At 45.7% G+C, this 55393-nt stretch overlaps 2 protein-coding genes, 1 long non-coding RNA gene and 2 other non-coding genes across 6 annotated transcripts; 3 read left to right on the top strand and 2 right to left on the bottom strand.

Annotated features, from left to right (window-relative positions):
- Positions 1 to 13215: 13215 nt before the first annotated feature.
- Positions 13216 to 13288, top strand: TRNAR-ACG. Its single transcript has one exon. It is a non-coding gene; the product is annotated as a tRNA-Arg (tRNA).
- A 396-nt stretch (positions 13289 to 13684) lies between these two features.
- On the bottom strand, positions 13685 to 23825 carry LOC119349574 (phosphoinositide phosphatase SAC7-like). Of its 2 annotated transcripts, none has more exons than XM_037617624.1 (19): positions 23630 to 23825; positions 21680 to 22053; positions 21505 to 21596; positions 21254 to 21311; positions 20979 to 21035; positions 20848 to 20881; positions 20648 to 20728; positions 20360 to 20466; positions 20139 to 20225; positions 19948 to 20025; positions 19459 to 19529; positions 19270 to 19368; positions 18292 to 18391; positions 16585 to 16693; positions 16405 to 16477; positions 15822 to 15915; positions 15324 to 15416; positions 14967 to 15033; positions 13685 to 14176 (listed from the first exon to the last, which is right to left on the bottom strand). In XM_037617624.1, exons 2-19 carry the CDS (start codon positions 22040 to 22042, stop codon positions 14052 to 14054), a joined length of 1788 nt encoding a protein of 595 aa, XP_037473521.1. In that variant the 5' UTR covers positions 22043 to 22053; positions 23630 to 23825; the 3' UTR covers positions 13685 to 14051. The 2 variants fall into 2 exon arrangements, with proteins under 2 accessions (XP_037473521.1, XP_037473520.1); XM_037617623.1 differs by lacking the exon at positions 23630 to 23825 and adding an exon at positions 23092 to 23302.
- Positions 23826 to 26181: 2356 nt separating this feature from the next.
- On the top strand, positions 26182 to 26254 carry TRNAR-ACG. Its single transcript has one exon. It is a non-coding gene; the product is annotated as a tRNA-Arg (tRNA).
- A 157-nt stretch (positions 26255 to 26411) lies between these two features.
- Positions 26412 to 28974, bottom strand: LOC119349572 (urease accessory protein G-like). Its single transcript, XM_037617622.1, has 7 exons — positions 28843 to 28974; positions 28539 to 28748; positions 28046 to 28106; positions 27525 to 27726; positions 27041 to 27162; positions 26815 to 26919; positions 26412 to 26718 (listed from the first exon to the last, which is right to left on the bottom strand). Exons 1-7 carry the CDS (start codon positions 28920 to 28922, stop codon positions 26638 to 26640), a joined length of 861 nt encoding a protein of 286 aa, XP_037473519.1. The 5' UTR covers positions 28923 to 28974; the 3' UTR covers positions 26412 to 26637.
- Positions 28975 to 45601: 16627 nt separating this feature from the next.
- Positions 45602 to 47973, top strand: LOC119312139. Its single transcript, XR_005151258.1, has 2 exons — positions 45602 to 46797; positions 47763 to 47973. It is a non-coding gene; the product is annotated as an uncharacterized LOC119312139 (long non-coding RNA).
- Positions 47974 to 55393: the final 7420 nt, after the last annotated feature.

Below are 55393 nucleotides of genomic sequence, written 5' to 3'. Positions count from 1 at the left end.
TGAATATATAATTACATCCATCACTAGTAGCCAATTGAAAATTTAGATATGCACACATGACACATTGATCATAGGGCTAATATACTCCCAATATCAGAAATGTTTTAGTAGTGGAGTTTTTTATTTCTGTGCCCCTTAGCTCTATGCATTCAAAAACCACATCCATCACTAGTATATCAATGTATTAGATTTGTACAGACATTGATCAAAAAACCCAATATGACATTCAAATAACACATTGATCATTGGTCATGCACACACATTGAAGAACAGAGCTAATATAACTACATATTGTGGACCAATTTATATACTAATGAATCAAATTTATATACTAATGAATCAAAAACCCCAATATGACAAATTTACACATATTGAATCAAATTTATAACTTCTTAATCAATGGATTCCATTTGGGCATATGACATTCAAAACCCCAATCTGAGTAGCATTCAAAAACAAATCTAATAGGGGCCCAATCTAAGGCAACGAATCTGAGTAGCATTAAAAACCCCAATCTGTGAGCACTAAAAACAAATCTAATAAGCATCATAGCATTAAAAACCCCAATCTGTTCACAACATCTAGCATTTTTGCAATGAATTTATCCAAATCCCAATCTAAAAACCTCAATCATTGCAGCACCTAAAATCATAGTTTACAACATAGCATTTTTGCAACGAATTTATCCAACAAACCCTAGTCCAAAAACCTCCGCCCCCCAACCCATACCCTACAGAAAAAACTCGGCCCATCCGTCAAACCAACTACTCTAACCATCTAAACTACTGTATGAATCACAATCTAACCAATGCAACTAGGGAGCAATTAACTCTACAAGCTAAGCAAGTGCAAATACATGCTCCTCCACGGCAGGCGGCGCAACGGGGGCATCTGGATGGACTGCGCCGCTCGACACCTTCACCTTCTGCAGCGATGAGGCGGAGCCCGCCACATCCGCAGCCGTTGCGAGTTTCCCCGCACCGCCGTGGACGCTGCAGACATCCGCGGTCACCGCACCTAGACCCTGCAGCTCCACCACATCTCCGGGCGCTGCGCCGCGTCGCCACGAGCGTCGGCCATCTGACAGATGGAGGCGATGAAGGTGAGGAAGAGGATGCGGTGGGGGAGAGCGTGCGGTGGAGGCAGTGGAGGAGGAGAGCGAGACCACGCCAGTGGGGGAGCGGAAGACGATGCGGCAGGGAGGGGATTTGGGGGGAAATGGTAGGGACGATGGAGATGGTTGCCCTCTTTATATGATGGGACGTTTTGGGCATGTCCATGGACACGTGCTACCCCACGACTGTGGTCTCGCATGCGCCCATGGATACGCGGCCCCACTCGTCAGCTAACGGTCAAAGGCATTGACCCGACGGCAACGTCCGTTATAACCCGTTCTGAGGGTTTCGGGCAAGGAAGTGGGAAAAAGTGAGCAAAAGTTAACAGAGTGGGCATGAATGAGTAGAGCTAAGGAATCAGGGGCACAGAAATAAAAATCCCTATATCCAATATACTGTTTGACGTGAGCGTCCAACGCCATCACTAATTTTTAACAGTGACGCATGCCAACACCAGCAATGTCTTCTTTATAACACCATAGTTAGGCTTTTCTACACTAGCTAGTCGGATCCCTTTTAGTGCCTAGCCCGTGCGCATGACCGGCCAGTCCACTTCCACACACTTCTCTGCCCCCCACGCGTCTGACATAGTGGTGTGGAAGTGGATCCCGGGGAGGTCCGGAAAGCACGACCATGAGGTTGGGTCTTCGTCTGGCTCGACGGGGCCGAGGAGGAGCACTGCCGACTTTGCAATCTCGCCGCCCGCTGTGCCGCAGCAACGGCCCTATGTAAAGATGGAGGTGTGCCAGCGCTACTGGGACATGGTCATTCCGATGCCATGGGACGATGCGTACCTGCACTCAAACCGGATCGGGTGCCCGTGCCTCCCATTCTAGCCAGCGGCCGCACTCGTCTTTTGGAGATCAACTGCCGGCGAGCCATGTTGCCTCCGGATCTCCTTTGTGATGTCAGGTACGCCATCTGACTCACCATTGAGGGACACATGGTTCCGGAACGAGCACGACATGCGGCAGCGGACATTCTTTGTTGGTCGTGCTCCCAACCTGTGGGTGTGCGTGCATGTGCGTTGCGGGTGTGCGCGCGATCGCCGTCCCTTCCACCATCGATAGCAGCCGTCGACGACGACGAGCAGGACGAGGTCCTCAAGAAGGTGCTCGAGGACTCCAGGCTCGATGAGTTCAAGGGGTGGGACAGCCTCGCGATGCAGCTCGCCTTGACGGCTGCCGGTGACGTGGCCATCCCCGAGCCAGAGGGTCGGGTGGTAGTACAGGGCGAGGATGAGATGCAGGAGAGGAGCCGGCCTGGAACCTGTGCTGGTCAGGCAGTCCTGGTCGTGGAAGTCCGCCATGCCCTTGTAGGCCGGAGTATGTGCCTGCCCTGGCCATGTGGATGAGTGCGGAGTCGTAGTCATCGCCGAAGCCGTAACAGGCGCGCTCGCCCACCTGTGACAACCACCGCCCTTCATGGGCCTCACCGGGGATGAAAGGGGACGGCCGGGACTAGAAGATCTAGGTTTTTTAAGTTTATTAAAGTTATTTTTATGCTTAAGTTTAATGAACAGCGCCGTGAACCGTCTGAACTTTTGAAATTAATGTAATAAATTGTACATTTAAGTTATTTTTATGTGTTTTTAAGAGTAAGTTTAAGTTTTTTTAGAGCAACTCTAATGGGGCGACCCATTTCGTCCGCCGTCGTCCGTTTAGGTCGGCGCGGACACAAAAGGCGGCCCAACGCGCCGACCCAAACGGACGCGCGTCCGCTTTTCGTCCGCGGGCCCATTTTTGAGCCGGATTTGTGTCGGCGCGGACACGTGACGGACGCGCGCACGCTTGCCTTCTCCTCTCCCCGGGCCCGCTGGTCGGTGGCTCATTGGCCTCCCCCCGCCCCCCTAGCCAACAGCAACCCTCGCCCGACTCCTTCGTCGCCGATGCCGCCGCCCTTTTTTGTCGACGACTCTGCCAGCCGCCGCCGCCTCCACATCCGCCCAACAACGCCGCACTCCCCCCGTCGCCCGCCACCGCCGTCTTGCCACCGGGGAGCAGACTGCTTCCCACCATCGCTCCCCCAACTGCACAGCCGCCTCGCCGCCCTGGCCAGATCCTCACCGGCACGCTCGTCGGACGCCGACCCACTCGTCGGACGCCTGCAGGGCAGCTAGCTGGTCCGTGCGCGTCGCGACTCCCCTCGCCGGCCGTCTCCTTCTTCGACGCCCGCAAGCTGTTCGACAGTTTGCCAAGGTACGAAAATGGACTCCGCCGACGAGTTCTTTTTCCACAATTTCCTTTGCGACTCCGACGATTCATCGTCCGATGATGAGGAGGAGATATTGGCTGCCGTGTTTGTCATCGCCACCTCAACAGCCATCGCCCGTTGTTTTGTGGCTCCATTTCGGGCCACCTTCCGGCGTTTGAATCGCAACCGAGAGAGCGGTTATTTCTTTCTTTGGAAGGACTACTTTGATACAACAAACCCGTTGTTCAAACATCAAAAATTCCGCCGCCGTTTCCGTATGAGTAGGCATCTTTTCAACCGTATTAGAGAGGGGGTGGTCGGCTATGATGACTATTTCAAGTGCAAAGAGGATGCCGTCGGCAAGATCGGTTTCTCCTCTTATCAGAAATGCACTGCCGCCATCCGAATGCTTGCATACGGAGTGCCCGGTGATCTCATTGACGAGTACGTCCGTATGAGTGAGTCTACATGCCTAGAGTCCCTGTATAAGTTCTGCAAGGCTGTTATTGCTGTGTTTGGCCCTGAGTACTTGAGAGAGCCGACAGCTGAAGATACAGCCCATTTGTTGGCGATGAATGCCAGAAGGGGCTTCCCAGGGATGCTTGGCAGCATAGACCGCATGCACTAGGAGTGGAAGAATTGCCCTTCTGCTTGGCAAGGGCAGTATAAGGGACATGTCAGGGCTTGCACTCTCATATTAGAGGCGGTGGCGTCTCAAGATCTCTGGATCTGGCACTCTTTCTTTGGCATTGCTGGATCACACAATGATATCAATGTGCTTCAGCGCAAGCCGGTGTTTGCTAGGCTTGCTGAAGGCAACAGCCCACCGGTGAAGTTTACTGTCAACGGACACAACTATGACAAAGGATACTACCTAGGTAACGGTATCTATCCTCAGTGGACCACTATTGTCAAGACAATACCCAACCCTGTCGGAGAGAAGAGGAAAAGATTTGCCCAAGAGAAAGAGAGTGCCAGGAAGGATGTCGAGCGTGCCTTTGGTGTTTTGCAATCTCGATGGGGCATCGTTCGGTATCCTGCTAATACCTGGAGCACGCAAAAATTGTGGGAGGTGATGACTGCTTGTGTGATCATGCACAATATGATCATAGAAGATGAGTGACTGGAACGTCTGTACGATCAAGGGTTTCAGTTTCAGGGTGAGAATGTTGTGCCTGAACATGGAGTAACGGCAATATTTGAATAGTTCACCCAATTTCATGAAGACATGCGTGATTGGAAAACTTACGTGCAGCTGCAAAATGATTTGATTGAGCATATGTGGGCTCATGTTGGCAACCAATAGATGTATCTTCTTTTATTCGCTTGCAAAACTATGTGAAATATTTTTACTTGTATCCGTCTTTTAAAAACTATAATATTTTTATTCGATAAAACTATGTTATTTGACAATTTGTTTGAATGCAAATCAATGTAAATATTGGGCGGCCAGCCGGCCACGCCGGCACATATGGACGCGTTGGACGCGCTGCCGACCCAAATCTAAAAGAGGGCGGACGCAGGTCAGGCGGTCGACCCAAACGGACAAAAAGCGGACGAAATGGCCGTCCGTTTAGGTCGGCCCGTTGGAGTTGCTCTTACATGCATTGTTTGAAATATGTCTTCCATGTTGGGTGCATCTACGGACGCATGGACGTAAATGGACATGTGCATCCGCCTACCGACCTAATATAAGCGACAAAGAAGAGATAAAACTGCATGCGCTTGCGTTGGCTGGTTGGAGTGGGAATTACGCACCGTCAATGGCTAGCCGACTCGTACAAGATTTCCAACAAGGACGCAGCAAACAACCTATCCGGACTCTAATATGATCACTTTCCTGAACGAATTTAGCTACCAAACACTAGCACACGATCGAATCGAATAAAACACTAGCACTACTACTCAGCTTGAAGCCAACTCCAACACGTACGTTGACACCCTATTACTACTTGGCAGTCAAGACTATTGGTCGTCAAAAAAACCCCTGCCGGCTTCTGTTCAGGCTGTGGTCGCCGGCTCGGGGCTCCTGCATGACTCCGGATCGGGTGGCAGTGCCCTTGATCGTGCCGGTGAGCTCCTGCCCGTTCTGGAGGGGGAGCGTGCTGGGAACCGTGGGCGTTCCACCACTCGGCACGGCTCTCCCCGTGGTGATCGGAGGTGCTCGCTGGAGGTTCCCGCTTCGCCGGCATCCCCGCCCCGCTCCCCAACTTCAATGCTGTCGTCCAACCCGCGTTCCAAAAGGGCTGGAGCGCAGAGTTCTCCGCTGCTGCATGTCGACCCTGTCACGTTGGCTCTCTGCTCGCCTGGGATGCTGCTGGAGCCACTGCCCTCTCCTGCAAGGCCCCCGGGCTTCGAGGTGTCGCCCACGCCGCCGCTGCTCTGTGATGGTTCGGTGCAGCGGACCCCTTCTCCGGTGCCTGTTGGCGTGGCCCCGGTTGGGGAGGGGGCTGTGGCACCTCTCTTCGTGGGCCGTCAGCCGGGCATCCTTGCCTCGCCTGGTTCATCGCCTCCCAGGCCACCGGCGGCTCGCAGGAAGACACTGGCTGGAGTGCGGATTTCCTGCAAGGGTGGCCTTTCCCTTCAGCGCATCAGGCACTCTGGTGGCCCGGCGATTGCTCCGGTGGCCAAAACTGCTGAGCGGCTGGTCGCTCGCAGCCTGGGTATTACTAAGGATGGCAAGGATGTGACAGAGGCCACTCTAGACGACTTCACCGCCAAGTTCAAGGAGCAGCTACCCCCAGAGGTGATTGTGGCCATGCGTGATTTATTCCGCCTCGACGACAAGGCCGTCAATGATGTTGAAGATGCCCTGATCGACCACGGCGGCGAAGGGGCCCTGGAGATTGCTTCGGCTCAGGATGACGCGGTGCTCCAGGGAAGTGTGGGCCTTGATGCAGTCTGATCTGCTTGTTTGCCCTGGATGCTGCCATGTTCGTATGTTACCAAATATGCCTAGTTGGCCCAGAGGGGTCTGTATCTTTTCTTCTATGTTGTGTCTGTACTCTGAACCTTGCTGTGTGCACATGGATGGATGTTGTGCCTCCAGTCTTCAAAGTCAAATGCGACTGTCATCTTCAAGCTTGCGATGTTTTTTCACAGACTTATGCTCTTATGGTTCTGCTCAACCATGTGTGTTCCTGCCGTCTCCATGTTAAGTCAGCCCATCAACACACTGTGTTGGAATGTTAGGGGATTAAACTGTCCGACAAGGCGGGCAACTGTTAGTGCTACGATTGCGTCTTCCTCCTGCCAAATTGTGTGTCTGCAAGAGACAAAACTGGATAATGTTGATGTGTTTACTGCTGCCTTTCTCGGTGGTAACAGGCTGCGGAATTTTGCGCAACGTCCGGCTGTAGGGACAAGGGGTGGATTGTTGCTGCTATGGGATGACAGTGTTCTCGAGGTCTCCGACATTTCTTTCTCGGCTTATTGCCTTTCAGCTTCGGTCCGAGTCCTCGAGAATGAGGTGTGTTTCAAGCTGACTAATGTCTACGGGCCTACGGACTATGCGTGCAAGGAGGCCTTCTTTGCTGAGCTATGCTCTTGCAAGCCACTTCCGGGTTTGGGATGGCTTGTGCTTGGGGACTTGAACCAAATATATCGTGCTAGGGACAAGAACAAGCGAAACATCAACCGAAGGAGGATTAAGCGATTTCGGGACACTCTGCAGTCATGTGAGCTCAAGGAGATCCATCTGCAGAATAGGCGGTTCACGTGGAGCAACGAGAGGGAAAACCCAACCCTTTGCAAGCTGGACTCCTTCTTCTGCAATGCGACCTGGGACTTGTCCTTCAACACTCATGTGCTTCATGCCCTCTCGTCATCCCTTTCCGATCACTGCCCTCTACTGCTCGCCGACGACAGAGGGCCTAGGCGACCTCGGTCCTTCAAGTTTGAAAACCTCTGGGTGTCCCTGCCTGGTTTTGATGAGGTGGTCTCGAAGGCTTGGGCCGAGCGGGTGCGACACACTGAGCCATACCAGATTTTGTATCAAAAGCTCAAGAAAACCGCGTTGCGTCTCTCTGAGTGGAGTAGGAAGCTTTTCTCCAAGGCGAAGGTCCAGTTCCATGCGGCTCAGCTGGTGATCCTTCACCTTGACATTGCACAGGAGGGGAGACCCCTATCCCCTGAGGAGCGGGACCTCCGTTCAAGACTGAAGAGAAGGGTTATTAGCTTGTCGGTGCTCCAGAGGGCTCGAAAGAGTCAGTGTGCAAGGGTTGCAAATTTGAAAGATGGTGATGCTAACACCAAATTTTTCCATCGGCGCATTAATGCTAGGCGGCGAAAGAACCACATTCATCGGATCCAGCACGAGCATGGTTGGGTAACCGAGCACACAGAAAAAGAGAAGATCATTCATGACCACTTCCATGAGGTGATGGGGAGAAGGGGTTCGGGTGACAAAGACTTTAACTGGGAAGAGCTAGGCGTTTATCCCCATGATTTGCACGGCCTTGATGCCACCATTTCTGAGGAGGAGGTTTGGGAGGCCATCAAGGTCATGCCTTCTGATAAAGCACCTGGCCCTGACGGCTTCACGGGACTGTTCTTCAAGAGATGTTGGAGGGTCATCAGGCATACAGTCATGAGGGTGGTCCAACGCTTTGACGCCCTTCACATCAACTCTGCCAACGTTGTTCTCTTGCCCAAGAAGGATGGGGCTGAGGGCATTTCTGACTATAGGCCCATTAGCCTCATTCACTCCATTGCCAAAATCATCGCCAAAGTTCTCTCGCTCCGGCTTGCCCCACTTATAGATGGTATTGTCTCGAACGCCCAAAGCGCTTTCATCAAGCGGCGCAGCATCCATGACAACTTCTTGTACGTGAGGAACTTCGCGCGGAGGTTACATAAGTGCAAAACTCCTGCCCTCCTCTTCAAGCTTGACATCAAGAAGGATTTTGACTCTGTGAAGTGGGGATATTTCCTGGAGCTTCTTCAACGGCTTGGGTTTCCCACCAGATTTCGTGCTTGGGTTGCTGCTCTTCTCTCGACATCATCCTCCCGCATCCTTCTCAACGGTCTGCCAGGGCCGCCCATCAAGCACGGCAGCGGGTTTCGGCAGGGGGATCCCCTCTCCCCCCTGCTCTTTGTCATTTCGATCGACCCGCTTCAGAAAATCCTTAATTTGGCAACAGCAAAAGGTCTCCTTCGCAAGGTCCAGGGACGGGGGGGCGAGATGCCTACTTCGCTTTATGCTGATGATGCGGCCGTCTTTGTGGCTCCTTTCAAGCAGGACATTGACAACCTTGCAGCGATCTTGAGAGGCTTTGGCGAGGTTACGGGCCTCTGTTGCAACTTTCAGAAGAGCTCGGTCATGCCAATTAGGTGTGCCCACATTCATCTTGAGCCCATCCTTGGGAGCTTGCCGGCCACCCGTGCGTCATTCCCGGTCAAATACTTAGGCCTCCCGCTCTCGGTCTGGCAGCTCAAGCGGGTGGATTTTCAGTATCTCGAAGACAAGGCGGCCGGCAAGTTGGTTACTTGGGAAGGCCAAAACATCACAGCTATGGGGCGCACGACCCTTGTCAAATCAGTCCTTTGCTCCCAAGCGGTGTTCTCAGTCACACCGCTCATCGTGCCTCAAAGTACTCTTCATAGTCTGACCAAGATTGAACGGGCTTTCCTCTGGTCAGGTGCTGACAAGACTACGGGAGCCAAGTGCAAAGTGAGATGGGACACAGTTTGTAGGCCCAAGGAGTATGGTGGCCTGGGGGTGCTTAACTCTGAAAAATTTGCGCGTGCCCTTCGCCTTAGGTGGCCTTGGTTTGAATGGAAGGAGCCCCACAGATTATGGGTTGGTTTTGGCAACCCTTGTACGGAGGATGATCTAAGTTTCTTTCATGCCTCCACCACCATTACGTTGGGTAATGGAGCCAAAACGCCTTTCTGGGATTCTCCTTGGCTTCTTGGCCGTAAGCCCAAGGAGATCGCCCCACACATCTTTGAGGCCTCCAGGAGAAAGAACTGGAAGGTTAGGGAGGCTATTAGAGGGAACGCTTGGATCTTCAAAATCAGCTACAACACCGTCGTCACCGGTGACCACATTCGAGAGTTTTTTACTCTTTGGATGCTTTTGGATGACGTCCATCTTGATGAGCATCGGGACGACGACATCACCTGGAAGCATTCCAATGATGGGATGTACTCGACAGCCAGTGCTTATAAAGCTCAATTTCTTGGGTTAACCTTGTCACCAATGGATCGTATGGTCTGGAAAGTTTGGACTCCTCCGAAGATCAAATTCTTTGCTTGGTTGGCTATTCAAGATAGGATCTGGACTGCGGACCGCCTGGAGAGGCGCGGGTGGGCCAACTGCGGCCTGTGTCCTCTTTGCTCTAGGGAGCAGGAAACGGGTGCTCATCTTCTCTTCAAGTGCCGCTTCACTATTCGGCTTTGGAGGTCTCTCGCGACCAAGCTTGGTCTTCATCACATTGACACCTCCGGGTGGCATCTTCATGGCTCCGTCCTGGATTGGTGGGAGGATGGTACTGGGAGCCACGTCCCCAACAGGAGTGCCTTGGCCTCCCTAACCCTCCTCGTCTCCTGGACCATCTGGAATGAACGTAATGCTAGGGTGTTCCGACACAAAAGTGCTCCGCCGCCTATTCTTCTTAACACAATCCTGGAGGAGGCCAAGCTTTGGGTTACAGCTGGTGCGAAGAAACTAGGGCTTATTGTATAACATGAGTAGTCCGCATGTCGTGTTTAAGGTGGTTGCTGTAAAACTCTAATCTACTCTCTCTTATTTAATCGATGAGGCAAATTTTTTGCCTCCGTTTCGAAAAAAAAAAGTAGTCAAGATTTATATTGCTAATATCATGAGTAGTCTTCGCCGCGGCAACTCAACCTCCTCCACAGGTTCGTGCCCAGCTCTCCTCTCTCTCCCCCTTGGTGCGTGCTCCCTGACCCTGATTGTTCCCTGGTTTTGCACCCATCTAAACCCTAGCTAGCAGATCCACTTAAGACCAAGATATACTCCATTATATCCTAACTAATTGGCCAATCAACGTCGTTATTCAGCCCATGATTCTCCTGGTTCGTAGCAAGCGTATGCACCCCGAGAGATCTGAAGAGAAAAAAAGATTAATGAATCGTTTGTTGAGAAACCGCAAGGGTTCCTAATAAAGAGAGTAATGAATCGTTTGTTGAGATCTCGTCCATGGAAGTTATTTCTCGCTGCTGCATGAGGCCTCGTGGTTCACAATTGAGACCGACAGTGCTCTCCATTGCACCTTCTTCTTCCAAACATGCAGGCCGTGCCATGGGCGTAAGGGCGCTGGCCGACGGCTCGCCGTATGTTGTCCATAGCTAGAACATTAGAGAAGGGTTTTTTTTTTCTTCATATTTTTCCATTATGTACTCCGTAGTCCAGTTATGTTCGTCAACCAAACTAATTCAGTAATCGTCCATAACTGCATGGACTGCCGTTGTGATCTCATTACGTTTACTTGCGTGTCACCTTTTGTTAAACCGAACAGCTCCTATAAAGGGGGTGGGCAATCGATGTGTGTCGGGTGGCTCTAGAATACTACTGGGTTACTATCTTACATATACTAGATCGATAATCCCTCTGTAAACTAATAAGAGTGTTTAGATCACTATTTTAGTTATTTAAACGTTCTTATATTATTTTACGGAGGGAGTACATGTGAAATACAGTTATTTTCCACGTACACAATCAAAACCTCTGTAGGATGGAGGTATTGAATGAATTCCATAGTAACATATTGTCAATTTACCATGGTCCAAAAATGATTTGTATTGTATTTTGACATTGCCAATTTTTGCCTTTCAGTATTCTGCCATGCAAAGATGGATTCAATTAAGGTGATTGCTGCTGTTAGTCTAACTGATGATCTTTTGGTGGAAATCCTCTCTCGGGTGCCCTTCAAGTCTTTCTGCCGTTTCAAATGTGTCTGCAAGGCTTGGCTTGCCCTTGCCTCTGATCCACACTACCAATGGAAACTGCCGAAAATTCCCACTGGTCTTTTTCACGGACGCAAGGATTCATCTGTTGCCCAACTTGTTAGCCTGTCACCAAATGATGAGGAAATTAATGGAGCTCTTACATTCTTGCCGCGCCATGAGCACTTAGAATTTGTGGATTGTTGCAATGGCCTAGCTCTTTGTAACTACAAGAGCAGTTACATTTGTCCAGAAGCTTGCCGCTTCATTGTGTGTAACCCCGCAACACAGGAGTGGAGGTCACTTCCTGATATTCACATTGGCCGAGTTGACTTCGCATGTGATGCTTTTTTGGCCTTCGATCCATCATGGTCGGCACAATTCCATGTATTTAAGTTTGATGGTGTTCGGGAACTCGATATGAGTAAACTTCAGGTGTTCTCGTCTGACCTATCCACATGGATTGTGGATGCTCCATGGAGTCCTTTTATAGACATTTGTAGTCCACACCACTTTATAGGAGGAGTGTTGTACGTGCACACAGGCGGGGATGACATTCTGGGGTTGGAGGTAATGGGTTCTGGCAAACCACCCCGTCATTTTACTGTGAAGTTGCCGCACGGCCATTCGGATCTCGTATCCGGTTGTTTTGGTCAATCATCAGGGTTCTTGCAGTGTGCACTTCCAGAGGAGAGCGGTCATACAGTTGCAGTTTTCAATCTTGATACTTGTGATTCCTACAAATGGTCTTTGAAGTATCGTCTTAGTATGGGCAATCCATTTGGAAAGGGCGAGTTGCTTCACGGTGGTGCTGAGGGTTGGTTCCGTTGGTGTGATTATCAGATTGCCGCTCTTGATTCGGAAAGAAAGGCTCTCTTCCTTGTTGACAAGGTTCAAATGAAGCTTTTTTCGTACAACATCACCACTGGGAAACTTAGCAAGATCAAAGATGGTTGTCGTACAGACTACCTTTATTACGTGGCATGCTACTCAAAACTTCCGGTTCTCTCCTCCTTGGATCATAGACAAGAAACTTGTTAATTATTCAGGTTCTAGCTGACAAGAAACTTGTTAAGGTTGTGGGTGTTTGTGTCTGTTTTACTTGCAATACAAAGGATTTGGTTGGTAACATGGTGTAGACATCAATTGTGTCGCAGATGAGCTTAACTGGCTAAGGACCATTCTAATTTATGCAACTTGTTGTTCTTATATATGGTTAAGCACACCTTCTGAATGTTCTTACCAGAATGTTAGGGATTGGAGATTGTAACTTTTTTTTCAACTTTGTGCTTACATGCTTTGCTTTGGGAAGGAAATTAAGGTAATCTGTGAGGAAAAGAGATGGGCAATGTGGAGAATGCACTGGCACTCCTCATTCTTGTGTCCAATGTGGACAATTTTTTGACACGTGCACACACATGTTTCGTTCATATCTGTACAGTTTCACACTTGAGCATAGGTCACAGATGCTCTTATCAAAAATGTTAACAGTGCGAGGAAAGCATTTGTTTCCTTTTGGGTTTCAGGAGGAAAAGAATGTACTTTTAGTGCCCTTTTGAAGAGATAAGCAGTGTGGGGAATTGACTCACACTATTTATTCCTGTGCCCAATATATTTCATATCCTTTTATCGCGGGAAGTTGTACTAAAGCTGCGACAATTCCAAATCTTGCATTTCTGCTTTACTCGTCAAAGGCCTCGTAGTGTTATTCCCATGATTCATGTGGGCTATCTGCTCTTTATTGTAGGGTGTGAAGTTCCCAGGAGATACATAGGGTAAGATCTATGACCAGGCAGCATATGGATCCGGGGGAGTAGCATATTTTATTTACATTAACTTCCACACTTACACATAGATTTTACTACATATATTTACAATTTCAAGGATAATTTTACCTTCACACTTACATGTGCTGTTGAGCACTGTTGTCTTTTTTCCATTCTCTGCTCATAATGGCCGAGTATTGTAACTTGTGTGTGCCACCAAATGACACAATGACTCCGTGGCCCAATGGATAAGGCGCTGGTCTACGAAACCAGAGATTCTGGGTTCGATCCCCAGCGGAGTCGCTCCTCCTTTTTCTCGTTTTTTTTTTTCAAATCAAACTTCATTCTGGGCCCACCTCCTGACAGATTTTGTTACATTATCATAGCTGAATCTCACGGTAAAAAAAATCTTATTCCATCGCCGCTTTGCTCCTCCTTTTTCTCGTTTTTTTTTTCAAATCAAACTTCATTCTGGGCCCACCTCCTGACAGATTTTGTTACATTATCATAGCTGAATCTCACGGTAAAAAAAATCTTATTCCATCGCCGCTTTTCACCAAATCGTCATGGAAATGAAATGTGCACGCCAAAAAAGAGCGCAAAACCATACATACATGCATATGCCATCTCTCTCGTGTATGAATGAGCTATAGCTATAATGCAAAACACAGGAGGCACAGAGTTTCATTCACAAGACAGTAAAAAAAAATACCGTTTGCAAGATCATTGCAAATTGTACACCGCGTTGATAAAAAAAATCTCAATTGGCATAATAACTGCACAAGCTCTGGACAAACATCATTTTGCCAGTTTTAGAATAAATACACAACTAGCTGTCCTTACGATACTGCAAGTGGTCGTTTGTTTACCGGTAAAAAAATCGATAATGTGTGGACTCGGAAGAACAAAGAATATACATATAGATGGATACAGAACACAATCTTCATGAGAAAAGGGATGGACACCAGTTGCATCTTCTTTACATAGCAAACAAAGTGGAGTGCTGCCATTGTTTGATGAATGAATGATGATAATATTATCGCTCGCCTTCTTCCATCAAAGGGCATTACGACTTGTGGGCACGGGGCCGGTTCGTGAACACCCGGCCGTTGCTTCTCACAAAGTGTGTGATACCGATACAAAGACCAGCCCAGAGAAGTGACAGCAATAAATGACGAGCATCATGCCGAGCTGCAGCAAAGAGAGAGAGAGAGAGATTGCAATTGAGTTATATGCATTCCATGCATTCTCCACGTTGACATCTATCTATGGTACAATCAACCAGGGCAACTGGGGCTGCAGCTGAGTTATATGCATACATGTTCCATCAAGGGATATAAACATGTCATTTTTTGTTACAATCACCCGGCAAAACCGAGTCACAAACTTGCAAACTGATACAGATAGCCATAACTGTGATGATACCAAGTACATAACGGATGCTACAGAAGCATACACTGGAGCTTTGATAGTTTGATACACACTTGAAACATACATCAATCTAGATTTTATGTATTATTACGGGTATTATTTGTGAGTAGAAAACAAAATCAAGGATGTCTACAATAATATTAATGTATGTAAGTTAAGGTTGAAAATATGTCCGAGTGGCACAGTTGGAAGTATTAAACCCCACCAGGCATACTGTAATAACAGCATGACTCTTCTTCTATTAATCCATTGAAATATGAAAAGAACTACAAGAAACTTGCCCAAAGTGGATTTTGGCAAAATGTACTAGTTTTTACTAGCATAATACAATTATTTAGGGGTAAAACTTGCGCGTCCAGCACCCAAAGAGTTCTCAAAAAACAGACTTCAAAAGTTTCTGCTTGAAAGAATGCAAGCAAATCATAGCGAGCACTAGTTAACATAATTATCAGAAGCAGCCAAGCATAACATAGCAAGCACTAGTTGACAGAATGCAAGCAAATCATAGCAAGCATATATTTCAGGTTTTCAGCAGATTGAGAAATCTTACCATGTCTCAGGGACATCATCATGAACATAAAAGCTCCGGAAACCAATGCAAAAGCAAGGCGGGCGGACTGTAAAAGAAGAATAGCACAAGTGAGAGATCTTTTCTATTCGGAAAAGAGATGAAACCCGTCTCTATCCATTCTAGTTGTGTACCATACATAACTATATGCTGAAGTGAGTACTACTAAGTGTCTGCAATCATGTTCCTAGTAACAGCACACCCACAAGGCCAGGTACATATCAGAAATATTCCAGAGCTGACCTATACTAGAATACTAAATAAGCATTTCCATTTTCCAATGAACAACTTCACAATCTGACTGGTAAGAACAGAAAGCAATAGTAAAACTGTACTCACCGCATAGCTCTCTACAAATCCTGCTTTTGCTGGAGGTGCCATGTCTCGACTAACAGATGTGATGTAACGTCCTTGAAGAAGATCCATGGCATCCTATAAAGGACAACCAATAAATAGACAAATAAACAATGGGGCACTTGCATCCTAGTTCAGTTTTTTTACTGGAAGTAAGTTCAACAAATGTTGCCCGCTAGATTTTGGAAACCTAAGCAACACAAAATTACGGAGGATCCTTTTTTTGGCCAACAAGGCCCTCTTCAAACGTAATAGTCCATTTATAGTACATTTTCCTCATGTGTCAAACAGATTTCATGATATGTAATTAGTTGCATTCGCACTATTCAATGAACAACTAAATGTCACCATAAGCTACCAATTGTTTGATGTTTGGGCACCATCAAGATGACGAATCGACAAAGTCTCAATCATGAATTTACTTGGCTACTGACATAGCGACATACTCACGAGTCTCACATGCATAAAAGGTCAGCTGCATACCTGCTTCGTCCCATCTGCGAAGTTGTTGAAGTAGTATCTAGCAAGTGAATACTGGAGATCATTGAAAATTCCCTGGGCACTTCGCTTCCCATATCTTGTAGACAAAAATAATGATTGTAAAATACACTATGTTTCAGCAGAAGTGTCCAAATAAACAATAAAATGAGCTTAAATAAGTAGCATTAATATAGGAGAGTTCCAAGAACAGAAGCATATCACTTCAACGATAGTTATCTGTTATCTTAGGCCCATTTTCTCTGATAGGTATTGACATTAACAAAGAGACACTACCCAAAGGGTATTTTCAATTGCCACAATGATGGGGACTTTGCACCACAGATCAGTAAAATGTATCTTTGCAGTTGCTCGTTATCTCGGTGAAAGTGGTATGGACTATAGAGATTTGCTGTGGTTCAGCTGTGAACATAATCAAGGTGGTGAAAATACTAATATTCCTATTTGCAATGCAAAACTGAGAGTAGTTCCCAGGCTTTCTGGAAAAGGGATGAACTAAGACTAGCAATAGATGTAAATATAATGCACTTCCAATAAGAACATGCAAATTGCGTTGTATAGAAATTACCGAACAAAGTCTCCCTTCAAAGCAGGAGTTCCAGAGTACTGAATACTTATTGCATCTCCATGATTGGCCCACACTGGAAAATGATTCTTCCATTTCAGCAACACGGTTCAAATATACAAAAGCATGGGAGACATACAAATGAGAAAAACACAGGCTAGTAAATATGAACATAATACTCACAAACTTTGTAGCTTGCATCAAAAGCTGGATACTTGGTTATTGTATCGTTAACACCGAAAACTCCTATTTGTTGAAGTTGGCTCTCCAGAATTCTTCTCGCAATCATGCTCTGTTTTGTCATAGTAGAGATTATCAGCAAAGTTCAGACATACGGATGAGAATTGAACATTCGACAGACGGAAGAGAATATAAAACAAAAGAAAGAACGGTAGTAACAGACTAATAATCCATGACAAAAGAATTTATACCAAGATAGAAGTAAATAACAGACTAATAACTCCGCCTATGTCTTCTAGGCATAGCCGGTCCCAAGTCCGGGTAAAGGAGGAGGGTTGTGATAGGCTTGGCGAGCCAACGTAAAAACTAGCCAGTCCCATGGGTATGAAACCCATTTGAGCGAGAGTAGTACTAGGATGGGTGACCTCCTGGGAAGTCCTCGTGAAAGGGTTTCATATCTAAGGGTTGTGATAGGCTTGGCGAGCCAACGTAAAAACTAAGCCAGTCTTTTGGGTATGAAACCCATTTGGGCGAGAATAGTACTAGGATGGGTGACCTCCTGGGAAGTCCTCGTGAAAGGGTTTCATATCTAGCCTACCCCAACTTGTTTGGGATAAAAGGCTTCGTAAGTAAGTATAGAAGTAAATATAATGCCTGGTTATCCATGATCATGAGTTAAGCAGGGTGACCCTGTCATGCAGTTAACTGCGCCACAGAGATAGGGGCAAGGGATTTGTCTACCGAACATGTTGAGCCTTGGAGATGAGAAATATTAGTGATAACATAGCCTCATTATATATATGACTCTCCTCCTAACAATTCTTGACAGAATCAATCTTAATATAAACTGGGTATGATAAATATATCAAACAGTTAATTTGTATCCTGGGTAACTAATTACACTATTTAGGGAAATAGATTACTTGATTGGAAAGAACCATCCTAATTCTCGACGCAGGGCCACTACTGCAGAATTGTGAGTGACTTGGTACTGGCCATCCCTGGCGTGGAGCAGCAGCAACCTTAGCAAGCTCAGTTCGCCTGCCCTCAATGTAGACTAGGGAATACCAACTATTGTCTCCTTGTGTGATTTATCTCTTGTCTTTTACTTTGCGCTTTAGAAGGGGAGCCTTGGCGCAGTGGTAAAGCTGCTGCCTTGTGACCATGAGGTCACGGGTTCAAGTCCTGGAAACAGCCTCTTACAGAAATGTAGGGAAAGGCTGTGTACTATAGACCCAAAGTGGTCGGACCCTTCCCCGGACCCTGCGCAAGCGGGAGCTACATGCACCGGGCTGCCCTTTTACTTTGCGCTTTGCATTTCTAGAATCGCATTGTCTGCTTGCTTGTAACCCTAGGATAGCCTCGACCTAGTATCCTAGAAAAAGGGTGTTGATGCACCATGCATTTAGCAAATAACAGATTATGAAGGCATCAAATGGCACAAAACTAATTTTCTCGAGTTTTTCGCACAAAAAAACTTGTTAGAAGGTTTTAGAAATCTTCTATTCCCACCCCCATCGCTCATATTGTCATCCTTGATCCTACATATTGGACTCTATAAGTTGTTTGCTAAACTATAGCCCATGTAAAAATAATGTCAGTCGTGCCAAGTGAATTAATTAAAGTGTTATCGGATTACAAAACCTGTTGTTAAAATTGAGATTCATACGAAAGGAAATAAAAAATGTACTTGAAATTGGAAAGATGTACCTGAGTTACATTGGTACGATCTAAACAATCAATACAATTATTTCTGACAGTGCCGAGCTGCTCCTGAATTTTCTCGCCTTTCTCGTTCAACAGGAAGTACCTTTAGCACAACATTGTTAGCAATACGCCAATACCATGAGAAGGAAAGATACCATCGAAGGATATAAGAATCTCTGATATAAAGCACAAGGGAACATAATAGATGGATGTACTTAAAACCACACAAATTGGTCTTCACTTTTCTTCCTAAGACGAAGAAAACTCAAACAGCTACACAGGACAGTACTAAGAGTACAACTGTAGACATGCTTCAATTTTCATGTTCTGCCAGGAATTCCGTTTTACCAAAAACAGCATATACGATGTAGCTCTCTTGAGGCAGATGCACTAGTGCCTTAAAGGCTCCAACCAATACCCAAACCTTAGAAGTGGAGTCAAAAAATAAGTTGTTTGCTAACAAGATGACTGGGGGTATGATGGTATCGTTTTTTATGTTATAATGTAAATAATCAAGCACCACAAATAGGTTATGTCACTTTAGTAGCAAGCAAAGCTGACCGATTAACAATTACCATTAGGCTAGTAAGTACAAAAAGAAATAGTAGAGCCCTGGTCCCCGACTTGAATATTAGCTTTACAAATCTTGGAACACCTCAAGGAGCAAGCAGATCATATCAACCCTATTCCTGCTTTAAGATTGGTGTAATTTTCAAGGGAATGAGCATAGATCAATCTCTCTATGGTTAAGAGATTGCCTGATTGCAGAAAAAAGAGAAAAAACATATCAACTATTAAGAGAGTGTAATTTTCAAGGAACACCTCAAGGAGCAAGCAGATCATATCAAAGCCTTTCAGTCCCAAACAAGAGGAAAAAACATACAATAATAGAAAAGTAAAACCAAACTTAAATGTACAAAAGTGATTGGTAGTATGTCATGGAAGATGGAACACAAAATACTATATCTTCTGGCAACATACTTGTGTTTCTTCAGGTAATCCTCAATTTGCTCATACAACTGTGAGAGGCGCTCAAAGTGAACATGGCCACAAATACGATGGAAGTCAAAATGCACATATCTGCAGAAGACAAGCTTAGATACGCATTTAGCTACTAAGACGCGATGTGATAACTCTACAGTAGATAGAAACAGCAAAATAAAGCATTACCTTACATCTTCACTGAGAATTGGTTCGATAGATTTTGCATATCTTTCATGGAGTCGGCCTTCACCACCTTGCTGAATATAGCCATACAGGAAAAAGAGAGGTGCAAGATGAATATTACATGGAAAACATAATAAAGTTAACAAACCAGACTCATTAGGAAAGAATGTGCTACTCATGCTCTGTCGAAAAGGAAAATCTGTCAATAATCACTTCATCAAATATTATTTTTTACTAATCTGCAACATAAGCTGAACAGGTAATTTAATTCCATGTCAAGGAATAAATCATACCAGAGAAAGAAATAGCACACACATTTACAAGTGACTGAGAATCATCGATCATTAAAATAAAGAATTTGAATCTAATTTTGTACATTTGACACCTTTAACCGGGAGCAGAAGCAATGTGTGATGGCATTTTCTGAAGCAAATATATCTTAGTTTGAACAGAACACTGGTTGAGCTAGAAGGCCGAGAGCACAGTACTTACTGTATTGACAAGATCAACAGCCAAGACAGCTCCATATTTCTTTTGTAAGTCTTTGAAGTGCCTCTCAAGTACACTAGGCTGAAGACACATAGAAAGAAGTCCGAGACAAATTAAGAGGAAAGAAAATAGTAAACGCAGCTTGGATTGCTGATCAGTGTCAACAAAACAAAGCATAAGTTGAGAGGGTTAACCGCTTCCTCTTGTCTAACAACGTCGAAGCTAGGTTTGTATGTCAAATCAACAATCTGCTCCCACAAGAATGGCATAGAACCTCGAACCTACAGAAAATATAATTTGTTAATGTTTGGAGGTGATTAAAGTATTTTAGGAACCAAGAACCAACAAACGAGACTACTAGCACATATACTGAAAGAATGGGTAATAGGCTGTCTGTATGTATGAAGAAACTTACTTGTACATAGGATGCTGTATACCCTTTTGATTGCATTATCTGCTCTGATTCAACAAAGTTTGCAGCATAACCCTCTGAATCAGCTCCTCGTCTCCACATACGAGTACCTTCATTTATATAATAGCTTCATGAAGTGTTGTTCAATCATAGGGCATTGAGTTTCTCGAGAACAAGAAATCAGGATATAACATTATAATAAAAATGTGTACATATAGTAAAATGTATATCAGTAGCATTGATTGAAGGAAACTTGTGAATAATCTTATTTTGATGTCTCATAAACCTCACCTATCCTCCCTGTGCACCTACGTGCTATCAGGGTCACATTTACCTTCTCTGACCCAACTTCTGCCTGGATATTCTCAAAACCTGATATTTAGTTAAGTTGCAGTAACTCACATTATAGGGCTCATTGAGTTTCACATAGAAATATATCATCTTATATATCTGGCCGTGACAAGTGTAAATGACATGCAAGACAAGGATACTGCCTTGAATGACTGGCAATAAATACTGGTCCAGCTGTCAATGGAAAAAGGCAGGAATCAAATACTCTGCAGATATTGGTTATACCTACTTTAAAACTGAAAAAACAAATAAACGGAAAAACTTATCTTACTTTGTTCTCAATTAGAGGTTCCAACAAGTAGCTGTTCCACAGAAATCTCGGTTCTGCCTGAAAGAATAATGTTCATTAATCTGTGAAAGAATAGTTATACTGATAGCTGAAAATGCAGCTGGCGGGACGTAACAAAGATGGCCTGGTACTGGTGTTCCATATACAAGTAAGTGATAAGCAACAAAGCTTCACATATTACGAGGAAAGGGGGGAGGGGGGATCAGGCCCTCCATGTGTAAGCACACTGTACAACTAGAAATGACAAGGAATCAAACCTGTCTCCAAAGAGGACGTGATTTGAACTCGTCATCTACATCATACAGACTCTGTGAACTGGAATAGCAGGGACAAAGATATGATGTCAATTACAGTGAGAACATAAGAATAAAAGTAACTAAAACATGTCAGCATGTCTGTATCATAAACATGAAGAGAGAGGGAGAAAATGCCTTCTTCGTTTACAAGTTAAATGGCTTGACCCTAATACACAAGTGCAGCTGGCATGTTTTGTAAATAAGATACTCACTTAAGTGTTAAGTTGATATCGTAGGAGAAGTAGAGGCCCATGGTCTTCTCAGCAGCATCCAGGAGTTCGGAAATTTCAGATTCCATTTTTTTCTGCTAATAGTTTATTGGGATGTTCAATAGATGGAATATAGGTGGAAATAATATTAACTGGGAGCAAATAAGCATTGTTAGACCTGCTCGGAAGAAGTGGTAAGTGAGTCATTGCAGCGAAGGACTTTCAGTCCTGTAACTTTGAAAATTGCATGCCCCAGGTATGATCCCACACAATCACGGTCAGTGATCACAAAAAAATACGATCCAACTGCAAGTTTGAGCACTCCTATCACACCATAAACTGTTTGAACTTTAGGATTTGTGGAGGGGCTACGTGGTGGCAACTCTTCAACTAAATTCATTGATCCACTGGCCCGGCTAACTGACAAATATAAGTCAGCAAGACCATCAATTGGTTCAAATATATAACGGTCTGCAAACTCCCAGAGTCTCAGTCTTGTGTGGAGTTTACATGACGGGTTTGCATCCTTTGCTGCATCCATGATGGGATACCCTGAAATAGAGATCAAATACCATCCACGGTAAGTATAGTGAAGCAGCCATATGTGATATGACAAGGGATACAAATAAAAATGTTAATATATTCAACAGACCACAATGTGACCATACACTTAAATAATGAGGAATTGAGGATGCATTAAGAAACCCCATACAAGTCATGGGGTTGTAATAAAGCAACTACTTCTGTGCTAAACACCCCCAACAGCCATTGATTGTCTCAACAACGATACTCCTGGTGTTACCTATTCACTAAATTTCAACAGAAAGCGTGAATTGTTTTTCTAACGCTGGCATTGAAATAGTAGCCTAAGATGCCAAAGATGGTGATTTACTTTGTAGTTTTTCTGTTATACTTCCTACAACTTTTTTTTTCATGAGCATGACTAGCAACATAGGCTTTGTATGTTAGTGTTAGCATTAACTGATTTTTTCAGACCACATAAAAATTTCAGTTTCAATTTAACGATAGAAGTCAAGAGTTTGATCAAAGTTTTGCAACCATAAAATACTTGTGAGGTGGTGCTTAGAATTAAAAAAAAGTCATGAGGGCGTATATGGAACTAAGATTTCTACTAAAATACTCCCTCTGTTCCAAATAGAACAACATTGTTTTTTACCTTTCAGTCTTCAGTATGCAACATGGACAATTACTAATTTTTTTATGAACATATAAGGAAAAGATTGTGCTGCCAAAGTAATTTTCATGGCAAATGTAATGACTCCATTCCCACCTGGCCTGAACTTTATTTCTACTAATTACTCCCTCCGTCCGGAAATACTTGTCATCAAAATGGACAAAAAGAGATGTATTTAGAACTAAAACACATCTAGATACATCCTCTTTTATCTATTTTGATGACAAGTATTTTCGGACGGAGGGAGTAGCTATCAAAGATAGAGAAGTTTGGCTGCATCGTTTCTTTTGGATTGAAGACAATAACCAATATTATCATGAGAGCAAGCCCCTTGTAATGCTGAAACCCACCCAAGCACAAGCAGCAAGCCAGCAGCCAAAACATATAAACTGAACCTTGGGCATGGACAAGCGTAAGCGGGCCGAGCAAGCGGCCTGCGCCGCGCCAGGGAAAACGAGCTTTGGAAGCCATGGGGCGAGCACAACAACTCTGCTGCGAAGCAAGGCATCTTCTAGCGCCCTTCACCCTGCCAGTCAAGCGGCGATTTGCGCAGGGGGGCGGAAGGGCGTAGAGAGCGCGGCCTGCGGCCATCGACGCCTAGGCACGCGGGCGGTGCTGGAGATCTCGGGCCATGGGGGATCTGGCTGTCCGTGCGGCGTGGCCCTGCCTGCCTATAGGCTGATTCCGGGTCAGGATCGGGCGGGCAAGCTGAGAATCATCAGAAGAAGGTGGGTGATAAACTTTGTGGCGTGGGGTACTGTAACCGGGATCCAGGCACGGTCGAGCTCAAGCTCTGGCAAGGGGCTCCTCGGATCTAGTCAGGCGCAGGCAGCAGGCACGTCGCCGGCCGACTAAAAGGTTGATGCTTGAGCTGAAGAAGCAAGGTAAATCACGGCGAGAGCAAAAGGGGATCTGAGCTGCCGACTGACTGACCTTTTCGGCCGGCGCGCGCGAGTCGGCTGGGAGATGGGGGCGAGCGGCGGAGCGACGCTGGGGGCGGCAGGGCAGGGACCGACCGGCGGCGTCGGTGATGCGGATGGTGCCCTCGTGTCTCGCTCCTCCGCGGTTTTGCAGACCAGGACCAGGGGCGGACGCACGTTGACTCCCCACCGGATTTTTCACTTTGATAGGAAAGCGGATTCACAGTTACTATATGAGACCATGTTTGTGTCGGTTTTGATCTAGATTCAGCGGATTCAGCTTCACTAGCAATGCTGGTTCGAAATTGTTGTTTGTTTTAGATTCCAGATCCAACTTCACCAAAAAAAGATGGTTTCACTGGCAAAGCTGATTCACAATACCTGTTTGTTTCGGATTCCAGATTCAGCTTCACCGATAAAGTTGAATCTGGTTCGTGGAGCTCAAACAAAGAGGGCCTCAGCCTACCGTCGTTTTTTTTCAAAAGCCCGTGTACTTTGAATTTGTGGGAGCAGCCCACCACCGAGAAACAGCCAGCCTTGCTTCACGAAAACATACAACTGTCTAAAAAAATATATAATTATGCAATTCTCTCTCTCTTTCTATAGGTCGTCTATAAGGTTTTTTCCGTTCCAATTTTTTGTTTGTGTGCAATTTCAATGTTAGAAACAATGTCAGTTTTAACAATTTTATGTGTATAAATTAACCGGCTTAGGGGACTAGGCCAGTTCAAATATTTTCTTTCGCAATAACATGTAGATTTTAGTATGGAACTTTATACTTGCAAGTAAAATTGGCTAGTTCAGACCAGTGCACTTAAATTTGATTCAGATCATCTACTCTACATGGTCCCAGTACACTCGCAATGTTGGTTGTAGAGTTAAAATGGCAGATTTCATGTGGTAATTTCCGAGTTGTTTTGGTGTATGTATGCTTTGAGTCCAAATGATCAGTCTTCTCAGTTTAATGTTAAGAAGTTGATGAAATTGACTCAGTCTTATCGAAGTGACTTCGATGATACAATGGTTCTTGAGCGTGCACTTTATCTCTGTTTTGATGGTGTCACCCATGATACAAGGTTTGTTAGCTTGTAAAAATATCTATGATTTGGAATAAAGTGAAGGTGACTACAAAGACGCATCGTTCTTATCCTTTAGTCTATAGACTTGCAAAACTATTAATAACTTTGCGTCGGAGGGTGATCTCCAGACACCGGGATCAATGATACCCCGTATTTGTTAGTTCGGCCTGGGGCTAAAACACCAAGTCAATCAACTCTCAAAGACAAGCAAGGAAAGCATGAACACATAAGGGTTTAAATACAGGAGTTTGGTTCTTTTCTTTCTGTATCAGAATGCGCCATAGAGACCGAGCCTTCCGATTGATCGAACCAGCCAACTAAGGGTCCATTCACTTCTGTAGTACATCCGAATCAGATCTAGGCAAGAAAGACCAGAATTCTGAGCTCTCCCCCTTTTCAGGTAAGAGCGAAAACCCGCAGTCGTGGGTTATATATAGGTGTCTTAAATAGAGTTATCTCCCGTAAGCCCACGACAGGGGATACATGCCCCTAAAGGTGCATCGACCCTGGCCACACTCTTTCTTAGGCTTGACGAGTAAATCGAAAAGGGGTGCCAAGATCTACTGAGTTTCCTATCCATCTCTAGAAGCATTCGTCCCATCTCTGGTTCTTCTCTCTTTTCCAGATCGGTAATAAAAGGACTAGGAACATGTACTAAGTTGACCAAAAGGTCCCGATTCAAGATAAATTCATGAGGAAGTGGTATTTCTATAGGATCCACCCTAGCGTCAAGAAAATGGTTACGTTTTCTAGGATAATGACCACCACGTGCGTTTCATGGCTCAAAACGAAGTGGGTAAGACCAAGTGTTCTTTAAACAAAACTCTCGGTGCACACTTTAGAGCACGGTCTTCCTTTAGGTCCTTCACGCGCAATGAAAGCTCCTTGGTTATACTCCGCTCTTCGCCTCCTGTTGTTCCGTTCTTTTCTTTTGGCTCGACCAAGTAGATAGAAAATTGGGACCAGCACAATGAGCAAGCCGTGTGAAAAACCACTTCTTCTTTTTTCTGATTCTGTAACAACTTGTGTGAATTGAGGTTCTACCGGGAAGCCATGGCCGAGAGGGGATGGGGCTACATTCTTATCTAAAGCCATCTTTTCCTTCATCGAAGCCCACTAGTTGACAGCTGGGAGCAAGGGTGAAGCCTTTGATGCAGGTTGAGCTCTCATCTCCTTCTCCGTCCTATCATCAGCGAATCTAAACTATGATTCCTTCACTTATAGAAGAACAATAAGAATCCGGATCCTCCGATATGATTTGTACCCTGCTAGTAGGGAGGGGGGCATGAGTTAACCGAACATGATAGGGCACCGATCCACGTGTAACCAAGCAAGGGCGTACATGTGGATGTTCCCTACATGTATGTACAGTTACATGGATAATTTTGCTTTTGCACTTGGATATAGTGCTGAGCACTGTTACCTTTCTTCATTCCCTGCTTATGTTGCAGACCTAGTTCACTAGTAGTGCAAATTCAGCATCAATGACTCCGTGGCCCAATGGATAAGGCGCTGGTCTACGAAACCAGAGATTCTGGGTTCGATCCCCAGCGGAGTCGTTTTTTTTTTTTGCGTTTTTCCTTTTTCTTCTTCCTTGCTTTTGCCCCTAAAGCTTCTGTACCCATGATAAATAATCCATGAAAGTTCCCAAATTCTGCTGATTATGAGACCTGGTGTATGTACCTTCCTGATCCATCGCTCAAAATGCTTCAAACATACCGTGACAGAACCATTTCTATTTCATATATATCCTCTGATTCGAAAGAATCTTATTGTTTTGTTGTTCTCCAGAGTGCCCAGCTCATGACACAGCGGAGGCAACAATGCCTTAGCATTACAGTTTTGCTTATTCATTCTCATCATGGGCCCTTGCATCTGATGAAGTTACATAAAGAAGGCTGCACAATTTACACGTGCGTGCGTTCGGGCGACGTGAACGCCTCTATCGGCGCCGGTTGCCGGTGGCGATCTCCCAGGCTCGCAGCACATGGTCCACAATCTCCACGCCGACCCCGTGCTTCACCTGCGTGCCACGATTGTGCAGAACAGAATGAGTTCATGGTATCGCCATCGCGACGAGAAAGACAGAACTGCCGGTGTGTGTGATTTGGTCTCGAACCTGGGCGAACACGAAGGGCCCTCCATCCCGCATCCGAAGGGCGTCTCGCTCCATCACCGCTAGGTCGGCTCCAACCGCGGAGGCAAGGTCCGTCTTGTTTATGACCTGCATTTGGAACGAATGATCCGAGTTAGTGAAACTGGTGGGTGCGTCTCAAACAGGTGACAAGATAGATCAGTGCAGGTTTGCATTGTGGTTGAATGGTTTGGCGATGGTAGGAACGCACCAAAAGATCTGCCTGGGTTATACCAGGGCCACCTTTTCTTGGTATCTTGTCCCCACCAGACACGTCGATGATGTAGATTATGTAGTCTGCTAGCTCCCTGCTGAAGTTGGCTGCCAGGTTATCTGCACACAAGATGCACAAAAAGTAGCTTTCTTATTTCCTGATCAGTAATCATATGGACTTGACATAAAATGGCAGAAGTTGGGGCCATTCGGCCATCAGAATATTGTTCAGCCACCCACTATCCAAAAGCAAACAGATCATGAGATGTTCAACTAATGCCAATATAGAATAAAATAGCTTGAGAAAAATCAACTGCACACGCAACATATTCCTAAACAATATTACGGAAAAAGATATAGGCTTCACTCAAAACAAAAAAAAGCTACAGGACATTTTCCAAACAGTCAACTGACAACACTAAGCCTGTCTAAACATACACGATGATAAAACCTTCCAGTGTGAGATTCAACAGGGACAATACCTCCTCCAGATTCACAGAGCAGCAAATCGGCCTTGTACAAGTTGGATAGCTCCTCCAGAGGGCCCAGATTTATGCTGATGTCCTCGCGTATAGCTGCATGAGGGCAGCCTCCAGTTTCAACGGCACGTATACGCTCTTCAGGAAGAGCTCCATGCTTGACCAAGAATTCTCCATCCTCTTTTGTGAATATATCATTTGTAACCTGCACATAATGAAAAACAAAGAAAGAGAACTCGTAAGGGTGTAGTATAATTCAAGCATACAGGGTGGAGACTATTAGGTATTTGTGTTTAAGAAAATAAATATCGCAGGAATGTTAAGTAATTAGATTTCTATGCTGGCCCCCACAGACAAAAATTGACCTGTTTTATGAATCAACCGTTTGCAGTTCAGAAACAGGACCAACTGAATATATCTTTGGATCCCCAAAGATGAGGCAAATGGTGCAGTTTAATCCAGAAAAAGTAGATAACAGCTTAAGCAATCTTAAGAGAAGCACAGGGCGGAACCATGGCACATACCGCTGCAAGACTATATTTGTCACGCAGGGAAGTGCAGAGTGCTAACATCAGGGCAGTCTTCCTGCACAAGGCAAAACAGGCAGAAGATTGTGGGGATCATGTCACTTCATCATTTCATAGTTGCTGTCATATGAAATTAGAAACCCTTGCTGCACCACATGAGGTTTATTTTGTCAACACGAAAACGCTATGCGCAAATTCCTTCGAATTAACCAGATCTCCCAAACTCTCTTCTGAATTCCAAAATGCTAGGATGATATATACTGTGATAGGGAAACATAACCCCAGAATAACCCCAACATTTCACAGCAGATTTGTGGTCAAAGCAACATTTTTCAGCGGCTAAATGTGTGTAGTACATGCATCCACAATTATCTCCAAAGATCAAAGATCAATAGGAAAATGCAGCAGAGACGGCTCCTATCTCGCCGGACAACACAGCATAACGGCCAGTCCGCCACCTAAGCAACCGCAGGCGAAAAGCTGGGCGTACCCGGTGCCGACGGGGCCGCCGATGCCGACGGTGAAGGCGCGGTCGGCGAAACTGCGGGAGTCGAGCGGCGGCGCGCGCTTGGAGAAGTCCCCGGCGGAGTAGATGGGCTCGTGGGAGTGCGGCGCCAGGCCGTCGTGCGAGTGCCACACGCGCCCGTCCTCGCCGACCCACGACCCCGCCCCCGCCCCCGCCCCCTTCCCGGCGGCATCCCTGCAAGCGCAAAGCAGAGCAGAGCAGGCGCTGTTTGAGCCGTCGGCTGCGCGGACGGAGAGAAGGATGGCGAGGCGGAGGCGGGTAGACTCACCCGTGATGGTGGTGGTGATGGTGGTCGTCGTCGTTGTGGGAGTGGCCGCCGCGGTGGTGGTGGTGATCCTGGGACGCCATGGACGGATAAGACTTTGATTCCGGTGGTTGGTTGACCTTGTGGGATTCTCACCTCAAGAGGAGAGAGGAATGGAGGATGACCGTGCTAGATTCTATGGTGACGTGTTTTTTCTTTTCTTTTCTTTTCTTTTGCTGGGAGAAATTGCCGGGTGACGTTAAAATTAAAATAATATTTACCGGTTTCAGAGATTCAACATTTTTTTTGAAAACATCAGTAATTTTATTCATACTCATAACAAATACAGGTACACTGATTCGGATCTAAGATCCAACAAAATACAAAGTAACTCATATGACTTCTTCGCTGTATAAATCTCTGTTAGAAGAAATAATCCAAAGACTTTGATAAAAAGGATGCAATTGGACTGGAGCAACGATGTTGTCACCCATTCACCCGCACAAACATTACCAACGATGATTTTTGAAAGCACCTTGAGCCGTCCATCCAAAAATATGGTAAGGCTTGATCGATGAAGAACATACTTGGGCCCGAGATGATCCCGTAGAAGTGCAGGATGTCGGATCCATAATATCTTAATCATGATGTCGATGAAACACTTCAACTTCACAAAGGATCAAACATCTGAATAATCAGATCTGCGAGGACTGGAAACTCTTTAACCTTATCGCACCGTCAAAAGAACAAGAATAAATTTATTCTCACAAAATATGATGATCGCTAGACGATGATGCAGAACATAGCACTCCTAAGACAATGATGCAGAATAAGTTTGGTGTGAGCAATGGGCGTCGATGATTCAATACATCTAAGCCGTGTACGTATCTCCTATATCTAAATAGCTAGTCCATATTTCCCGCAATAGAAGATAAACAAAAGAAGAAAAAGGCCGGTGGTCTTAAATTCTAATGCTTGTGGTGGTGCCACTTTACAGAATAATGAACAAAAATAAAAATAAATAAATAAATAAAATTTCTAAGAAAGAATAAGTTAGTGGTATTGGTATATTACCCTTAAAGAAGAAAGAAAAGAAAATAACACCTAAAAGAAAATCAAAATGATAAAGGTTTCTAAGTAAGAATGAACTAGTGGTATTAGTATTACCCTTTGGAAAAAACAAAATAGAAAATTAATCAAATAATGATAAAATATCTAGACAATTTACATAGAATTGCGCTTTTATAATAATTCTCTCGGGGCCGCCACCCCGACATCCACCGCTCCATCGCGCGCAGCGCAATCAACCGGCACCGCCTTCCAGGGCCGCCGCCCCGACATACCACCGCTCCCCTCGAGCAGCAACGCCGCACAACCCAGCTGCCCGCAGCCCACGCTGCTCAGGGCAACCGCTCGCAGACCACAAACATCGCACCACATCCAGGGCCACCGCCCCGACGTAAAGTCAGACCGCCCACTCTGGAGCGCGTCGATCGGACCAACAAGCCTGCCACCCAAGCGAAGGCCGATCCGCCGCCCCGCCCCATGGAGCCGCCCGCGCATCACTTTCCGAGGCCGCAACCTCGGCGCACATCAGCCGTCCGAGGCCGTTGCCCCGGCATCCATCAAACTCGACGTAGGAAAAAACCAGATGCACCAAGCACAAGCTAACTCTCCCAAGCAACGCCCCCAAGGGGGGAACGACGAAGACGCTGCCATCGCCCGCTCCTGAAACATCTGGAGCTTAGGTTTTCACCCGGAGAGCCCGATACCCAGGTAGAAGAAGATGAGTTCCACATCGACGCCTCCAAGGAGGGTACGATGCCCGAAAGCGCCGCTGTCGATGACACCGACAAAGTCGGGTCAAGGCTTTCGCCCGGAACACACACATCCCAATGGAGGCCTGCAGATCTGATCCACCCAAAAGCGTGGAGATCGTTGGAGCCGTTCCTGTTGCACCTTGCACTCTCCAGCGTCGACCACCAAGCTTCAGCGCGCAGCACCCACAATAGCACCACCTCAAACTGCGAATGAGATGCAAGGGCACACGTCACCACAGCCAAAACACCATGGCTCCCAGCCCGGGGCCGCCGCCCCGGCTTCCTCCTCGCCCATGTTCCGCAACTCCCCGCAAGAGCACCACCAGGTCACACCCACACGTGCCATGCCCGCGCCGCGCCAGACCAGATCGACCGAAGCACGGGCCTCCGGCCCACAGTGCCAGGGCCGCCGCCGCAGGCCGGCCACGCAAAGCACACCACCAGATTCGGGCACGAGGGCCCCGGATCCGCCGCCCCCGCCGGAGGAGAAGAGCTCCAGCCCGCCGGCGTCGAACTCGCGGCGACCACGCGCCGACGCCGCATGAGGCAGCCACAGGCCGCCCGCCCCCTGGAGAAGAATCCCCGCCGCCGCTGCCACACAGGCTTTGCCTGGCAGCACATCCCGGTGGCGGCGAGGAGAGGGCGGGAGACGACGGAGGAAGCGTTGTCGGCGGTGGCTTCGGTCGCCGCCCGTGTCGCTCGTGCGGAGCGATGTGAGGGTCTTTTTTTACTCGTAGCCACTCAGATATCTTCACTAAAGTTTCAATCTTTTCCCTTAGGAGCATCTAGACCCCATATTTCTTCCCTCCATAAATGTCCGCCTGGTAAAAAAAAGCTGACCCAACTGGATCCCTCACTTTGTCCCTCAAACATCTGGACTTACCGACGTACCTCAAATGCTCAAATCCATCTCAAGTATATACGAGGCTGCCCGGGCACCCCGCTCGGTCCCACCTGCAGCGGCCCAATACTTCTTCCTCCCGTCTCTCTCGAGGAAAGCATACAACGACGCCGACATGGGTGGTCGTGCCTCGCGACGGCGACGGGTTGGGCGTAGGAGGCCCCCTGCGGGCATGCTGGCGTGGGTGCTGGTCGCCGTGGGTGTTTTGTCCGCCATTGGTAGCCGAGCTGGCCGTGTTGTCGCCATCGTGATACTAGCCCAGCTGGCCGTGGTGTCTGCCTGCGTGCGTAGAGACTGCATGTTGCCAGTCGGATTTGGCCGAACGGCTAGGATCGGCTGGATGGAGAATCGATCCGTGGAAAGATGAGATTGACCAATCACAACGCATGCATGATTTAATTTATTTATTACTAGTAGTACGTTGTTTGAGGAGGCCATCGATCGGTGCGAACAAAATTAATAAATAAATTATAATAATGTACTACTAGCCGATCCTAGCCGCAAAATTAATGAAGAGACACATCGAAACACATCATTTGTTGACCAGCCGCAAATGAAGAGACTATCCTAATTAAAACATGGATGAATCTAAATGGACGGTGAGGATACCATTTAGAAGGGGGTCGATCTGTGTGAGGCAGAGCATAGCCAATGGGCAAGAAGCGATCCGTGGGAGGGCCTCCTCCTCGTCCCACCAAACCAAACAAATACTAAGAATATTAGGCCCATAAGGGTTCCTTTTTTCTGGTTTTTCTGGAATTTTTTTTACCGTGGTTGTTTGAGCGACACGTGTGCATGATGGTTTCCTAGAAGTGATCGATCTCATTTCTTTCTTGCTCAACTTGTTTACGCACGTTTTTCTTAGCGCTGCCATTGCCACGTTATGTGCTTCCGCCTATAGACGCGTGTGCATCGGGAAGGTTCTTCCTTGTTTTTTAAGTTGGGTTGACTGTGAGCATGGTAGGCTTGATTTCACGTGCCTGTTCTAGATGTGTGTGGGCTGGTCTTGTCCCACGTGACGCTGTCTGGTTCTTGCATGTGGCCACGTTTGTCTGATGCATTGTTGACTGTCCTATGCCATCGATGGGCACGTAGCATTCTGGGCAGTTCTTTTTTGTCTCACGTTACCTTGAGGGGTGGCTTTTTAGATATTTTATTCGGTGTCCTCTGGCGAAGACTCGAGATGAGTGTGGTGCCACCGGTCGGCCGCCGTATACGCCTATAAAAGGGTCTTCTCCTTCCTGACGGTCACTGCCTCGCGTACCTCACCACGCTGCTTCCTGTTGGAAAATATGCCCTACAGGCAATAATAAAAGTATTATTATTATATTTCCTTGTTCATGATAATTGTCTTTTATTCATGCTATAACTGTATTATCCGGAAATCGTAATACACGTGTGAATACATAGACCACAATATGTCCCTAGTGAGCCTCTAGTTGACTAGCTCGTTGTGATCAACAGATAGTCATGGTTTCCTGGCTATGGACATTGGATGTCGTTGATAACGGGATCACATCATTAGGAGAATGATGTGATGGACAAGACCCAATCCTAAGCATAGCACAAAGATCGTGTAGTTCGTTTGCTAGAGCTTTGCCAATGTCAAGTATCTCTTCCTTTGACCATGAGATCGTGTAACTCCTGGATACCGTAGGAGTGCTTTGGGTGTATCAAACGTCACAACGTAACTGGGTGACTATAAAGGTGCACCACAGGTATCTCCGAAAGTATCTATTGTTTTATGCGGATCGAGACTGGGATTTGTCACTCCGTGTAAACGGAGAGGTATCTCTGGGCCCACTCGGTAGGACATCATCATATGCGCAATGTGACCAAGGAGTTGATCACAGGATGATGTGTTACGGAACGAGTAAAGTGACTTGCCGGTAACGAGATTGAACAAGGTATTGGATACCGACGATCGAATCTCGGGCAAGTAACATACCGATAGACAAAGGGAATTGAATACGGGATTGATTAAGTCCTTGACATCGTGGTTCATCCGATGAGATCATCGTGGAACATGTGGGAGCCAACATGGGTATCCAGATCCCGCTGTTGGTTATTGACCGGAGAACGTCTCGGTCATGTCTACATGTCTCCCGAACCCGTAGGGTCTACACACTTAAGGTTCGATGACGCTAGGGTTATAAAGGAAGCTTGTATGTGGTTACCGAATGTTGTTCGGAGTCCCGGATGAGATCCCGGACGTCACAAGGAGCTCCGGAATGGTCCGGAGGTAAAGATTTATATATAGGAAGTCCTGTTTCGGCCATCGGGACAAGTTTCGGGGTCATCGGTATTGTACCGGGACCACCGGAAGGGTCCCGGGGGCCCACCGGGTGGGGCCACCTGCCCCGGGGGGCCACATGGGCTGTAGGGGGTGCGCCTTGGCCTACATGGGCCAAGGGCACCAGCCCCAAGAGGCCCATGCGCCTAGGGAACCCTAGAGGGAAGAGTCCTCAAGGGGGAAGGCACCTCCGAGGTGCCTTGGGGAGGATGGACTCCTCCCCCCTCTTGGCCGCACCCCAAAAACCATCTAGGGCTGGCCGCCGCCCCTAGGGGGTGGGAAAACCCTAAAGGGGGCGCAGCCCCCTTCCCCCCTATATATATTGAGGCATGGGGCTGCCCATAACACGCGATTTGATCTCTCGTTGGTGCAGCCCTGCCCCTCTCCCTCCTCCTCTTCTCCCATGGTGCTTGGCGAAGCCCTGCTGGATTGCCACGCTCCTCCATCACCACCACACCGTTGTGCTGCTGTTGGATGGAGTCTTCCTCAACCTCTCCCTCTCTCCTTGCTGGATCAAGGCGTGGGAGACGTCACCTGGCTGTACGTGTGTTGAACGCGGAGGTGCCGTCCGTTCGGCACTTGATCATCGGTGATTTGAATCACGACGAGTACGACTCCATCAACCCCGTTCACTTGAACGCTTCCGCTTAGCGATCTACAAGGGTATGTAGATGCACTCTCCTTTCTACTCGTTGCTGGTCTCTCCATAGATAGATCTTGGTGTTACGTAGGAAAATTTTTGAATTTCTGCTACGTTCCCCAACAGTGGCATCATGAGCTAGGTCTATTGCGTAGATTCTTTGCACGAGTAGAACACAAAGTAGTTGTGGGCGTTGATGTTGTTCAATATGCTTACCGTTACTAGTCCAATCTTGTTTCGATGGTATTGTGGGATGAAGCGGCCCGGACCGACCTTACACGTACTCTTACGTGAGACAGGTTCCACCGATTGACATGCACTTGGTGCATAAGGTGGCTAGCGGGTGCCAGTCTCTCCCACTTTAGTCGGAACGGATTCGATGAAAAGGGTCCTTATGAAGGGTAAATAGCAATTGGCATATCACGTTGTGGTCTTGCGTAGGTAAGAAACATTCCTGCTAGAAACCCATAGCAGCCACGTAAAACATGCAACAACAATTAGAGGACGTCTAACTTGTTTTTGCAGGGTATGCTATGTGATGTGATATGGCCAAGAAGTATGTGATGTATGAGATTGATCATGTTCTTGTAATTGGATTCACGACTTGCATGTCGATGAGTATGACAACCGGCAGGAGCCATAGGAGTTGTCTTTATTTATTGTATGACCTGCGTGTTATTGAACAACGCCATGTAAACTACTTTACTTTATTGCTAAACGCGTTAGTCATAGAAGTATAAGTAGTCGTTGGCGTGACAACTTCATGAAGACACGATGATGGAGATCATGATGATGGAGATCATGGTGTCATGCCGGTGACGATGATGATCATGGAGCCCCGAAGATGAAGATCAAAAGGAGCAAAAAATGATATTGGCCATATCATGTCACTATTTGATTGCATGTGATGTTTATCATGTTTATGCATCTTGTTTACTTAGGACGACGGTAGTAAATAAGATGATCCCTTACAAAATTTCAAGAAGTGTTCTCCCCTAACTGTGCACCGTTGCTACAGTTCGTCGCTTCTAAGCACCACGTGATGATCGGGTGTGATGGATTCTTACGTTCACATACAACGGGTGTAAGACAGTTTTACACAGCGAAAACACTTAGGGTTAACTTGACGAGCCTAGCATGTGCAGACATGGCCTCGGAACACGGAGACCGAAAGGTCGAGCATGAGTCGTATGGTAGATACAATCAACATGAAGATGTTCACCGATGATGACTAGTCCGTCTCACGTGATGATCGGACACGGCCTAGTTGACTCGGATCATGTGATCACTTAGATGACCAGAGGGATGTCTATCTAAGTGGGAGTTCATAAGATGAACTTAATTATCCTGAACATAGTCAAAAGACCTTTTGCAAATTATGTCGTAAGCTCGCGCTTTAGTTCCACTGTTTAGATATGTTCCTAGAGAAAATATAGTTGAAAGTTGATAGTAGCGATTATGCGATCAGTAGAAAGCTTATGTCCTTAATGCACCGCTCAGTGTGCTGAACCCCAACGTCGTTTGTCGATGTTGCGAACATCGGACATACACGTTTTGATAACTACGTGATAGTTCAATTAAATGGTTTAAGTAGAGGCACCAAAGACGTTTTCGAAACGTCGCGGAACATATGAGATGTTTTGAGGGCTGAAATTGGGATTTCAGGCTCGTGCCCATGTCAAGAGGTATAAGACCTCCGGCGATTTTCTTAGCCTGCAAACTAAGGGAGAAAAGCTCAATCGTTGAGCTTGTGCTCAGATTGTCTGAGTGCAACAATCACTTGAATCGAGTGGGAGTTGATCTTCCAGATGAGATAGTGATGTTTCTCCAAAGTCATTGCCACCAAGCTGCTAGAGCTTCGTGATGAACTATAACATATCAGGGATGGATATGATGATCCTTGAGGTATTCACGATGTTTGACACCGCGAAAGTAGAAATCAAGAAGGAGCATCAATTGTTGATGGTTGGTGAAACCACTAGTTTCAAGAAGGGCAAGGGAACAAAGGGATACTTCATGAAACGGCAATTCAGCTGCTGCTCTAGTGAAGAAACCCAAGGTTGAACCCAAACCCGAGACTAAGTGCTTCTGTAATAAGGGGAACAACCACTGGAGCAGCATTACCCTAGATACTTGGTAGATGAGAAGGCTGGCAAGGTCGATAGAAGTATATTGGATATATATTATGTTAATGTGTACTTTACTAGTACTCCTAGTAGCACCAGGGTATTGGATACCGGTTCGGTTGCTAAGTATTAGTAACTCGAAATAAAAGCTACAGAATAAACGGAGACTAGCTAAAGGTGAGCTGACGATATATGTTGGAAGTGTTTCCAAGGTTGATATGATCAAGCATCGCACGCTCCCTCTACCACCGAGATTGGTGTTTGCGTTGAGCATAGACATGATTGGATTATGTCTATCGCAATACGGTTATTCATTTAAGGAGAATAATGGTTACTCTGTTTATTTGAATAATACCTTCAATGGTCTTACACCTAAAATGAATGGTTTATTGAATCTCGATCGTAGTGATACACATTTTCATGCCAAAAGATATAAGATAGTAATGATAGTACCACTTACTTGTGGCACTGCTATGTAAGTCATATTGGTATAAAACGCATGAAGAAGCTCCATGTTGATGGATCTTTGGACTCACTCGTTTTGAAAAGTTTGAGACATGCAAACCATGTCTATTGGTGTATATGCATGAAGAAACTCCATGCAAATGGACCGTTCGGACTCACTTGATTTTGAATCACTTGAGATATGCAAATCATACCACATAGGCAAGATGACTGAAAAGCCTCGGTTTCAATAAGATGGAACAAGATAGCAACTTGTTGGAAGTAACACATTTTGATGTGTGCAGTCCAATAAGTGCTGAGGTATGCAGTGAATATCGTTATGTTCTTACTTCACAGATGATTCGAGTAGATGTTGAGAATATTTACTTGATGAAACACAAGTCTGAATTATTGAATGGTTCAAGTAATTTCAGAGTGAAGTAGAAGATCATTGTGACAAGAGGATAAAATGTCTATGATATGATCATAGAGATGAATATCTGAGTTACAAGTTTTGGCACACAATTAAGACATTGTGGAAATTGTTTCGCAATTAATACCGCCTGGAACACCATAGTGTGATGGTGTGTCCGAACATCATAGTTGCACCCTATTGGATATGCTGCGTACCATGATGTCTCTTATCGAATTACCACTATCGTTCATGGGTTAGGCATTAGAGACAACCACATTCACTTTAAATAGGGCACCACGTAATTCCGATGAGATGACACCGTATGAATTATGATTTAGAGAAACCTAAGTTGTCGTTTCTTGAAGGTTTGGGGCTGCGACGCTTATGTGAAAAAGTTTCAGGATTAAGCTCGAACCCAAAGCGGATAAAATACATCTTCATAGGACACCCAAAACAGTTGGGTATACCTCCTAATTCAGATCCGAAAGCAATATGAATTGTTTATAGAATCGGGTCCTTTCTCGAGGAAAGGTTTCTCTCGAAAGAGTTGAGTGGGAGGATGGTGGAGACTTGATGAGGTTATTGAACCGTCTCTTCAACTAGTGTGTGGCAGGGCACAGGAAGTTGTTCCTGTGGCACCTACACCAATTGAAGTGGAAGCTTATGATATTGATCATGAAACTTCGGATCAAGTCACTACCAAACCTCGTGGGATGACAAGGATGCGTACTACTTCAGAGTGGTACGTAATCCTGTCTTGGAAGTCATGTTGCTGGACAACAATGAACCTACGAGCTATGGAGAAGCGATGGTGGGCCCGGATTCCAATAAATGGCTCGAGGCCATAAAATCCGAGAACGGATCCATGGACTTTGGTGGACTTGCCCGATGATCGGCAAGCCATTAAGATAAATGGATCTTTAAGAAGAAGACGGACGTGGATGGTAATGTCACCATCTGTGAAGCTCGACTTGTGGCGAAGAGTTTTTCACAAGTTCAAGGAGTTGACTACGATGAGATTTTCTCATCCGTAGCGATGCTTAAAGTCCGTCGGAATCATGTTAGCATTAGCTGCATTTATGAAATCTGGCAGATGGATGTCAAGACAAGTTTCCTTACCAGTTTTCGTAAGGAAAGGTTGTATGTGATACAATCAGAAAGGTTTTGTCGATCCTAAGGATGCTAAAAGGTATGCTAGCTCCAGCGATCCTTCTGAGGACTGGAGTAAGCATCTCGGAGTTGGAATGTATGCTTTGATGAGATGATCAAAGATTTTGGGTGTATACAAAGTTTATGAGAAACTGGTATTTCCAAAGAAGTGAGTGGGAGCACTATAGAATTTCTGATGAGTATATGTTGTTGACATATTGTTGATCAGAAATGACGTAGAATTTCTGGAAAGCATATAGGGTTATTTTGAAAGTGTTTTTCAATGGAAAGCCTGGATTAAGCTACTTGAACATTGAGCATCAAGATCTATAAGGATAGATCAAAACGCTTAATGGTACTTTCAAATGAGCACATACCTTGACATGATCTTGAAGGTATTCAAGATGGATCAGTCAAAGAAGAAGTTCTTGCCTGAATTGTAAGGTACGAAGTTAAGACTTAAAGCTCGACCACGATAGAATAGAGAGAAAGGACGAAGGTCGTCCCCTATGCTTAAGACGTAGGCTCTTCAGTATGCCATGCTGTGTACCGCACCTGAAGTGTGCCTTGCCATGAGTCAGTCAAGGGGTACAAGAGTGATCCAAGAATGGCTCATAGGACAGCGGTCAAAGTTATCCTTAGTAACTAGTGGACTAAGGAATTTTTCTCGATTATGGAGGTGGTAAAAGAGTTCATCGTAAAGGGTTATGTCGATGCAAGCTTGACACCTATCCGGATAGCTCTGAGTAGAGAGACCGGATACATATAATGGAGCAATAATTTAGAATAGCTCCAAGTAGAACATTTATTTGGAATAGGTCCAAATAGAGCGTGGTAGCTGCATCTAGGAGATGACATAGAGATTTGTAAAGCACACACAAGATCTGAAAGGTTCAGACCCGTTGACTAAAACCTCTCTCACAAGCAACATGATCAAACATAAAACTCATTGAGTGTTAATCACATAGTGATGTGAACTAGACTACTGACTCTAGTAAACTCTTGGGTATTAGTCACATGGCGATGTGACCTGTGAGTGTTAATCACATGGCGATGTGAACTAGATTATTGACTCTAGTGCAAGTGGGAGACTGTTGGAAATATGCCCTAGAGGCAATAATAAAAGTATTATTATTATATTTCCTTGTTCATGATAATTGTCTTTTATTCATGCCATAACTGTATTATCCGGAAATCGTAATACACGTGTGAATACATAGACCACAATATGTCCCTAGTGAGCCTCTAGTTGACTAGCTCGTTGTGATCAACAGATAGTCATGGTTTCCTGGCTATGGACATTGGATGTCGTTGATAACGGGATCACATCATTAGGAGAATGATGTGATGGACAAGACCCAATCCTAAGCATAGCACAAAGATCGTGTAGTTCGTTTGCTAGAGCTTTGCCAATGTCAAGTATCTCTTCCTTTGACCATGAGATCGTGTAACTCCTGGATACCGTAGGAGTGCTTTGGGTGTATCAAACGTCACAACGTAACTGGGTGACTATAAAGGTGCACCACAGGTATCTCCGAAAGTATCTATTGTTTTATGCGGATCGAGACTGGGATTTGTCACTCCATGTAAACGGAGAGGTATTTCTGGGCCCACTCGGTAGGACATCATCATATGCGCAATGTGACCAAGGAGTTGATCACGGGATGATGTGTTACGGAACGAGTAAAGTGACTTGCCGGTAACGAGATTGAACAAGGTATTGGATACCGACGATCGAATCTCGGGCAAGTAACATACCGATAGACAAAGGGAATTGAATACGGGATTGATTAAGTCCTTGACATCGTGGTTCATCCGATGAGATCATCGTGGAACATGTGGGAGCCAACATGGGTATCCAGATCCCGCTGTTGGTTATTGACCGGAGAACGTCTCGGTCATGTCTACATGTCTCCCGAACCCGTAGGGTCTACACACTTAAGGTTCGATGACGCTAGGGTTATAAAGGAAGCTTGTATGTGGTTACCGAATGTTGTTCGGAGTCCCGGATGAGATCCCGGACGTCACGAGGAGCTCCGGAATGGTCCGGAGGTAAAGATTTATATATAGGAAGTCCTGTTTCGGCCATCGGGACAAGTTTCGGGGTCATCAGTATTGTACCGGGACCACCGGAAGGGTCCCGGGGGCCCACCGGGTGGGGCCACCTGCCCCGGGGGGCCACATGGGCTGTAGGGGGTGCGCCTTGGCCTACATGGGCCAAGGGCACCAGCCCCAAGAGGCCCATGCGCCTAGGGAACCCTAGAGGGAAGAGTCCTCAAGGGGGAAGGCACCTCCGAGGTGCCTTGGGGAGGATGGACTCCTCCCCCCTCTTGGCCGCACCCCAAAACCCATCTAGGGCTGGCCGCCGCCCCTAGGGGGTGGGAAAACCCTAAAGGGGGCGCGACCCCCTTCCCCCCTATATATATTGAGGCATGGGGCTGCCCATAACACGCGATTTGATCTCTCGTTGGTGCAGCCCTGCCCCTCTCCCTCCTCCTCTTCTCCCATGGTGCTTGGCGAAGCCCTGCTGGATTGCCACGCTCCTCCATCACCACCACGCCGTTGTGCTGCTGTTGGATGGAGTCTTCCTCAACCTCTCCCTCTCTCCTTGCTGGATCAAGGCGTGGGAGACGTCACCGGGCTGTACGTGTGTTGAACGCGGAGGTGTCGTCCGTTCGGCACTTGATCATCGGTGATTTGAATCACGACGAGTACGACTCCATCAACCCCGTTCACTTGAACGCTTCCGCTTAGCGATCTACAAGGGTATGTAGATGCACTCTCCTTTCTACTCGTTGCTGGTCTCTCCATAGATAGATCTTGGTGTTACGTAGGAAATTTTTTGAATTTCTGCTACGTTCCCCAACACTTCCAACCCCGATCTACCCTACCCACGCTGCTTCCAACCCCGATCTTCTCTCCGCGTGCAGCTGGTGGCAGACGTACAACCGAGGGGATGAAGCAACGGCGTCGTGCCACCGCCACCTCCAATGCATAGCAGCCACGCCACCAACGGCACAAGATTCGCATGGGGAGGCCAGCCGTCGAGCAAGAGACATCGAGGACCGGCTAGATTAGAGGTGAGGTGGATTCTGCGTGCGAGGCCCTCTACCCTTTCTCATGTTCTGCGTGATCTCGGGCAGGAGGCGGTGTATCCATCCTGATTTGGCCTTCTTCCTCCCCGATTTTGCGTTCTTTCCGGCCTACGCTCATCTCCGGCCGATCATCATTCCATTCCCGTGACTCGTGCACCAATGGGAGACCCCGGCCTCGCCTCCTCTGAACGTCCCAGTTCTTCTCCATGAAGACCATGCCCTTCATGGTCCGGCGGGGCGGTCACTGTTGTCAACGTCTCCGTGCCCTTCCCGCACGAGGAAAATAGCAGATGGCGTCGTCGCCAACTCTAGCATGTCGGAGATGACGTGGCCACCAGATGACGAGCTCCGCCATGGTAAATTTTTCTGTACTTCTGCCTATTTGCTTGGCACTTTTTTTTCAGATGTTCTAATTCTTATTTTCTGATGTGTTGTGTGAAGGTTTATGGCGAGGAGAGGAGAAGTGGTCGTTCTGGTTCTGTGAGAATGCACGTGCAGGTTCACTCGGAAATTCCGGATTTCGATCTTCATATTTACATCCGAGAGGAAAGGAAGTGTTGCACAGTCATATTTTATTCCAGTGTTAATATTCCATAATTGTATGGTGAATTGAACCTGAACATTGGAAGTGGCAATTGCAATACACTAATTTCCAGTTTTGATTGATACTTTATGAAAGAATATGTTGGCGGACATGGCAATGCAGTTTCATGTCGACATCCACTCAAACTGAAGTATCCGCGGAAGTGAGAACATAGTAACTGTCTGGACCTCTCGATGTAGTTAGTGGCATTAGTTATATAATTATGTTTCATATATCAACTAATTAAATGTTGCACTATTCATCTAAAAAAAGTAGCACTACTGATCTACTGTATGTAAGTATTGCAGATTCATGTACAATGTTGTCTGATAAATTGGTGGCAAATAGCTGTGTGAGCTTCATTTGGTGATCTATTTTTTTATATCCTTCTTTCATCTGGTATAACTACATGGGACTGTAATTGTTTACTGCATTTTGCATCACATACTTTATTACTGTACATATTACTTGTATTTTTGTTTTTCCTTATTGCTTCTATGCTACTGATTTCGCCACAGCAAATTTTATTTTGTTCTCTGGTGCAAAACATCACACAATGTCATGTTAGAAGGACCCTTGATTTCATCATACCCAGATGGTTTAGTTTCTAATGATGGTTGGGGAAGTAGCCTCTGACCAAGCTATACTATGATGACGAGTAGAGTCAAGATTTTTGTTGTTGCAAGGATCACAAAGAAAGAAATCAGTATTCAATAGACAGTAGATTGATCTTTTGTAACATCTTTCTTATAAATCAGTTTGGTTCACAATCAGTTGCTCTATCCAGGTTCTTTGGAATGCATGATGAGACATGGATTCCTAAGGATTGTTCAAGTGCATTCAATGTTAAGGGATGGAACACGGAATAGCCTTGGCCACAATGAGCAGGTGAGTCTTGTCATCTTGCATCTTCATTAATCTCATGCATTTCATATAGATATGCTACAAAACATACAACAGAAGTGCTACTTTTTATTTTATTTCCTTGTATCATCTGATTTCTTATCAAAGAAAAGAACCACATGCTGTTACTTGAAACAGGCAAAGATCTCAAGTTTCATTCTTCATTTTTGACGTTGGCAGTCCCAAACTTCACACAAGTATGTTCTCTTGTCCACAGAAGGAGTACAATATGGGTGACTGCAGGTACGTCCCCAGGGACACTGCTACTACCGTCACTGTTGAAGGAATCACAGTTGTGCTGGAAGGTCTTGCCTTCCTGCTTGCGGTGTCTGCCTTCTCATCTTATTTATGATCGTTTATGTGAAGAAGCAGCAGCAACCTCATATGTTTTCTTGTGTAGTAATATGTGACCTGCATTTGCAGACATATATATGGGTCAAGTCACTCTTTGTTAGTTATTAGACGTTGTTAGTGTTTTTCTATCAGACATGGTGCTGCAATGGGCTTGACTGCTTAAGTCTCACTCAGATTTTAGACTTGATTATTAACTGCTTCCTTTCATTAAGATGTGAGGTCCTGATCCCAATGATAGAGCATCATCGCCCTCTGAAAATAATATTCATGAGAGTTCACTGTTTGATTTTGTTGAACCATGCAAGTTCAAATTTTGATGAAGCCATGCAACTGGTAGATGCTTCAACAAAGCATATTTTTGCAGTGTTCCTCTGGAACGAAAATACACTGGTCCTTCTGTACTTGATAAAATTAGTGTTGTATTTGCCTGGTATAAGAAAGATAGCGCAATGCCGACAGATAGTGTTGTATTTGCCGGGTATTAATTTACATGTGTTGTGTCGAAAGCAGGCTGAGGAGAACACACATGCACGGCCAGCTGCATGGATTAGCCGATGGAACCAATTAATAACAGGAGAAAGGGCGGAAAATAGGAGGGAGATGGTGATATTGACAATGGGCAGTAGTCTGCAATTGTGTCACGCCGTGTTGGTCGGATTAGGCCCACCTAATCAATTGTTTTTGGGCACCACTAGAAAATTAATGAATGCATGCTGTACAATTTTCGCTGATCTTCTCTGATTTTCTAACAGATGTGAAATGTTGCCCAACTATTATTTGAGATGTAAATTAATATTCAGTCGTAGAAATTGATATATGTACGCCTTCATTTTCTGCATTTTTTTCTACTTATGTGTTCATGCCTTCAAGTCCAGATGACAATTGTTCTTGCTATTTAGATCTGCTATTTCGTAATTTTTCCTACAAATACAGTGAAAGTTAAATTGAGAAGATTGCATGAATAGAATAAACACACTATTATTTCTATGTCTCTTCATGCTTTCAAATTCAAAGGGACAACATTATTCCCATTCCGGTCGCCGTGCCTTAGTTTGTAATTTACTTTACAAGTACTATGAAGGATATCACTCGACCAGACTGCGCATGAATAGCTTACACGGTGTGATCTCTTCCGATGTCATGTCGAATCAAATCCACATGTATATTGTATGTGCAAAATTATAGTACTCCCGGAGACCCGTAGTCAACAAGTATAAATATGAAAAATTATAATACCCTGTAAATCAGTAGGGAAGAGCTACTAGCCTCTGCCCTCTGTCACTACATCACCGAGACAAAGTAGCTGTCTCTGCCCTCTGAGTATATATCACCGAGAGAAACCAGCAAGCTCTAACTTCTGCCCTCTGTCAACACAACCCAATAGGCAATTCCACCTTAGCTCTAAATATCACGTTATAAAGATGAATAACTCGATCGGTAGAGCTAATCTTTCCAGATTCTTTGTATCCACGTTCGTATTATGTACAAAATGCACTAATAAACAATTAATAAACAACCAGGGCACAATCGTCTCTCACATCTTGTACAAGAGCTGCTCAGCCGCAAGAATGGAGTAAGACCAAGGAAGAAGAATTAGAAATACAGAAACAGTAAAAAGCAAGCCTTGTTGTCAAGGCAAACAACCCTTAACAAAATTGTCTTTAATTTTAAAATATTTTGCCAATCCGTCGAGAGCTAGATAACATGCATCCAGCAACAACTTTAACATTGTTTACACAGAAAACAAACCACCAAGAATGAGAGAAGAAGAACTAGGTTCATTTCTCTAGCACTACATCACAGAGACAGACTCAACTGGAGGATCAACATCTCAAGTCTAAGAAAAGAACAAGAGCTTCACAACTCCGCGTCAAGTACTCACTATCACTGTGTGTTGTAGATAACTTATGCATGTAGGCACCAACTAAATGTACCAATTCCTTGTATGATCTACTTTGTCACGAATCAAGTCTTCAAATGACTTACCAAATATTACAAAAAAACTAAATTGCTTATCGATCCACGTGGCGCGGCGTGCCGCCCGCGCACTACCCGCTAGTAGAAATTACTGCCGTAGTGCAAATCCCTAGCCGCAGCCCGCAGCCGTCGCTCTGTTCCCCATCTCCCTTCGCCTTCTCGCGCCCGCTCCGCCGCTGCCGCCGCCACCGGAGCCTCTCCTCTCCTGGAGGTCGCATATGGACCCCTCCATACCGTCGAGCTCGCCGTCGCGGATCCTCGTCGAACTTCGACCTGCCCTGTCCTTCGTCGACGGCATCCCCCTCTCCTCCCCATCTTTTCCAGCGACGTCCTCATGCGGATTCGCCTCCTCCCCGATGATCTCTCTTTGCCAGAGGCTCGGAGGCGCCGACATCCTTCCTCGCCTACCCAACGCCGGCCGGGGATGACCGTCGGCTGCCTCCTCCTCCTCCCCTCGCAGCAGCTACCCCTCTCTTTCTCTCCCCCAGATCTGATCTGGACCCCGCTTTCAATTGTACAGCCATATCATCAATCAATACGCACCACTTTTTGGTTCATTTTGTATGTGCGTGCGTGGTCAGAGTTTTTATTATATATATGCACCATTCTTTGCTGAATATATGCACCATTCTTTTAGTTCTACCAAACTGAAATGAAATCTTACCCTCTTTGTGGATGATGCGCCTATTTATTATACTCGCGCTGGCTGCCCTCTTTAGATTAGAAGAGGATTCTGATGCTCAAACGCAGCACCAACCAGATCGATAAGGCATTACCTTATCAAGTTCGAAAACAACCATTAGGAATAGCAGATTCTTAAGCTTTCCCAACTTCGCGAGTTTCTGAAAATGTGATGTACACTTTGGTTGATTTCAAGGATAGAATTGCAGTTTGCTTACTCAAGAGCTATTATAGGCTGCGGCGCCATTTGTGCATTGTCACACAACAGTCCAGTCCAGAGATGAATTTTGAATGAGTGGAAAACTTAGTAGTAGGTTCGTTTTGTTAGTTCTCCACAGTCCAATTGCCCTCGTTGGTCGTATTATTTGTTTATGTTGGCACAAGTATTGGCGAGTTTGTTGCACATTCTGTACAATTAAATACTGAATATGATGCAGGCGCACGACATCGACGATCAGGACGACGAGGCAGAGAAGTACGAGGACCGAGACATGCAGGACCCCATGCCCGAGCTTGACAGGACATTGTCGAGTCCAGCCCGACCATGGTGACGCCCTGTTGGTCCCTGCTCCCTATCAGCAATGGCTCCCTGCAGCAGGTAGCTCCTCCCTCTCCCTCCACCCAGCCACTTTCAACTATAGAGGCATATTGTGCGTGCTCAAGTTTTGACTAAAACTGGAGTATTTTTTGAATTTTCTATGAATGTATGCACCATTTTTTTGGTTCTACCAAACTGAATCTTACCCTATTCATGGATGATGAAACACTTTGGCTCTTGTGATGATGTGCCTACTGGGTACCCTCTTTAGAAGAGGATTGTGATGCTCAAACGCAGCACCAACCAGGTCGATCAAGCTCTGGCCATGTAGGAGGCCTGGTTGTGAGGAAAATATCATTTGTTCGCAATAAGGATAAGATAATAAAAACACATTGGAATGTTGGGGAGACGCCTTTTGATTTTGCGCTTACAAAGCATATAAAGGTCGTTCTCTGTAGTTGTAGTTGCAGCGATTGTTCTTGCCGTGTCTATATAACAATTTGTGGTACTAATGAACTAGCAGTGGTAGATACATTGTGGCGTAAAGCACACTTGCATGCTTCTGCTTATGTACACTGATTTAATCCACTGTTTATTTTAAATCTCCGATGCTCTTTTCATATATGACCAACTGAATCTAACTAGTCTTTGTTGTCAATGTAATTCGCTCTAAAATGTATATGATTCTTCTCTTGAAACCTATGGTTGGTGAATCTCCATGTAGTAGCAAGATTAGTAACCTTCTCGAGGTTAGTAACCTTCTCGAGGTTTCCCCATGCCGGGTACACGTTGCAGTTACCATGAGATGTCACATAAATGCTTGATAGTCTGCATGCTTCTGCTTTGTACAATAATTTGTTTCAGCTACCATTTTGAAAAAAAAAATCACATGATCTTTTTCACTTTGTGACTGACACTTATTTTCTTGAGTGTTCATTTTCAATGTAATTACTTCTAAAATATACATGTCTCTTCAAACCTGTTTGCACACCGTTACCCTTTTAACCAAATATGTTTTACTACAGGGCCTGCTATTGATCCTTTTGCTCAAAGAAGGGAAGAGAAGAAGAGCAGGGTCAATAATACACACAATTTTCTGGTTCATTTTGTATGTGCGTGGTCGAGTTTTGATTAAAACTGGAGCGTTTTTTATTATTTCTATGATGATGATGAATATATGCACCATTCTTTTTTGGTTCTACTACCAAACTGAAATGAGATCTTACCCTTCCTGTTCGTGGACGATGAAAGACTTTGGCCCTTGTGATGAATGATGTGCCTATTATAGTCGCGCTGGCTGCCCTCTTTAGATTACAAGAGGATTCTGATGCTCAAACGCAGCACCAACCAGATCGATAAGGAATTACCTCACCAAATTCGAAAACAACCATTAGGAATAGCAGATTCTGAATCTTTCCCAACTTCACTGATGTAGTTTCTGAAAATGTGATGTACACTTTGGTTCATTTCAAGGATAGAATTGCAGTTTGCTTACTCCAGAGCTATTATATATAGGCTGCAGCGCCGTTTGTGCATTGTCACACAACACTCCAGTCCAGTCCAGAGATGATTTTTGAATGAGTGGAAAACTTAGTAGTAGTAGGTTCATTTTGTTACTTCTCCACAGTCCGATTGCGCTCGTTGGTCATATTATTATTTGTTTATGTTGGCACAAGTATTGGCGAGTTTCTTGCACATTCTGTACAATTAAAGTCTGAATATGATGCAGGCGCACGACATCGATGATGAGGACGATCGATAGGCGGAGAAGTACGAGGACTGGGGACATGCGGGACTATTTCGGACTGGGTTTGTATTCAGGGCCGGATTGTCCCAAAGTCTTACTTCGGTTTTCCAAGCGCTTTCCATGGCACAGTACTTTCGTACTATGAACGCCAAGTCAGCAAAGCGTGTAATTTCACGGCGACTTATGACATTGAGGATTTCCTTGTCCGTGCAATTATTGTAGAAGAATGAAATTGCGTCTTTCTCGCGGCAGTCCTTTATCCTGTTCATAACCAGGAGGAATCTTGCCCAGTAGTGATGTACTGTTTCCTTGGGCTCTTGCCTAATTTTGGATAGATCGCATATGTTCGGGTGGGTGGGTGGAATTAAATCCGAAACCTCACCCAATCTGAGACTCAAGGGCCAAGGAGTTTCCGGACTTGGAAGTTTGGATTCTTGGATGTTGTCCAATGAATCTAGCCCGTTGACTGACTCTAAGTTCAGGTCTTGAGTGACGTCCTCCCCTCCGTGGGTATCTGGCTTGGAGGGATCGGGAATCCGGACATAGCTAGTCCTTAAGATAGATGAAGGGTCGCCGCATTGTTCCTCCACCACAGCGACGTGATGGGTGACCTGGGGAGAGTTAATCTCTCTCAGATCGGGTTTAGGCCCAATCTGATCGTAGTCTGTAGCGACTCCCAGGGCGGCGATGCGATCAAAGAGCTCGTTTAAGGAAGAGAGCTTCGTTGGATCTAACTGCTCGGCGAGTTCCAAGTTGACGTGAAGATTGCTTTCGATGACCCGAGAAGTCATCGTCGGCGCGGCGGCCGAACAGCGGTCATAAGAAAACCGTCTAGCCGGAGAGTTTGGCTGATAGCCAAAGCTCCTTTAGCAACAGAGCCGTCTTTAAAGACGGGATGAGGCATCCTTCCTGATGGCGACGGCACAGAGGAACTCTCAATCAAAGCACCAATGTCGGTGTCAAAACCGGCGGATCTCGGGTAGGGGGTCCCGAACTGTGCGTCTAGGTGGATGGTAATAGGAGACAAGGGACACGATGTTTTTACCCAGGTTCGGGCCCTCTCGATGGAGGTAAAACCCTACTCCTGCTTGATTAATATTGATGATAGGGGTAGTACAAGAGTAGATCTACCACGAGATCAGAGAGGCTAAACCCTAGAAGCTAGCCTATGGTATGATTGTTGTTCGTCCTACGGACTAAAACCCTCCGGTTTATATAGACACTGGAGAGGGCTAGGGTTACACAGAGTGGGTTACAATGGGAGGAGATCTACATATCCGTATCGCCAAGCTTGCCTTCCACGCCCAGGAAAGTCCCATTCGGACACGGGACGAAGTCTTCAATCTTGTATCTTCATAGTCCAGGAGTTCGGCCAAAGGTCATAGTCCGGCCATCCGGACACCCCCTAATCCAGGACTCCCTCACACCCCCTTTCAAAAAAAAAACCACAGCCCCTGAAATGCTGACGCGTGGATGCCTATTGGTCCCGGTTGGTGCCACCAACCGAGACCAAAGGCCCTCCTGCGTGGGCTCGGCGCACCGGCCACGTGGAGGCCCATGGGCCAGTGCATTAGTAACGACCCTTTAGTCCTGGTCCAGGAACCGGGACAAAAGGCCCTTACCAACCGGGACTAATGGTTGTTTATCTACTAGTGCCATAGTGTTATATCCATGGCTCACGCTCATATATTGCGTGAAGGTTGAAAAAGTTTGAGATTATTTAAGTATGAAACAATTGCTTGGCTTGTCATCGGGGGTATAGAAGTTGGGAACATCTTTGTGTGACGAAAATGAAGCATAGCCTAACTATATGATTCTGTAGGGATGAACTTTCTTTTGCCATGTTATTTTGAGAAGACATGATTACTTTGACTAGTATGCTTGAAGTGTTACTATTTCTTTTATCAATATGAACTTTTATTTTGAATCATTTGGGTCTGAATATTCATGCCACAATAAAGAAAATTACATTGAGAATTATGCTAGGTAGCATTCCACATCAAAAATTCTCTTTTTATCATTTAGCTACTCGAGGACGAGCAGGAATTAAGCTTGGGGATGCTTGATACGTCTCCAACGTATCTATAATTTTTGATTGTTCCATGCTATTATATTACCCCTTTTGGATGTTTATGGGCTTTATTTTACACATTTATATCATTTTTTTGGACTAACCTACTAACCGGAGGCCCAGCCTGTATTGCTGTTTTTTTTGCCTATTTCAGTATTTCGAAGAAAAGGAATATCAAACGGAGTCCAAGCAGAATGAAACCTTCGGGAGCGTGATTTTTGGAACGAACGTGATCCAGGGGACTTGGAGTGCAAGTCAAGAAGCAGCCGAGGCGGCCACGAGAGGGTAAGGCGCGCCCCCTATCTCGTGGGCCCCTCGGGCGGCCACCGATGCACTTCTTCCTCCTATATAAGCCTACGCACCCCGAAAACATCCAAGGAGCCAACGAAACACAATTTCCACCGCCGTAACCTTCTGTATCCGCGAGATCCCATCTTGGAGCCTTCGCTAGCGCTCCGTCGGAGGGGGAATCGACCACGGAGGGCTTCTACATCAACACCATAGCCCCTCCAATGAGTTGTGAGTAGTTTACCACAGACCTACGGGTCCATAGTTATTAGCTAGATGGCTTCTTCTCTCTTTTTGAATCTCAATACAATGTTCTCCCCCTCTCTTGTGGAGATCTACTTGATGTAAACTATTTTTGCGGTGTGTTTGTCGAGATTCGATGAATTGTGGGTTTATGATCAAGTTTATCTATGAGAAATATTTGAATCTCCTCTGAATTCTTTTATGTATGATTGAGTTATCTTTGAAAGTCTCTTCGAATTATCAATTTAGTTTGACCTACTAGATTGATCTTTCTTGCCATGGGAGAAGTGCTTAGCTTTGGGTTCAATCTTGCGGTGTCCTTACCCAGTGACAGAAAGGGTTGCAAGGCACATATTGTATTGTTGCCATCGAGGATAAAAAGATGGGGTTTATATCATATTGCTTGAGTTTATCCCTCTACATCATGTCATCTTGCTTAAGGCGTTACTCTGTTCTTATGAACTTAATACTCTAGATGCAGGCAGGAGTCTGTCGATGTGTGGAGTAATAGTAGTAGATGCAGGCAGGAGTCGGTCTACTTGTTACTGATGTGATGCCTATATACATGATTATGCCTAGATAATCTCATAATTATTCACTTTTCTATCAATTGCTCGACAGTAATTTGTTCACCCACCGTAATACTTATGCTATCTTGTGAGAAGCCTCTAGTGAAACCTATGGCCTCCAGGTCTATCTCTTATCATATTTGCTTTCAATCTACTTTTATTTGCATCTTTACTTTTCGCATCTATATTATAAAATACCAAAAATATATTTATCTTATCATACTATCTCTATTAGATCTCACTTTCGCAAGTGGCTGTGAAGGGATTGGCAACCCCTTTATTGCGTTGGTTGCGAGTTCTTTGTTTGTTTGTGTAGGTGCGTGGGACTTTTAAGGAGCCTCCTACTGGATTGATACCTTGGTTCTCAAAAACTGAGGGAAATACTTACGCTACTATTGCTGCATCACCCTTTCCTCTTCAAGAAAACCAACGCAAGCTCAAGACGTAGCAGGCACCACAACTTGCAATTTCCCTTCTAGATCATCCTCGACATATTTTGATAACTGGCCGACTTTTGAAATTTTGCTTTTGTTGAAGCCAAATCTAAAATCTGAAAGAAACAATTATTTTGAATCAGCTTTGCTAGTGAAGTCAGTTTTGCCCGTGAAACTAAATCTGGAATGTGGAATATGAAGAAAACAACTATGTCAAATCAGATACAGTGAAACTTAAACTGGATTTTTTGAAGCACCTTAAAATGTACTTCGGTGGCGAAGCTGATTCGCTTTACCACTGAAGCTAATGTAAAGGTGATTTGAATCCAATCAAAGCTGAAACAAGCATGATCGTATATAACTATGAATATGTTTTGTCACTGAAGTAAATCCCTAGGTGATTTGAAACTGTGAGTGCATCTAGTGCCATCCCTAGTTGGTTTTGGCGTATTGACGCCAAACTTGGTTGAGGGACTAATGTGTTTGTGAGAATTGCAGGATAACACAGGTAGTAATCCCTTATTGATTCAGTTTACCTACCAGAGAAGACCCCTAAAAATGTGTGAAGACATTAAAGACAATGGTGGTTTGTGAAGACACCCGCGATGAAGATAATGATATGTGAAGACATTCACTTGAAGACTATGGAGTGCGAAGACATAGTTGTTTCGTAGTTGTGACGCCCCCGATTCAATCGTACACTAATCATGCACGCAAATGTGTACGATCAAGATCAGGGACTCACGGGAAGATATCACAACACAACTCTAAAACATAAATAAGTCATACAAGCATCATAATACAAGCCAGGGGCCGCGAGGGCTCGAATACAAGTGCTCGATCATAGACGAGTCAGCGGAAGCAACAATATCTGAGTACAGACATAAGTTAAACAAGTTGCCATAAGATGGCTAGCACAAACTGGGATACAGATCGAAAGAGGCGCAGGCCTCCTGCCTGGGATCCTCCTAACTACTCTTGGTCGTCGTCAACGGGCTGCACGTAGTAGTAGGCACCTCCAGTGTAGTAGTCGTCGTCGACGGTGGCGTCTGGCTCCAGGGCTCCAGCATCTGGTTGCGACAACCAGGAAGGAAGGAAAGGGGAAAAAGGGGGAAGAAAGCAACCGTGAGTACTCATCCAAAGTACTCGCAAGCAAGGAGCTACACTACATATGCATGGGTATATGTGTAAAGAGGCCATATCAGTGGACTGAACTGCAGAATGCCAGAATAAGAGGGGGATAGCTAATCCTGCCGAAGACTACGCTTCTGGCAGCCTCCGTCTTGCAGCATGTAGAAGAGAGTAGATTGAAGTCCTCCAAGTAGCATCTCCAAGTAGCATATCCAGGTAGCATCACCAAGCGCATCTCCAGTCGCATCGCATAGCATAATCCTACCCGGCGATCCTCTCCTCGTCTCCCTGCGGAAAAGCGATCACCGGGTTGTCTGTGGAACTTGGAAGGGTGTGTTTTATTAAGTATCCGGTTCTAGTTGTCATAAGGTCAAGGTACAACTCCAAGTCGTCCTGTTACCGAAGATCACGGCTATTCGAATAGATTAACTTCCCTGCAGCGGTGCACCACATAGCCCAACACGCTTGATCCCATTTGGCCGGACACACTTTCCTGGGTCATGCCCGGCCGCGGAAGATCAACACGTCGCAGCCCCACCTAGGCAAAACAGAGAGGCCAGCACGCCGGTCTAAACCTAAGCGCACAGGGGTCTGGGCCCATCGCCCATAGCACACCTGCACGTTGCGAGGGCGGCCGAAAGCAGACCTAGCCTAGTGGCGTTCCAGTCCAATTCGGCGCGCGCCGCTCCGTCGCTGACGTCTGAAGTGCTTCGGCTGATACCACGACGCCGGGATACCCATAACTACTCCCACGTAGATGGTTAGTGCGTATAGGCTCGTAGCCGACTCAGATCAAATACCAAGATCTCGTTAAGCGTGTTAAGTATCCGCGAACGCCGAACAGGGCCAGGCCCACCTGTCTCCTAGGTGGTCTCAACCTGCCCTGTCGCTCCGCCACAAAGTAACAGTCGAGGGCCGTCGGGAACCCAGGCCCACCTCTACCGGGATGGAGCCACCTGTCCTTTCAGCCCCCTCGTCAGAATCACTTGCGGGTACTCAATGAGCTGACCCGACTTTAGTCACCATCTGTATAGCATGTATATGTATAGTATATACCCGTGATCACCTCCTAAGTGATCACGGCCCGATAGTATAGCAAGGCAGACTGACAAGAATGTAGGGCCAATGATGATAAACTAGCATCCTATACTAAGCATTTAGGATTGCAGGTAAGGTATCAACAGATGTAGCGACAATGTCAGGCTATGCATCAGAATAGGATTAACGAAAGCAGTAACATGCTACACTACTCTAATGCAAGCAGTATAGAGGAGAATAGGCGATATCTGGTGATCAAGGGGGGGGGGCTTGCCTGGTTGCTCTGGCAAGAGAGAGGGGTCGTCAACTCCGTAGTCGAACTGGTCAGCAGCAGCGTCGGTCTCGTAGTCTACCGGAGAGAAGAGGGGGAACAAATAATGAATACAGAGCAAACAAAGCATCACAAAATATAACAAGGCAATACGCGGTGTTCGGTGTGCCCTAACGCGGTAGTAGGTGATACCGGTGAAGGGGGAAAACATCCGGGAAAGTATTCCCGGTGTTTCGTGTTTTCGGGCAGAGAAGCCGGAGGGGGAAAGTTGCGAGTTCGATAGGTTAGGGGTGTGTGGCGGACGAACGGGTTGCGTATCCGGATTCGTCTCGTCGTTCTGAGCAACTTTCATGTTGAAAATATTTTAATCCGAGTTACGGATTAAAAGATATGATTTTTAAAAGATTTTAACAATTTCTGAAATTTAATTAATTATTCAATTAATTCGGAAAATGGATTTATGACATCAGCATGATGTCATGCTGACGTCAGCAGTCAGCGTTGACCGTTGACCTGGTCAACCTGACATGTGGGTCCCGTGGGTCCCACCTGTCATACACTGTTAGGTTTATTTAGGGTTTAGATTAATCCTAATTATAGTTTAATTAAAATTAACTAGTTAATTCAAATAATTAAACCGAATTAATTAACTTAATTAATTACTTAATTAATTAATTAATTAATAATTAATTTTATTAAATCATTTTTATTTCTATTAATTATATTTATTTTATTATATTATATATATATATTTTTTTATTCCTTCTTTTTTTAAAAGAAAAACGTTTTGGGGCGGGGCCCTGTGGTCAGTGGCCCGGGGGGGGGCTTGCGGGTCGGGCGCGCCCGACTGGGCGTTCGCCCAAA

Source organism: Triticum dicoccoides, chromosome 1B, assembly GCF_002162155.2.
Source record: "Triticum dicoccoides isolate Atlit2015 ecotype Zavitan chromosome 1B, WEW_v2.0, whole genome shotgun sequence".
NCBI lineage: Eukaryota > Viridiplantae > Streptophyta > Magnoliopsida > Poales > Poaceae > Triticum > Triticum dicoccoides.
Note: the sequence above shows the minus strand (reverse complement) of the source record. Positions and strands in the feature narration are given on the sequence as shown.

Bases quoted from the DNA above. Each gene is read 5' to 3' on its own strand.
- LOC119349574 (XM_037617623.1), bottom strand. From the start codon at position 23,287: ATGGCCGCAGGCCGCGCTCTCTACGCCCTTCCGCCCCCCTGCGCAAAT. The intron at 20,026-20,138 runs GTTAACCCTCTC...ATGTGTCTTCAG, and splicing joins TTGTTAGACAAGAGGAAGCG to CCTAGTGTACTTGAGAGGCA. The intron at 18,392-19,269 runs GTATGTTGCCAG...GTTGTGCTAAAG, and splicing joins GATTACCTGAAGAAACACAA to GTACTTCCTGTTGAACGAGA.
- LOC119349572 (XM_037617622.1), bottom strand. From the start codon at position 28,922: ATGGCGTCCCAGGATCACCACCACCACCGCGGCGGCCACTCCCACAAC. The intron at 27,727-28,045 runs GTATGTGCCATG...CATTATGTGCAG, and splicing joins ACAAATATAGTCTTGCAGCG to GTTACAAATGATATATTCAC. The intron at 26,719-26,814 runs GTTCGAGACCAA...CGTGGCACGCAG, and splicing joins GGCCCTTCGTGTTCGCCCAG to GTGAAGCACGGGGTCGGCGT.